General features: G+C 44.2%; 1 protein-coding gene and 1 non-coding gene across 2 annotated transcripts; one reads left to right on the top strand and one right to left on the bottom strand.

Annotated features, from left to right (window-relative positions):
• The first annotated feature begins 14,432 nt into the window (after positions 1-14,432).
• Positions 14,433-14,521, top strand: trnar-ucg (transfer RNA arginine (anticodon UCG)). The gene is given in 2 exon segments: positions 14,433-14,469; positions 14,486-14,521. It is a non-coding gene; the product is annotated as a tRNA-Arg (tRNA).
• Positions 14,522-18,647: 4,126 nt separating this feature from the next.
• Positions 18,648-60,123, bottom strand: LOC140723525 (uncharacterized). The gene is made up of 8 exons (XM_073038088.1): positions 59,987-60,123; positions 34,270-34,335; positions 33,615-33,660; positions 29,685-29,838; positions 27,095-27,216; positions 26,244-26,392; positions 22,796-22,828; positions 18,648-19,338 (listed from the first exon to the last, which is right to left on the bottom strand). The coding sequence occupies exons 1-8, from the start codon at positions 60,121-60,123 to the stop codon at positions 19,287-19,289; spliced, it is 759 nt and encodes a 252-aa protein (XP_072894189.1). The 3' UTR covers positions 18,648-19,286.
• Positions 60,124-72,089: the final 11,966 nt, after the last annotated feature.

A 72,089-nucleotide genomic window follows, 5' to 3' on the forward strand; every position in this document is an offset into this window, starting at 1 on the left:
AACATCAGGACAGTCATCATTTTCATTTAGAATCTTTTCATTGTTGCGTAATCTGTAACAGCTATAAAGTGATACAAAACTTCAGCAGATTAATATGTATAGAATTAATAACGCCGAAGAAAAAAACTGACTGTAAATTATAAAAATTGATAAATAAATAAATAAATATATATATATATATATATATATATATATATATACACACACACACACAAAGAGAAAAAAAAAACATTAGGAATCACCCCCCCCCCCGGAGCAATACGTTTGAACATCATCTAAATATTTTTTAAAAAGTCATCAAACGCCAGTTCCTATTTAAATAAAAAAAATTGGAAGGAAACCATATAACTTAATTCAAATTAAATGATAATAATTGGCAAAAGAGCCCCATCTTCTCTCAAAATCAAATCGAGGATCTAAAGTTCTACTTCAAATTTGTTTTCCAATCTAAGACATAACATTACTTGAGAAAACCATTCAATTAATGTAGGGGTAGAAATATCGTTCCGTTTAAATAAAATATCCCTTCTTACCAGTAGTGTAACAAATGCAATTACATGTTGATCTGAGGATGAGATACACTGAATATGATGCAGAACAATTCCTAATAGAACAGTCAATCTAATAGGTTGTAAATTAATTTCAAAGCTTTAGGAATTGTGGAGAATACAGATTTCTAAAAAGATTTTAATGAAAAACATGATCAGAACATATGTGACAAAGTAGCTACTTCAGTTTTACATCTATCGCAATAGTTGTCTATATTAGGAAATATTTTAGTGTTTCCTGTGTTATGTGTTAAATAATAACGGTGAACAATTTTAAAATTAATTAAACAATGGTTGGCACATACAGAAGAAGAATCTACGTGTTTCAAAACTCGAAGCCAATCTTCATTAACAAAGGTCATATTAAGTAGTCACCCCTAATCTTGTTTAACCTTTAGTGATAGGTTCTCTTTTTGTAACCAAAATAAATTATAAATTCTGTCAATGGAACCTTTCACTAAGGGATTCAATTTCAAAATGATATCCAACAAATCAGATTCTTGTAAATATGGAAACTTATGTAAATATTGCTGTAATAAATGTTTAACCTGAAAATATTGCAAAAAATGTGTATGAGCGAGAGAATATTTATTAATTAACTCCTCAAACGTCATCAATCGACCATCACAAAATAAATGTGTAAAAAATGGATTCATTAATTTTTCAATAGAAGTAAAATGGGGTCAGTTGTTGAAGATTTAAATGAAAAGTTTCGATATAAAACTAGACAACGTAAATTGTTTAAAATAAAAAAAAACGAAACTGTCCCCAGATCCGTAGGGATTGTTTAATAACCGGATAAAGATCTAAATGTGGAATTTTAGAGAGCTGTAAATGTAATGGAGCTCCTAAAATTGAAGTTAAATGGAATTGTTTAACAGCTTTTAATTCCAAATCAACACATAATGGTTTTTGGTTCTTATCAAGCCAATATAAGCAAAACCATAATTGTCTAATATTCACAGCCCAATAATACAGTCTTAAATTAGGAAGTGCAAGTCTACCATCTTTTCAATTTTTTTTGTAAATGATACTTATTAATTCTTAGTCTATTATTGTTCCAAATAAAAGAAGAAATAATAGTCAAATTGATCGATTTTTCTCAGTTAAAAAGATAGATATATTTTGGAAAATATATAAAAATCGAGGTAAAATAATCATTTTCACAGCATGAATACGACCTATTTAAGAATACTAAGTGGATTCCATCTAGAAAATTGTTGTTTCATGGAGTCCATTGAAGGAACTATATTCGCTTTATAGAGATCTTTATATTTTTAGTAGTTATAATACCTAAATATCTAAATGTATTAATAAGTCTAAAAGGAATATTATTATATATACTAACATGGACATTTAACGGGAACAATTCACTTTTATTCAAGTTAAGTTTATATCCTTAATATTTCCCAAAATCTTTAAGTGTTTCCAAAAGATTAGGAATTGATTCCTCAAGATTTGAAATGGAAAAAAAAACCGAAAGATCATCTGTATAAAGAGAAAACTTATGCATGGTTCCATTCATAGAGATACCACGAATATGTTAGCTTCTCGTAATATTATAGCTAAAGGCTCCAATACAAGAATAAATAATGAAGGATTTAATGGACATCCCTGTCTAATGCCACGAGAAAGGGAGAAAAGAGAAGACCTGCATTTATTAGTAATGACCGTGGCAATAGGATTCTTATAAATCATTTGAATCCATCTATTGAAATTATTACCAAAACCAAATTTTTCTAATACTTTGAAAATGGCCACAGAACTCTATCAAATCCATTTTCAGCATCGAGAGAGATAACGCATTGAGGTTGCTTCGATAAAGATAAATATATAATGTTCATCGATCTCCGAATGTTAGAGAAAGAATAACGGACTTTAATAAAGCCCGTTTGATCCATAGAAATTACTTTAGTCAAAAATTTCCAGCGATTAGACATTATTTTAGAGAGAATTTTTGCATCCACATTTAATGGCGAAATAGGTCTATATGATGAACATTCAACAGGATCTTTCTCTTTTTTAAGAATTAAGGAAATAGATGCTTCAAAAAAAGAAAAAGGTAAATTACCCTTCTCAAAGGATTCATGAAATCTTTCCAAAAGGTACAGAGAATGTAATCATTCAATTTTTTGGTAAAATCACACTGAATAACCATCAAGTCCAGGAGCTTTACCAGATTGCATTGAGAAAATAGCTTTCTGAATTGCATGCTCGGTAATTGGAGCATCAAGCATCTGTTGACCTTCAGGAGAATTTTTTTGGAAATTTAATCTTATGTAAAAAAAAAGCCTTCATTTTGGAGGAATCTGCAGGAAATTGAGATCTATAAAGATCAGAGTAAAAAATCTTGAAATCTTAATGTCCTCATGATTACTTACTAAATCTCTATTATTTTTACGAATCTTTAAGACTTGTCTTTCAGCTCTAGCTGTTCTGAATTGAGAAGCACAGAGCTTATTATTTTTATCTCTAAAAATATAAAATTGACTTTTCAATTTAAGCAAATATCCTTCAATAGGATATATTAGTAATAAATTATACTGTGATTGTAATTCTACTCTTTTTTTAAATGAAACAACATTTGGAGAGATTGCATTGATGTTATCTAATTCTTTAATTTGTTTAGAGATTTTATCTAATTCCATTCTTGCTTGTTTCTTCGGTTTAGCTATATACGAAAAAAATTGACCGTGTAGATAAGCTTCTAAAGTATCCCAAATTAGTAACTTAGAGACTTTTCCTATATTATTAAAGAGAAAAAGCTCTTTTATCTGAGCTTCGATAAACTCAACAAATTCCGAACTTTGTAATAAATGTTCTGAAAAACGACAAAATGGTCTGGTAGAAACAACATCTTTCAGTTCAAATATTAAGTTTAAAGGAGCATGATCAGAAATAGCAATCGCATCATACTCACATTTCTAAACATTGAATAAAATTCGAGGGTCAACTATAAAATAGTCGATTCTCGAATATTTATTGTAAAAATGTGAGGAAAATGAGTATTCTCTATCACTAGGGTGCATATGCCTCCAGATCTCAATTAAACCGTAATCAATTAAAAAGGAATAAGTGACGCAGAACGATTAGGGAGTTGATATTTGGATGATGACTTATCCATTAAAAGATTTAGACAAGTACTAAAATCACTGCCCATTAATAACATATATTGATTTAAATCAGGTAATAGAGCAAAAACTGTTTTAAAAATCAGGGGTCATGAACATTTGGTCCATAAATATTAACAAAGTAATATTCATATTACAAATTATTCCTTTAACAATCAAAAGTTTAACATTAATATCAGCTATAATATCCTCTTGATTAAAAGGAATATTGGAATCAATAAAAATAGAAACACCTCTAGTTTTACTCTGTGATTTTGCGTGAAACTGAGGACCCTCTAATATTTAAAAAATCGCTTTTTATCACATAACCTGATATGCGTCTTTTGAGCAAAGATTATGTCAGGCTGGAAACGGTTAATAACTTTCAACGTTTTCTTACGCTTAATAGGATGATTCCAACCGCGGACATTCCAACTTAAAGCATTTACCTGTTTAGATATCATCATGGATCTTTGCATATAAAAACAATAGACGCATGTCAGGATAGGGTAGTCGAAAATGGCGGAGGTGAACAACGATAAAAATAATTGGCGTATGCTCCGGTATTCCATAACGGGGGAAAAAAAATCCCACCCAAACTACAAAGCCCAGAAACAAGTCAATATCAATCGACGCCAGCACCAAGAAAAGCATAGATGCAAATCCAAGCACCGCCTACCAAAGTAAAAAAAACAAAAAAAAACCATCTCTGTCTCCCTCTACCGAACATAAAACCCATTACAGTCGACATATATCTCAATAGAATTAACTTGGACGGAAAGTGTTTTTCTTGTGAAAGAAACGACCTTCAATTTGAAAGTAACCTGCACAAAATTAGATAAGGGATGAAAAACACATCTAAAACAATTCTCTAAATATTTGCACAAAAGAAAAACTATCGCCAACTTTAAATTGTCCGATCTATCTTTAGAAAATAAGGGAATCCAAATAATTACTGAAAAGTTCCTTACAAAAGCATACGATACAAAAAAAAATAATTAATTTAAATCTGCAGAAAAAAAATCTAAATGGTTCAAACTTATTACAGTCTTTCAACAGTTCTCCCTCTATGTCGTCCGAAATTGAAGCCATCCAAACCAGTCTGTTTCAGAGATAAAAATGTATTTTGGGGAAAAGACTTCTGTAACCATCAGATCTTCCAATCTCATCACTCTTTACACCCGAGACAATCAAGCTTCAGGTTTCAGACTCGTCATCGGATGCGTCGGATAAAGAATTAATAAAACTCAATGCTTCGACTGGATCATCAAAAATATGAAAGCCAGACATTCTGACAAAAAAAAACCTAAATTTCGCTGGATACTGAAGCAGTGGAAAGAGCTTTTTTTTTCATATGCTAATTTCATAACCGATGCAAATCCAGTACGCCTCTTAACCATTTCACGTGGAAAATCTTCAAAAAGGCGAATGTCTGAATCCTGATACTGAAATAGTCTTTTTTTTCTCGCAAGCTTAATAATACGGTTTTTGTCTCTGAAACGGAGAAAACACACAACAATATGTCTGTTTTTATCTTGATCCAAAAATTTAATTTACTTATTTTTTTTGCAATTTAGTTTTTGTTATTGAAGTTCATCAAACATTCATTTCCATAAGATGTATCTAAATGCCGATTCTGTGAGCCATTTCGATATCTGAAGGCTGTAAACAAACCTCCGGAAATAAAGACTGAAACATTTTTGCGAAAAAATCCAGTGTGTCGGCCGATTCTGATTTCTCTTTTAATCCAACAATTCCGATATTATTCCGACGTGATCGATTTTCGAGATCGACGATCCGTTGTTGGACTATTTTCCAAACGAGAAGAAAGGTCAGCAGCATTTCGACTAACTTCTTTAAGATCAAGGCTCAGAGAGTCAGCTTTTCCTTCGAATTCCTCTGTTAATTGAGTTTTCTCAATGCCGATATTGCTGATTTGAGATTCTAGTCTCTTTACCCAGGGGGATTCCTCCGAGAATTTGTCAGCTTTTTTGTGCTTCCCATTGCCTAGATCCGGATTTCTTTTGGCGCTTCTGAGAGCATCCATAATTATAACTGTTCCTCTACAGATCTGACTGAATAAAATTGAAATTTCAAATTTTAAAACGGAAAAGGGAGAGATTAAAGGTGGTCAAGAAGCGACTTTGCCTTACATGTCCATAAACGTGAGGCGGAGCAGGAATTCAATTATATTATGATCACTGCCTTTTAATGGTCCCTAATAAGATCCGGGTCGTTACACAACACCCAATGTAAGATAGCAGTTCCCCGATTAGGCTCAATCATCAGCTGCTCTAAAACACTGCATTGAAAGCATCCACTCTCTTGCAATCTGACACATTCTAACTCTCCAAATACTCCTGCAGATTGAGTCATCCACTACAATTATGTCATTGTATTTATTACATAAATGCCAAAAAATTCAGGAGTATCTGGGGCAGAAGTGAGCATAAATGTTTTTTTACCGAGGAAAGAAGGTGTTTTAGAAGCTAAAAGGCCTGAAGGTAGATAAGATTCCTGGACCAGAAGGTGAACCCCGCCCCAGTGTACAGTAATACCCCTCTATGTCCTTCTCATCCGTGGACCTAAGTAAACGTCTTTTAAACATTGAAATCGTCCCTGCCTCTTGCTCATTGCGCATTCTCCCTCCCTCTGAATGAAGAAGGTTCTCCTTAGTTTCCTCAAAATGTAATGAGTAATGATCTATCAAGAATGAATAGATTTTGCAATGGTTCTGGGCGACCAGAAAGTTGCAAATGTCACTGCACGCTTTAAGAAGTGAAGGAGGCAGAGGAAATAAACTTTTATGACAGCTAGTCTGATCTCAGTGGCCAGGAAGATATTCGAGTGTAATAACGGTGAGTTTTTTGGGTACTGTAATTAGGGACACATGATGAAGTAGGCCAAAGCCAGAAGGACTCCTTTCGATGAAATCTTGTCTGACAAATCTCTTGGAATTATTTCAGGAAATAACAGTCGGGATAGCTAAAGCAGAGGCAGAGGATGTTGTTTGTTTCGATTTTCAGATGACCTTTAACAAGGTGCCCCATGCAAGGCTAATTGAGATAGTAAGGAGGCATGGAATCCAAGGGGAATTTGCTTTGTGCATCCAGAACTGGCTTGCCCACAGAAGAAAAAGCGTGGTTATAGACAGGTCATATTCTGCATGGAGTTCGTTGACCAGTGGTGTGCCTTCAGGATCTGTTCTGGGACCCCTGCTTTTCGTGATATTTATCGGATTCCTTCTTTTCAGAGCAAACACAAGGGAATCTGCAGATCCTGGAAATTCAAACAACAACACACAGAAAATGCTGGTGGAACACAGCAGGCCTGACGATGGGTCTCGGCCCGAAATGTCGATAGCGCTTCTCCCTATTGATGCTGCCTGGCCTGCTGTGTTCCACCAGCATTTTGTGTGTGTTGTTCCGTCTTTTTCAGTCCTTGTCATTACCCACCTACCACCTCACAGCGTCTCACTTCATCTCCCACCTCCCCCACCCACTCACCTTCACTCTTATCTGGCTTCACCGATCATCTACCAGCTTGGACTCTTTCCACTCCCCGCACCATCCTACTCTGGCTTCTCCCCACTTCCAGTCCCGATGAAGGGTCTCGGCAGGAAATCTCTGTTTTGCTTTATCCCCCTCTATAGAAGCTACCTGACTTTCTGACTTCCTCCAACATTTTGTGTTTGTTACTCTGCATATCCAACATCTGCAGAATCGCATCGGGACAGAGTGCAGAACGCAGAGACTACATCGGCTCTCACTGATGTCGAGGAGGCCACACCTGGAAAACTGGAAACAGCAGATGACCCCAACAGGCACGATGTTGAAAAGTTGCCTCATATGGAAGGACTGTTCGCGACCCTGACTAGTGAGGAGAGTGGTTTGGGGCAGGTCTGGCACTTCATTCAGTTGCTGTTGGCTTCCAGCCCCCTACACCCCACCTTATCGCTGTAAACCTCTCCCTTTTGTGGACAACACTTATCCTGTGCCCGAGCACCGATTGCAACCTGGGTGTCCCGCTTTGGTGTACCGGCCCACATTACCTCCGACAGAGGCACCCAGTTCACCTCCAGCCTGTGGTCAGCTATGGCCAGCGGTTTGGGCACATAGCTGCACCACACAACTGCCTACCACTCACAGTCGAACGGACTGGTGGAGCGTTTCCACCGTCACCTGAGGTCGGCTCTCATGGCCCGCCTCAAATGGCCGAACTGGGTGAACGAGCTTCCCTGGGTCCTGCTCGGAATCCGCACGGCGCCCAAAGAGGATCTGCACACCTCGTCGGCCGACTTGGTGTATGGCGCACCCCTGGTCGTCGCAGGAGAGTTCATACCAGCCCCAAGGGGGCAAGAGGAAGAACCCGCAGCAGTCCTGGACAGGCTAAGTGAGAGGCTCGGTAACCTGGCCCCCATACGCACTTCACAGCATGGGCAGAACCCGACCTGCCTACCCAAAGACATGCAGAACTGTAAGTTTGTTTTTGTACGACGGGGCGGACACCGGACACCGCTACAACGGCCCGACGAGGGGCCGTTTACGGTGATCAGAAACAACGGGTCTACGTTTGTGCTGGGCATTGGGGGGAGAGAGGCGGTTTTCACCCTGGACCGACTCAAACCGGCTCAAGTGTACTTGGCGCAGCCGGTCGAGATTCAGGCACCGCGGCGCAGAGGCGGACCTCTCAGACTGAGAACACTGGGGAGTGTATCGCTAGTTCTGTGGGTGGGGGGGGGTTATGTGGCGACCAACTTACCAGCGCACTCGAACCGGCTCACAAAATGGCGCGCCGGCATTGAGGCCGGACCCAAAATGGGCGCCAGGCCTTCTTCACCAGCAAGGGGAAAAGCCCGTGCGCGGGACTGGTCCCTGAATATGCGCACGGGCAGGGCGAGAACATGAAGGCTTTAAAGCAAGGCCGAGAAGTTTGAATAAATTTCTTTTGCAACTGCAACTCACCGACTGCGTGTCGTTAATCCAGCGCTGTGTGTAGCACACCGCTACAGTTTGTCATTTTGAAGCTCTAAAAGATGGAAATAAAAAAATAAAAAGTAATCTTGCTTAAAATATTAAAGAAACGTGTCATCTTTAAATTTTTGACTTTTGGATATCACGTCATCTTTTACTCGCTTAGCTGTTTACAGTGACAGACATTTTGACTAGGGGTGCCCCAATTTCTGCATGCCACGGTATTTTGGTTATTTTTGCGCTGAAATTTATTCCTGCCACATTTTCTTCCTTTCACATTTCCCCCGAAAAGTCATTCTTCGAAATCACATGTACTGTGAAGCATTTGTGAATGATTCTCTGATTCGTGCGTCTCCATCATTTTCACCGTTTCAAAATACATATATTTTAATATTATAAACATGTGAAATTCCGCACATGATGTAATCCAAAGAAACACACTAAACACTGGAGAAACTCAGTAGGTCAGGCGGCATCTGTGGACATGAATAAACAGTTGACGATTATTCCATCATCGACCCGAGACCTTTCTTCGCGTCTGGCAAGTAAGCGGGGAGACGCCAGAATAAATGGCGTAGGGAGGGAAAAGAAGAAGCGAAATGCGTATAAAAGACAAATCGCTGGAGCGGAAGCAATCTGGTAAGTGAGGACAGTGGAGCACAGGGAAAACGGAGCAGGACGGGGACGACGTGTGAGGTGATAGGCGGGTGAGAATAAACATGAGGCCAGAGCAGTGAATAGAAGGAGAGAGGAGGAGGAGGGATGTTTTTAACCGACATTCATGACATCAGATTGTTGCTCCTACGTCTTGAGTTTATCCTCACCGATGGCACAAGAATAATCCATAGACCTGCTGGAGCGATGGTGCTCGACGAAATAACGCCGTCTCCTAGTTTATTTTCCTCCTCACGATGGTGTTAGAGAAGGCCAGAAACATAGAAAAGTAGTTACAATATCAGTGGATGAAACATTCATGTGTGGTGAAATAACGTTAGCCGCGCACAAGTATTCCACAGTCCGAGTACCTGAACCCTGTGGCTATGTTTGTTCTCCAATGCACTGGAGACATCATTGTGAACACTGAAAGTGCAGTAGCCGAGGTCGGCAGGTATGCAACTAAACTGCTGTGTCAGTCTCTTCTATCAGATTTAACCGGAGAAATTCAACACATTTCGCTATGGTACTCTAGTCAGACCAATATTATATACCATTCCATCATGATTTTTCCAGTCAGCGAAGGCAGGTATTCGGAATGTATTGAACCCTACGTTATCAATCTGCATGACTGCCTCCAATGATGGTTGAACTTCAATTTCCTTGTTTTTTGTCTACATCAGCCCTCTAGAGAGCCTGATCACTCATTATGAATATCACTCATCCGTGGAAGGTAATCGCCACATACCTCAAAACTGACCCTCGTCTTCCCTTCAATGGTCGTCTGGCAAACTGATCAATTTCTTTCTCGAACTGACGACGGAATCACTTGCTACTACATAGTCCTGTCAAAACCATGGATTCGGCAGTGCAGTTAGGACAATTGCGATTGCGAATTTGCACGTGTCAGCTAAATATTACTTATTCCTCATTGTATTTAACATCATACTTGCCATCGTCGTACCTGTCCAGACTTGGACAGAGCATAGCAACGTTTCGCTGCCATTTTGCATTGGCCTTCCCTGAGATATTGGAGTTACAAATCAACTCCTTTTGAGAGCTTCAGTTAACGGCTCTCTTTGGCCCAGCGTTTATTGTTTATTTTCCCTTTAAACGCCAATTCACTTTTTTTTCTATATTTTTAGCTGGTGGTTAAACGTACTGCTTCCGTAGGTTGCATACTGATTCCTAATGGGTTTTATTTGTAGTTTTTTTTCCAGTTAGATGAGGTTTTTTTTCCCTTCTTTTTTTTCTATATATATAAATGTATATATATATTTCATTTTTTATAAATTATGATTAGTTTTTTTTCTTCAGCTCTATTAATTGTATACATATTGATTTGTTGATATTTTGTATTATTCTACAGTTGTGGAAGATTATGTATGAATAAAAATATTCTAAAATGAAAATATTTTCCCTTTAACGCTGTTCATATTAAAGTCTGTGGAATATCGACCAGCTTCAGTGTCTCTCACTCCGCACTTGGGCGATATCCGAAAGTGGTAACAAGTCCCTCTAGAAACAGTGAACGGTTTTTCTTACGTGCAATCCAGTTCAGACAATTTAATGCACAACTACATCAAGATTGATAATTTAGTGATCGAAACCGGCTTCAAAGATTACCGGGAGAAGACCGGGGAATGGGTTTGCGGAGGGGTAAAAAGGATCCGTCATGATGGAATGGCGGAGCAGGATTGATGGGCCAAGTAGCCTAATTCTGCCCCTACATTTTGTGGTCTTATCGTTACTCGTCTTGCCAGAGAGCTTCCACTGCAGAAAAGGCGGTCATGGGCCGACATATCGGACCGGGAATAGAGACAGGAATTGAAGAATTTAGTCACTGGGAAATTGTGCTTTATTTTGTGGCTGGAGCTCAGGTGATCGACGAACCCTCAATTCTTCTGAAGAAGAGACGCGACCAGAAATATCGACTGCTTATTCATGCCCAGTTGCTGACCTGTTGAGGCCTTCCAGCATTTTGTGTAGGCTGCAATTAATTTAATTAACGGGTTCAATACGTTCAGTGCCTTTGTAAGTCTGGATGCTATATTAGTTTAAAACTCTTCACGATATTAACTTACAAACATCATATTATTTTTAAAATATTTCCATTGCAGGATCTATAACTGAGATAATTTCCAGCGTGAAACTGAGCTTCCCAATAGCAGGAGGTCATTGATCTATGATGAAAAATTCCATGGAACTCAGGAATGGACAAGATCAAAGATAGTAATCGTGAAACCGAGAGGTGAGACTGAGAGTGTTTCGCAGCAACATTCACTGAATTCTCGCATCGTCATTTCTTCGCCTTTGAGATTTTGCAATTTCGTGTCAAGCTATCCATACGTGATCACAACTGGAATTTTACTTGAATTACATCATGTTTATTTTTACCCCAGCTGTTGGAAGACACGTCAGTCTTGTGTAGTATTGAATATTCAGTGTGCTGGGGAGAGTATAAACGAATGACCGTGGTGATTCATCAGCTCAGTGTTTCTTCAGAGAGATCGTGGGCAGCTGGAAGACAGACTGAATCTCACACAGAATACGTGAAACATTTTCCCGTGTGAGAGAGATATATTACATGTTCATTGCCGTTATTGGTGTTCCTGGTAAGAACACAGGTGAACCAACATTTGCAGTTCTGTGTGAGTGGTCTTTGGACTCGTTCAGTTACCGACAGCGTTGTGATGCCGGTGTATCAGTCAGTGCGGTGCAGACTGCTGAGAAAACTCTACGCTCGGTCAGAAGTGCCCTTGCAGTTTAATCAGTTGCCTAGGCTGAAACTAAGCTCGCAATTAAAACGGATGTAAAGTGAAGATGGGGGAGATGGATTCATGTTGTGAAATCATGGCAGGCAGTTTTGATTTTTCAATGCAAAGCCGTTCTCAGAGTAAACTCGGATACTGCAGCGGGCTCTGACCCATTTCGGGGTTCTTGGTGTTATTCCATTTCAACCGTGTAACATATTTTAAATTAACGAAATTGCTGCAGGTTTACAGGTGATTCTGGAAGCGGATCGCCGGTGAGATTCAGGCGAGAGCGTCAGACAGCACTTGTGAGTTAATCTCCGAACCATCGGGAGTTCGGAAAATTGAAATAAGGGTCTGTATGCAGTTTCGTGAACCAGGGTTTGCTTCCATGCCCTGATTGAAGAGGGGGTTGAGAAAACACAGAGATGCACGATGGGGATCAGACCAGATAAGTTTCATGCGATACTCCGCTCTGGAACAATGAGCATCAATGTATTTAGAATAATGCTGCAGTGACTTAGAGTAATCCCGGGGGGGGGGGGGAAACCCAACAACAACAAATGTTTTGAAGGACCTATATTATTCTCCCCTTGGAAATCGGATGTTTTAAGCACTAAAGTCCAGAATACCCGAAACATTCGGCGGGTCAGCCAAAATCTTAAAAAGCGAAATTTAAAAATTTCTGATCGGTTACCTTAACATAGTGTGAAGGAACCGCGGCCAAGCGCAGTTGCAGAATTTAAAACAAGGGATCCAAGCGAAGTTCCTGGACGAAATAGGCAAACGGGAGTTGAGGACGCGTCGAAGACATAAGAACGGGAGAAATAAATTAAATCATGGGCTGATCGAACTCTTCCAGGCCTCCCATTCCCTTGCCTTCGATTGATTTCAACGAGGTCACCCCTAATTCTGCTGAGGTCCGGTGAATAGATACCCAGTGCCAACAGACTCTCCTCATGTGACAATCCGTTCAGTTTCAGTGCTAAGGGCACAGACACAGATAAGATCGTCCCTTTAGAACAGGGATGAGGAGGACATTCTGCAGCGGAAATAAAGCATCTGTGGAATTCATTGTCATGGCTCGTGGTGGAGCCCATCTTATTGGGTTTATTTAAAGCGGAGGGTGACAGGTTCTTGATTAGTAAGGTTGTCAAAGGTGACGAGAAAACGCTAGGAGAATTGCGTTGAGAGGGATAATGTATCAATCATGATGGAATGACGGAGAAACATCGATGAGCCGAATAGTATAATCTGTTTCTATGTCTTGTGGCATTGTGGCCAAGTTCGGTGACGAACTAATGGTGAATATTGTTTTTAATGACTCACATACCAACCTGTCTGGCGTCCCTGGGACAAAAGGCGGAGGTTCGGAAGTGATTGCTTCAAAGATGGTCTCCCAGATAAACATGGCGCGACGAAGATGGGAGTCGAACCCACGCGTGCCGTGCACAATGGATTAGCAGTCAATTGCCTTAACCGCTCGGCCACTTCTTGCTCTTGTGATTGGAGCTTCTGAATCTCTTCAGAGCAATTACAGACTCTGCTTCCGATTCACACATTTGTTTTCAGATTCTATGTCGATTTCCTTTGCTCTCTGTGATGACCAGAGTTCATGGACATGGATAAGGAAAGTGTAGAGAGATTTGTGCCAACCACAGGAAACTTGGAAATAGCTAATGCAGGTACCTTCGGCGCTATGGACATGCTGTGGCAAAAGGCTCCATTCCGTGCTCCGCAACTCGGAGAACCCGTGACTGTTTTCTGTTGTACAATGAGATAAATTTATGTTGAATTAAATAAAATTTCAGTAGCTTTCTTATCATATTGCTCGTTTTCAAGTGAACAGATATTAAGGGAATTTGCCACCTGGCTCTAGAATGACGACTTTCCGTGTATTGGGCAAATGCAATAACCCGATAGATACTGTATTACAGACACGCTGAAGGGCACCCCCGGCTGTGCGCAGTCGCAGATCCGAACACCCCAATGCTTACACGACACAAACACATGGCTGTTCGGTTCTGGATTACCAAACCAACGGCTGAAATATCTAAAAAAAAATCGAGTTCACTCTATCAATAATGTATTAAATGTGGTGAAACATATTCAATTATTCCATTCCCAGAATATAACGCGGCCGTAAAAGACAGTGGTGTGGGCATTTTACAACTCCTTTCTGTGTGACAGAAAGAGAATATTGAATTTAAATGTACAGCCTAAAGCAGGAATGAATGGAGAGATATTAAGAACAATGATCTAATTTTCACCTTGGGATAACAACACTGCATACCAGTACTTTTAGTTCGGTCAGGAAACCATTCTACACGTGGAAACTCCTGGCAGCAGTCAGCATGTTCCCCATTTTTTCCATTGGAATTTCCCATAGAATGCGGCCGTGTGGCCTAATGGATAAGGCGTCTGACTTCGGTGCTTGAATCGAAGTAATCAGAAGATTGCAGGTTCGAGTCCTGTCACGGTCGTTTTACTAAATTGGTGATTTTGGTTCCATTCTGTCTCTCACTCTCTGCAGCATGGTTGTCCCAGTTCCGCGTGGGGACTAATCGAAGTATACCACCTCAGTGGAAAATGTAATGCCACATCATTGTTATACGCATCAAATAATATCATACGTCAAGTCTGTGAGGTATTTCTGCAAACACTTTCATAATCAATTCACTGGAGCTCCTCAGATGTTCGGGTGGAGCTGTTGTTGGGACGGTAAGTTTATTTCACAATCAGCTCTGTCTCCGAGCCCACCTTTTCGGCGAGAATTCCCCACCCAGTACCGACGGTACATTCTCCTGTCTCCAACCCTCCACCTATTCTTGGACAAAGCGCGCTGTTTCTCTACCTGCTCTGGATATCTTCATCCCTAATTGCCGACGGGGCATCACCGCCTCAACATCAGGAATACTCACTTCAAATCGAACCTTACCCGGTGTGAATGCACTTCCCCTCCAATCTGCCAACATCAGTGTCAAAGTTACAATCGATCCCACTGTCAAAGTGGTTGCTGTTGTAGATTGGCGGTGTGACCTCTGCGTTGGTGAGAGCAGGTGGTAATAGATGGTAATAGGACCTAGTTGAGTCATTACCTGGTCAGGTAAACACATTAGAAAGTGGATACCAACTCACTGGAGACAGGTAAAGCCCAACGTTGAAGTTAGGACCTCTGTACACGTGGATGTTGTCTGCTCATAGCGTGTTGAAGGGCGTGCCGATGTAGAATGCAATCAGCTAAATCTCTTTGCCGTGCTGCCCACTCAATCCGAGCAGGAACCAGGCCCGATCTGATCTCAGGAGTACTCAGCGCGAATTCCGCCAGTTCGCCTCGAGACGGCAGTATTTCCGCTAGCATCTCCTTTTCCTCCATGTCACAGGAAGCTACGGCTTTGTCGGTCACTTGACCGATGGAAATTTACACTGGGGTATGGGATTCATTATCGAACGTACTGTGGTTCTGACGATACCGGAGATATAATGAAAAAAGAAAAATAAAAGGGAGGAAGAGTTTAGTAATTGGTAGGAAGTGAAGTTCGGGAGCTGCGATCGCCGAAGTTTCTGTTGCCGTGCTCTGTCACTCCCGGATTCTAAACTAGTTTTATTCTACCTGCTGCCATGTTCTCTGATGAGCGCTAATTCTATAGTGTCAAGATGGAAAACACTGCGACTGCCTCCGGGAAGAACTTAGATATTATGTTTATCAATTAATGGAATAATTGACAGAAACGGACATTTCTTTACACTGATGAACTGTTGCTTGAACTTGGTCTTCGTTACCCCGTAAATAAAAGTGTTTGTGCAGCAACTTAATGTCAGCAACATCTCTCCGGAGTTGTTCTGTGCGTTAGATGTGGGAATTCCGGGATATCTCCTGCGTTCCTGATATACACATCTGCTCCAGGGTGGGGAGCAGGTGGTCGCAGTGATCTGGTGCCTGGCACTCTGGTAGCATGGAAGAACAGAGAGATGAAGAGGACTGCGGTGGTGATGGAAGATGAAATAGTCAGAGGAACAGAGGCTAGATTCTGTCGACTCGACAGTGGCACATGGACGGCATGTTTCTCCGAGGCGTCAGGGTCAGGGAAGTCTCTGATCGCTCCACGGCATTCTCACGGGGGAGTGTGAGCAACCGGAAGCCGAGATATATCTGACCACCGGTAACATACACGGGGAAATAGGTACACACTGAAGAGAGATTTTATGGAGCGAGACAGGAAGCAGACAAACAGGACATTCAAGGTAGTTATATCTAGACCACTGCCTGTGCACTCGCCAGTGAAGGTAAGGATAGGATGATCTGACAGGTGCATGTGTGGCTGAAGAACTAGTGTAGGAGGGAAGGATGGATTATCGGGATCTTTATTTAGGGAGACATCTGTGGAGGCCGGGTTATTTGATATATAAAAGGCAGAAATTGATAGATACTTGATTACTCGGGGCATGAAGCGTTACGAGAAGACAAGATTGGGCTGAGAGAGATCGGAGCAGACTCGATGATCCAGCTGGCTTAGAGCTTTTCTCGTATATGTTACGGTCTTATTGTCTAAAACAGAGCTAGACCGGAAGGGTCATTGGGAGATAACCCGACAGGACGAGTCTGATCGCAGAGTGTCAGCAGAGGATGGAAACCGGAGGGATTCGGAGAAAGGTATTTGCCGGGGAGGGAGTTGAGTGATGATTGCAGAACGCAGCAGAAATTGGACAAGGGGCATGGATAGCGAGGGTGGCACTTCACATTGGTTTAGAGCGGAACAAGTTTCAGGCTTGAGCGCGGCACGGGCTCATTTGTTCTCTCATGTAGCTGCATCCACAAGTTAAAGTGGAGACGGGTGCATACTTAAATGATGGAGGAGCTGTGGGCGATGGGGTCCGGCATAGTAGAGGAGCTGAGACATGGGAGGATTAACCATGGTCATGCAGATTGCCAGCGCTAATTTTAGGGGCCGTTTGGCCTCCTGTGCTTTGCTCTGCTGCGAGTACCGGAACAACCACAGGGTCGGTCCATTGCAGTTCGCAGGCAGCCTGTGTGCTCCGCGTCCCTCACTGTGTTAACGAGATGGGTGTACAGTCAATCTCCCAGAACTGCTACTCCTCCCTGAACTCTCAGTGATCAACCCTCCGACGCTCCACCCATTCCTCAGGGGGCCACTGCACAGGATCGGAAAGGCTACAGAAAGTTGCAGTCTCAGCTAAATTGATGTCGGGCATTGTCCTCTCCAGCTCCAAAGGCATCTTCGACAGGCGATGATCAGAGATAGGGCATCGATCACTAAGTATCCCCATCACCCAGGACACGCACTCTTCTCATTGCTACCGTCAGGGGGAGTTAACGGTGCCTGAACACCCACAATCAACATTTCAGATACAGTTTCTTACCCTCCGCCATCAAATTTCTGAATAGAAAATGAGTCCATATATACGCCCACATAATTTCCCTCCCTTTATGAACTACGTATACATTGAAAAATACGTAATTAATATTAATATATATTTCTCAATGTAATTTATACTTTTATAACTTTGCATTTTCTGTCTTAGTGTCATAAGACAACAAATGTCTAGATATGCGCCAGTGATATTAAACCTGATTCTGACATCCCCACCGTCAAACACACGGCGCTCCCTCCCGGGTCCCTCGGTAATCAGACTCTCCGTACTCATCCACCTCCCCCGCCCCCCCACACCCCATCACTTCCACAGTCACGCCCAGCCACAGCTCCCTTCTCAGATCTGTTACTGATTACGTCTCCGAGCCCCTCGTCCACCCCAATCCTTTATCTCTAAACAATTATCACCCCCTCCGACAGCAACATCACCTCCAACGATATCCAAACCACGCCCCTCCCTTGCCCCTCATCGAATGTCCCCTCTCCACACGCTGATTCTTAATATCACTGTTCTCTGATTCTCACACCTCCCATTCCAGTTGTTACTGTCTCTCTGCAAGATACCGTTATGGGTTTGGTGCTTCGCCCCGAGTAGATTGACAGACGTGCGAAAGGATGGAGGTTGTTAAGAGGGGGAATGTTGTGGGTATGGCGTCTGTCCAGTGATAGCTGGTAAGTCTGGCATTACCCCACGGACAGGTTATCCTCCTGCGCTCTGACTATCCGAGCCATCAACTCAGACCTATCTATCCTCACGGCATGTGATACCAATATGGTGGGAGAGACCATTTGGGATGTAGGCCCACGTTAGTAATGTGACTGCTCGCATTTTCCCTGACGGTGTACCGCTCCGGTTCCACACGACCCTCCCCGCACCCCAGGCGGCGTCACTATCAGCTGACAGTTTTCCACAGAGTGGCTCAGTGTTGGAAGGGAAGAGGGGTGAGCTGTTAGTGTGGGTGTGTCAGCATGCTGTTTTCACTGCCCAAGGAGCTGGTTATTCCCGGTGGGGCTGAATGTACCTTCCCAATGAACAGTCGGATTTGACACCAGCGAGCGTTTGACAAGAGATGCAGACCAAGTTAATGCAAACAGCGTTGGCTTTATTGATTCATACAGTTAGTTTGGGAAATGGTTATACCACCGCGGGACAGATGTCAGAAAGGCAGTGTGGTCAGTAGTGAGCTCCGAGAAGAAGCTGCCACAAGCCGTGGAAAAAGAAATATTAGAAACCCTGCTACCATCAGAGTACACGAGAGTGTTTACAGTTACATCAACACAGGAAGTGGATGATATCAAACATCCGCCGGCTGTTCTGCCCAGTATTTACACAGCTCTGGTGCCGAAAACCCGCGCGGTCCGACAAAAGTGGCCCGTGTCTCTTGACTTTCCGCCGTGCACTCGCATAAGAGACACAGACATCCACTCGAACCTCAAACGTCAGTCTGGGATTCCTCGCGGTTTTGGAAGTGTTCTCTATCGTACTGTTACGCCGGGAATGAAAGAGATCCCAGGAAGCGTCCAATCTGTCTGGTAATCGTGACAAATCGAACCAGCCCGACAACTAATATAATTTCTGGGCCACATCGCATTACAAAGGTCAGATAGTCCTGTGTCAGCCGAAGGACCACGGTGGCCAACGACAATACAGCCACTCTGCGGCCCCTGTGAGAGTAGGTGATGATCCCACACGGGTTGGTCACGGGTAGTCGATGTCTGGCATTACCCCACGGGTGAACAGGCCAGTGCTGAGATTACTGAGTGGCGGTGTTGGGAGTGAATTAACAGTGGAGAGCATGTAGAAAGCTGCGTTTAACAGGAAGCAAGCGGAGAATCCAAAGCGTCCTCGTTGGCCTCACGTGGCCGGGCAGTCGAATCCGCCGGTGGAAACGAACCATATCTCCTGACTGAAAGATATAACAGAGAGTTGGGTGTGGAAGAGCAGTCCTTTTACTGAAAGTATTGTTCTCTTCATCATTAAACCGGTCCCCCTCCAAAGAAAAAAAAACAGCGGTGTCACAGAAGCAATGGGTGACTTATTGCTAGAATTTTCTAAGCTAGAAACTCCCGTGTCTGTAGTCTGACTTCCTACGCCCATGGGATTCTTCGCTTCCGCCCTCACAAGCAAAATCACATCCCTTCAATATTGTAGTGACCACAGGTGTACACAATCCTGCAGGTGAAGTCTAAACAACATAATGAACAGTTGTCAGGTGACCTCCCAACTCTGGGTGCCAATGATTTTATAGCTGCAGGGCAACGGGTCAGACATCTTCACCATCTCTCTGTCTGTGTTTCCAATTCCACCGATCCACCTACATTTATCCAAAGGGATCCATTGTATGTCACCTTTCAGCTATCTTACAATTTGGGACCGTGTCAGACCTCTTGTTTACCTGTTTAAAACACCTGATCAAATTTATGGAACGTGATTTTCCTTCTACAAAGACACCCTGGCTATGCTTAATCACTCCAACCTTTCCAAATAGAGGTGGATACTGTATCCCAAAACCCGCTTCGGTACCTACTTCGCCTCATGAACTGGAGGGAAACCTTGCCGACAGGTTTGAGAGAGGTGGCAGGGAACGGAAACAGAATTCGCGAGGGGAATGGGATATGTCAGAGGAAAAAAACAGTGGCGTATTGGGACATTGTGAGAAAGGAGAGGCGGTGAACCTACAGACAGTAGGTTGGATTGTACTGCGCCTATTTTAATGCGAGAAGTGTGGGAACAAGGGAGCTGTATTTCGAGAGCAGCTCAGTACATGGGACTACGGAGTTATGGCCATAACTGATGCTTTGTTGTTACAAGGGCAAGAATCGCTTCTGGATGTTCCAGTGCTTCTATGTTTCAAACGGGACTGGGGGAAAAGTGCAAGAGTCGGATAATCTCACAGCAGCACAAATGGAGGAGTCGTGATCGGATCATTCAGTGAGTCAATGTGGATGGAGGCAGAATCCGGAAGAGTAGATAAGCTATTGGAAGTATGAAGTAGACGGACCAGTTAAATAGCCAAATAACGACTGAGGAACAATTCAGGAGATTAGTTTTGGAAATATGTAAGCATAAAGACGTTTATCATTGTGACATTAACTTCCCTTATATTGACTGGAACCTCCTTAGAGAAAAAGGTTTAGATTGGCAGAAACTGTTCGGGAAACACATAAGTGGTTTCGACTCATTACTGGCAGTACATCTGAAGGAAACGCCATATTAGACCAGTGAACCAGGTCACCTGCCATATTTCCCGATGCGATACTGCCAGACCTCCTATCACAGACAGTGACCACAACTCCTATTCTTTACCCTGGCATTGAATGAGGATAGGAAGACACGGTATTATAAATCAGTTGATTGGTGGGAGAGCGAATTACGATGCTATTAGTCAGGAAGTTGAAAACGTAAATTGGGAAGAGATATACACAGGGTAATGCACAACTGAACTGTGGATTTTTTTTAAGGAAGAGCTAGCATGTTCTTCTGGATAGGTTTGTCCCATTGAGACAGGGTCGGTGATGGTAGAGTAAAGGAGTCATTGTTGATAAGAGATTGTCCAGAGAGAGGAAGAAGCAGACTTAAGATTTAGGAAGCAGGGATCAGAGAGGTTTCAAATGAACTACAAGTTAGCCAGGCAGGAGCTTAGAAACCCAAAGACCATTTACACCTATGTGAAGATCAGACGGATGACTGCGTAGGACCGATCAGGAATAACAGAGGAAATATGTGCCTGAGGTCGGCCCAGATAGTGAAGGTCCTTAATGTATATTTTCTTTCAGTGCTCACAATTGAGAGGGATTTTTTCAAATGTGAGCATGATGTAGAAGATGCTGATATGCTTGAACATATCGATGTTTTGAAAGAGGATGAGCTGAAATTTTCGAGAACATTAGGGTACATAAATTCCTATTGCCAGAGGGGATGTATCCCAGTTTTCTACAGGAAGGGACGGAAGATACTGCTGCGCCTTTGGTAATGACCTTTCTGTGTCATCTGGCTATTGCAATAGTATCACAGGATTGGACGTTGCCAGCTGTTATTCCTTTGACCAATGAAAGAAACAGGGCAACCGCTGGGAATTACAGACCAGTAGGCCCAACGTACGTGCGGTCAAACTGTTGGAGGATATATTTCGACAGTATTTCTGGACAGTTGAAGAACGATAGTCTGATCACGGCTGTGAGAGGGCAGGACATGTCTCAGGAACGGAATCAAATTTTTAATTATTAGACAAAGCACACTGATGAAGAATTTAGGAAAACTTTCTCAGCGATGGGCGGCAGACAATCGTGGCTACTGTAGATAGAACTAGCTTACCCACAGAAAATAGAGTGTGGTAACAGGTGGAGGGTATTCCGCTTGGAGGTCGGTGACCAGTGGTGTTCCGCAGAAATCTGTTCGGGAAGCGGGTGATTATGCTGTTCCATTTCCAGTTGACATTTCGGGATAGTGTGGATTATGTTGTATGTTACAACAGGGCAATGAGGAATGCAAAGTTGGGCTGAGAATTGGCAAACTCTGAGCTCAATATGGAAAAGTGTGAAGTGATACACTTTGCAAAGTCGAATTTGAATGCAAAATGCAGGGTTCATGACAGGTTCATTATCACTGTGCAAGAATAGTGTCATCTTTAATTTCACGCTCATAGAGTCATTAAAGTTGACACACAAGTTGAACAGGTTGTTATGAAACTGTATGAGATGTTGGCCTCAGTCGCCGAGGGGTTGAGTTCAAAGCGGCGAGTAATGTTGCCGCTCATTTAAACTTGGGATATTGTGCTCAATTCTGGTCGCCTCATTAAAGAATTTATGTAACAGCTTTCGAAGCTGAAAAAATGAGATTTACCAGTATGCTGCCTAGACTAGAGGGATATTCACATGAGGATAGGTTTAGCGAGCTCTGGCTTTTCCTTTTAGAGCGAAGTGGGTGAAAGGCGACTGCATAGGGTTGTACAAGATAAACGGCATAGGTCATGTGGATGGCCAAAGACATTTTTCCCAGTGTGGAAATAACTACCAAGAGATATAATTTTAAAGTACTTAGACGGAGGTATAGCGGCTGCCTGGCGTATGTATTTGCACATAATGGTGGGTGTGTGGAACGCGGTGTCAGGAGTCCGATAAGAGACATAGCTACCAGGTACATTTAAGAAACTCTTAGACACATGGATAATAGAAAAAAAAGACGGCTTTGTAGGAATGAAGGTCTTGAGTCGGCAACAATCAAGGATAAAGGGCGAGCATAGAGGTCTAGTGTTCTATATTTTCTTTCCTGACCGACCGTCAGCAAGAGCACCCACCTGATACCGCAGCGTCTCTGATTCATTAACTGACCCGATCACATTCACAACATTCCCCTGCACTTACCCTTGCGACAAACGACGGAACTCCACTGACTTCCTAATCGTGGTTGTGGAAAAAACAAATAAAGAATTAGAGACCGCACATCAACCAATTAACTGTGACCAACTCTTCCCTTATCACTGCCACCCGACGCCTGAATCCTTCCAAAGATGTTCAGCGGCAGCGCCGGGATACCAGCCCACCTTCCCTCTGGGCACACTGACCCCTTAGAAGTCAACATCAAGTTCAACAATCCCACCAAATTCCTTCCCTCTATTGATGCCTGAACCGGAGAGTTCTCTGGAACACTGACGGAGCTTCCCTCTCGGGACACACAGTGTAGCCTTTCATACCGTTTCAACCCTCGGAGGAGCAATGTGATAAGCGAGCCTTCTATCTGACAGCGCCAGAGCGTTCCCACCATTCCGTAGGCACGGACACCCAACCGATACTGCAGCGGCTCTGGTTCATTTACCGCCCCGCTCGCACACAGAACATTCCACATCCATTTACACTCTTTTACCTAAAACTACATACTGTTTCAGGGATAAAATGAAGGTATAAAATTAGCGAGAGACTCTCAGCTCAACGATAGATGTAGTTTTGAAGAAAGAGCTGGAAAATCATGAACCATATGTTCATGTGAAGTCCATATATGGACTTCAGCAAGGCCTTTGACAAAGTTCCACATGGAAGGTTAGTTAAGAAGGTTCAGTCGTTAGGTATTAATGCTGGAGTAATAAAATGGATTCAACAGTGGCTAGATGGGAGATGCCAGAGAGTAGTGGTGGATAATTGTTTATCGGGATGGAGGCCGGTGACTAGCGGGGTGCCTCAGGGATCTGTTTTGGGCCCAATGTTGTTTGTAATATACATAAATGATCTGGATGATGGGGTGGTAAATTGGATTAGTAAGTATGCTGATGATACTAAGGTAGGAGGTGTTGTGGATAATGAGGTGGGTTTTCAAAGCTTACAGGGAGATTTATGTCGGTTAGAAGAATGGGCTGAACGTTGGCAGATGGAGTTTAATGCTGAGAAGTGTGAGGTTCTACATTTTGGCAGGAATAATCCAAATAGAACATACAGTGTAAATGGTAGGGCATTGAGGAATGCAGTGGAACAGAGAGATCTAGGAATAACAGTGCATAGTTCCCTGAAGGTGGAGTCTCATGTAGATAGGGTGGTGAAGAAGGCTTTTGGAACGCTGGCCTTTATAAATCAGAGCATTGAGTACAGAAGTTGGGATGTAATGTTAAAATTGTACAAGGCATTGGTAAGGCCAAATTTGGAATATTGTGTACAGTTCTGGTCACCGAATTATAGGAAAAATATCAATAAATTAGAGAGAGTGCAGAGACGATTTACTAGGATGTTACCTGGGTTTTAGCACTTAAGTTACAGAGAAAGGTTGAACAAGTTAGGTCTCTATTCATTGGAGCGTAGAAGGTTGAGGGGGGATTTGATCGAGGTATTTAAAATGTTGAGAGGGATAGATAGAGTTGACGTGAATAGGCTGTTTCCATTGAGAGTAGGGGAGATTCAAACGAGAGGACATGATTTGAGAGTTAGGGGGCAAAAGTTTAAGGGAAACACGAGGGGGTATTTCTTTACTCAGAGAGTAATAGCTGTGTGGAATGAGCTTCCTGTAGAAGTAGTAGAGGCCAGTTCAGTTGTGTCATTTAAGGTAAAATTGGATAGGTATATGGACAGGAAAGGAGTGGAGGGTTATGGGCTGAGTGCGGGTAGGTGGGACTAGGTGAGATTAAGAGTTCGGCACGGACTAGGAGGGCCGGAATGGCCTGTTTCCGTGCTGTGATTGTTATATGGTTATATGGTTATATGGTTATATAACCATTGAACGGCCTGGTCAGAGTAGCTGGAGAGAGATTGAGGATTGGGGATTGGAGCAGAGTGCGTAGCCTAAGAGAGGATGAAGAATTCCTTTTGCTAGAACATGGAAGATAGAATAGTACAGAACAGTGCAGGCCCTTCGGCCGCAGTGTTGTTGTCGACTCTGAAACCCTGCTCCTATATAACCTCCCACCTTAATAGAACATGCTGTAGTACAGCACAGCACATGAGGATCAGAAGACGCTGAATTTGAAGAATTCATTGCCATGGATGTGGAGGCCATGTTTGTGATTTTATTTAAGGTGGAGTTTGATCGGCTTTTGATTCGTAAAGGTAACAAAGTACAGAGATTAAAACAGGAGAAATGAGGCGAGCGGGATAACAAATGAGGCATGATAACATGGTGGAGAGTCTCGATGGGCCGAATGGTTCAATACTTCTCCCACATCTCATTATCTTATCGAAAACTAATTATAAATCGTCCGTGTACCGCTACCCGCTGATGAGATTTTTGAGTCATTATTGAGGGTGAAACTTTGGAGTATCTTGTGATAAAACAGTCTCAGGCCAGCAGTGTTTTGTACAGGGGAGATCTTGACTGAGAAATCTGTCAGGAAAATTTGAAAAGCTTAGGAATTTATTACAGGGCTCTGTGATCGAACAGCATTCAGCCATTCACTTTTAGAGTCGAGGACAGTCGTTCAAACGGTCCCTTCCCTTTGAAAGAGCAGCGTGAGGAGATGGGGTTCACCACGGGAGGGTTTCCACCCCTCTGTCAGCGTGAGCACCCTAATGATACATTGCCTCTGATTTATTTATCGACTCGCTCACAGAGACAATCTTCCTCATGCATTTAGTCGCCAATTCCGAGCCTTTGGCCGCTAATTGTTTTTTGGCGCCAGAATCTGAAGAAGCCTCAGTCGTGTGCAGCGACGTGAACCCGGAGACGTGGTTCACTGCTCGCTCAGCAGGACGTACACAATGCCGCCGCGCACAACACGGGGATTCATGGTGCCTTCATGCGAGGTGTTGTCTTTAGATGGGACAGTGATAATGGTCTGAATCTGACAGTGCATGAAGTGACTTTGCAGGAAGGTGGGACAAAAATGCTGAGTAACTGTGTCTGGGCATCCAAAACGGGACACTACATGGCGGCTCTGCTTTATGCTCTCCGTTGTCTCGGAGCACCAGCAATGAAATTCAGTTCTTTTGCCCGGGAGAGGGATTGGGAGAGGGAAGAGTGATTGTTTGTTAACCTGGGTGAAATCTCGTGTTTCACTTTCCAGTGCTGTATCTGCATGGGGTTAAGATATTTACTATTGGTGACGTGGTGAGAATGATGGATTCACCCTCGGAGTAAGTGTTCACACCGGGAGTGGTGTTGTCCTGTGTGGAGACATCCTGCTGTCATTGGATATTGGGAAACTGTGGGTTCTGATGAGGAAGCTGTGCATATGATATGTTGGCTCCCGAAACATGGTTACAGCACATTCTAGGAAAGTGTTAATTAGGCTGCCTGGTTATCTTTCTTCTAGAAAACACTTGTGAGAGAAAATCCTCAGCTCGTTGGCCACTGATCGCACAAAAGACCAACTAAACGCCCCGCTGTGTGACCTACCCCAAGCAGGCATACACGAAGAAGTTGGAATTGTTGACAGGGACATTCTGCTCAGTGAGCGTGCGGTTGAAATCACCTACGTCGGAAAAGCGAAACCGACGGATTTTCCTAGCGAACACATCCATCATCGGGAAAGGAGTGATAAACATCTGAAAGATGCAAACACCGTAAAATGGGAACAGGGAAATTCCAGTTCACCAGCCCCCCGTTTTCCACCCTGTTCCTCCATTCAATCAGTTGTCAAGTCATAGCTGAGATCACTTTGCAGTTCCACTCGCCGCCCAGCTTCCGGACCCGCGATACTTCCCCCTACACCTCTTCTCCCTTCAGTATCCCGGAACAGAAACAATCGGTTGGAAACGCACCCACCATGACTCACTGCATCTACCTCAGGTTCAGATTCAGATAGACTGATTTGTCACACTTCCTCGCCTTTTTTCAGACCGGCCTGTCGTTTCCTCAAAGAATACCTGCAAATTTGTCAGGCATGATTTCCCGTTAAGATAATCATGTTATGTTCGTCCTTTTGCACCGTGTGCATTTAAGTAACCCCAAACTCTTCCTGCATATTGGACAGCAAAAGCGTCTTGACGTGCCGAATTTCAAACCTTCCTGGAAAACATTGACATTATTCGGTGCTGACAGAACTCTGGGACTTAATCTCAAACACCTGAACCAACTCCAGTTTTTCCTCCTGGTCAAGCACTTGTGTCTGATTTCAGATGCTGATAAAGAAGTTACATTCAGACGATTCTGCAGGACTCCTTCCTGAACACCTGCCTCTCTAGAGATTGAGGGGGATGGGGGTCAGACACAGTACAACGTATTGTCCGCTTTCAGCTGGTACTCACTCGTGGGTCGGTTGCTGTTGGAGGATTGTCCCAGAGCTCTTCGGGAAGCATGAAGTAGACTGCAAGCATTCTACGCCCGGTGAATGAAATGAGAACTTGTCCAGTCAATTGTATCTCCATCCCTAAAAGTGTTGTAGAATATTATAACCCTTAATACATGTCTTTGGAAACACTAATATATTAAAGCGTTAGTTTGAATACAAACCCTACATTCCGCGGTGTTGTGACTACATTACAAGCTATTTTAAGAGCAATCTGAATCTTCACTCCCACACAGACGTCCATATGCTTATCAAGGAGTTTCCTAAGTGATCTATTGTGCCTGCCTCTGACACCACCCCGGGCAACATACCACACGCGCTCTCAATAACCATGTCAATTTCTGCTGCAGGTTTAATGGATCTGTGGTGCGGAACCCAAATTTCCTTCTACAATCTAACTTCACATTTGTCGGGGTTGAACAACACCTACTCTTTATTAGCCTACCGCCACATCCTGTCTCTGTCCTGCTGCAGCCTACAACAATACTCCACATTATCTCCAAGTCAGCAAAGCTTCTTGTCATCTGCAAGCTTAATATTCCAATTTACACTGCCTCATCCAGTTCATTCTGAGTCATGGAGTCATCAAGTTATAGAAGAGAACAGCACAGAAACAGGCCATTCGGCCTAGCTGCTCCGTGCTGAACGAGTTAAAGTGCCCGAATTCTTTCGATCACCACTTGGATCCTAACCCTTCATACTCCCCCCATCTATGTTAGTATCCAAACTTCGCTTAAACTTTGAAGACGAGCTCGCATGCACCAATATTTGCTGCCAGGACTTTAAATGTTGCCATAACTTTTGAGTTAAGACGGATCCCCTCAAACTTTTCAACTTTCACTCTTAACCTCTGCTTGTATTCCCACCTAGCCTCAGTGGAAAACGCCTGTATGGTTCAACCTATCTATACCCATCATAATTATTAAACCTCTGTGAAATGTCCTCTAAATATTCTGTATTCCAGAAATTAAAGACCTAACCAATTCAATATTCCCTTATAGCTAAGGTCCTTAAGACCCAGGAAATCCCTATAAAATTTCTTCTGTTCTCTTGCAAACTTGTTTATTTCTCAGTTTTGACAACCTAAACATAACTTCGCATCTCCTTTACTCAATACTTTTAGTTAAGACCAATCTACAAACATCTTTTATTACGACCCGATCAACCTGTGACGCTATTTTCAGTCAATTATGGACCTGTATTCCCAGACCCCTTTGCTCTGCCGCACTCCTCAGTGCCCTGTCTTTCACTGTTTAAGATCTACCGTGGCTGGTCCGACCGAAGTTGCAAATCTCGCACTTGACTGAATTAAGTTCCATCTGCCGTTTTAAGCAGAATTTCCAGCTCGCCCAAATCCCGCTGCAGGTCATGACAGTATTCCTCACTGTCTACTACATTCCCGATCTTAGTGTGGTCCCTGAATTTTACGAATCGAGTTAACCACATTTATTATTCAGATCCCTTAAATAGATGGCAAACAACAACGGACACGACATCAATCCCTACGGCTCTCTACTAGTCACAGGTCTCCAGCCAGAGAGGGAAGCAACAATGTACTTCGCTGCTCCGCAAAGCCAGTGTCTAATTCAAATTACTACCTAATCTTGAATGCATCGAAACTTCTTGACCAAACGCCCACGCGGGCCCTTCTCAACTGGAATACTGAAATCCATGTATACAATGTCCATAGCCTTGCTTTCATCATCTTTAGTTGCAACGGCCTCAATAATGTATAGGCAGGAAGCTAAGCTGATTAATCCTCATCCATGTTAAAACAGATACTTATGTATCCATTTGATTAGAATACCTTCAACTAATTTTGCCACTATTAGTACCCGGCTGATCGCCCGATAGTTTCCTGCTTCATGATTACAGCAACAACATTACCTATACTCTAGTCCTCTGATACATCACATACTGCTGACTATCACTTTTAACACGCCGGTGATGTTTCCACTTGCATCCCTAAGTTGCAACAGGGCAACAAACACGTCCTCCTGTGTGAAGATGTTTCCGCTTTGCCTCTGTGCTATAGATGCTGTAGCGGTCTACTGACTAAATACAGATGAAAAAGAAAAATCATTTATGACCTCCCCACTTCTTTGGACTACACACATGGAATACCATTCAGTTTTTCCAGAGGACTAAATTTTGTCCTTTGCAATGCTTTTGTTCTTAACATATATGTAGTATCCCCGATCATTCCCCTTTACTTGTCTTTTGGGGAAAACTCATGCCTTCCTTTGGCGCTCCTGATTCCTTTTTATGTGTTCCATTGCATTAGGGTTACTCCATAAATACATATGTTGTTCCTACCTGCTTATACGTGATATACATCTCCAGTTCTTCTCAGCCTGCGCCTCCACATCTCTAGATAACCACGGTTTTCTACACTTGCAATTTTTACGTTTTACATACAAGCATTGTACTCCCATAACGACAATTTTCAAAGCATCCAACTTAACAAATACATAAGGGTCTGAAACAGCCTGTCCCAGTAGACAGACGACAGATACTTTCTGATGCCATAAAATTGGGAGTTCTCCTACCTTCCGAGTTTTGCTGTTTGAAATAGTCGTTCAGCGATAACGGGAAAGTTCTGCTAAAGGAGATCATGTGGTACAGCGGTGCAATGTCAGTACTGTGAACGATGACCTGGTTGACGTGCATTCCGACCCAGACCGATTCATTGTAACGGCGGAACTGCTGACAGAGGATGGAGTTCTTACTGTACGGATTTGTAAGAGCGGTTCGGTGATGTGCGTTTCGGAATTGAGGAGGAAGGCTAGTTTACATGGAGGCAGAACGATATGAGCAAAGCAAAGAACAGAATGTCATGACACTGACCAGCGTAAGGGCTTAAAGTGGCAGAAGTTCCTCTGAACAGATACGCTCAGTAATGCGCACATTATCCATAGTCCCTTCGTGGTCGGAAGGTACCCTGGCAAGGCGGCAGCGTATTGTAACAACCAACATAGAGTTTTATAGCACTCGCAAATGGGTTCAATTCCCCGCCGTCCACATCATCATTCTCGGCTGCAAAGAATTCTCCGTTCTCCCCGTGATCGCGTGGGTTCCCTCCGGGTGCTCTGGTATCCTCCCATATTAAAAGGACGTATTGGTCATGAGGAGTCATTGGTGGGAAGACATGCCAATCCTGGCGAACTACCGCAGCACATCCTCAGAATGTGTTGGGCGCAAATGATAACGGCGGATTTACTGTCTGTAACAAGGTAGCTGTGACAAATCAAACATAGAACAGAGAACATAGAGAAGTAGAAGAACAGGCCCTTCGGCCTACAACACTGTGCCAGGTCAATTAAACTCGTAATCAACTGGCTAACTAAAATATGTCCCTCTCTCTTCACGTTGTCCATGCTCTTAACATTTTCCTTCAGGTGTCTATCTAAATGCCTGGGAAAAATCTCTAATGCAACTGTTTCCACTAAAATGAAAAGGTTGAAAGGGATATTGTATGAAGAAAGTCTGGCAGATCTTGGGCTGTATTCCCTGGAGTTCAGGAGAATGAAGGGGGATCTCCTAGAAACATTTAGAATGTTAAAATGCCTGATCAGAGTAGATTTGGCAAAGTTATTTCCCGTGGTAGAGGATTCGAAGACAATTTGCTCCGACTTCAGAATTGAAGATCGTCCTTTTAAAACTGAAATGTGGAGAAATTACTTTAGTCATAGGGTGGTAAATCTGTAGAATAGGTTGCCACAAGCGGCTTTGGAGGCAAAGTCATTGGGTGTATTTAAGGCAGAGATCAATACGTTCTTGATTAATCAGCGCATCAAAGTGTATATGATGAAAGCAGGGGAGTGGGGATGAAGGGAAGAATTGGATCAGCCCACGTTTGAATGGCGGAGCAGTCTATATGGGACTAATGGCGTATTTCTACTGCTATATTTTATGGCCTTATGGTCTAACAACAAAGGTCGTATGCTCGAAGCATTCAGCTCACTCGGGGCGAAAAACCTTGTCCGTAAAATCCCATGGAGACATAGAGAAGTACAACACAAGCCCGTCAGCACATCTAATCCATGCAGTGACCAGTTGAACTGTTACTGCAGTCGATCTGTACTGAGACCAAAGACTTACATACCTCATCATCCATGTAATGATCTAATCTTCGCTTAAACGATCAAATCCAGTTCGCATGCCTCACTTGTGCGGGTCGCTCATTCCACACTCTCATGATCCTCTGAGTGAAGAGGATTTTCCTCATGTTCCTTTTAAACTTTTCAACTTTCACACTGGACCCAGGATGCTGGTTGTAGTCCCACTCAACCCCAGTGGAAAAAAGTACTCCACTCCTAACATTGTAAACATCTTTCAAAACCACTCTCAATCTTTTAAGAAATACTGACGAAACGTTTTACAATATTTCCTTGTAATACAGATGTTCCGGTCGCGGCAATATCTTTGTAAATTTTCACTGTACTGTTTCAATCTTAATTACATCTTTCCTTTATGAAGGTGACCACAACAGCAGACAATACTCTAGATTGGGCTTAACCAACGTCTGAAACATGTTCAACTAAACATCTCATCTCCAGCACTCAATACATTGATTAATGAGGCCAATGTGCTGAACGATTTTTCTACGACTGTATCTGCACATGATGACATTTCAACGAACTATGGACCGTATTCCAGATCACTTTGCTCTACCACATTCTTCAGTGTCCTGATGTGTGTTTAGTCCTGCCAAAGTGTAAAGCCTCGAACTTGTCTGCATTAAGTTCTACCTGCCATATTTTAGGCAATTTTGCCAGCTGGTGCATATCCCACTGGAAGCCAAGATAGTCTTCCTCGCTGTCCACTACACCCCCAGACTTGGTGTCATCGAAATTTTGCTGATCCAGTTAACCACGTTATCATCAGTCGCGTTGATATAGACGAAAGAAAACAACAAAGAACAAGCACAGTCTATAGCACATCGATACTCCCCGGCCCCAGTCTGAGAGGCAACGATCTACTGCCACTATCTGGTTTCTCCCACAACGCCTTGCTTTCATCCATTTATTTTCCTGATAACTTCCTCGAAAAACTCTAAAAAATGGTTAGAAATAAACTACCAGGCACGAGCCCATGCCGATGGTACTTAATTAGTCAACGTCTATCCAAATACTTCAACATCAGGTCCCTTGGAATAACTTCCAGTAACGTTTCCTCAACTGATGTCAGAAATTCCGGCCTATAATTTCGTGCTTTATGCTTAAAGCCTTAAAAACAGCGGAATATCATTGGCTATCCTCTCATCCTCTGGTATCTCTCCAATTGCACAGGATGTTTTAAATGTTTCTGCTCAGGACCAAGCAATGTCTGAGCTGGCTGCCTGTGGCTTCCGAGGGAACACATTATTAGTTCCTGGGTATTTATCCACTCTGGTAAGCCTCAGGTTAGAAAACACCTCTTCATCTGTAATCTGTACAGGACCCATGATGTTTCTGCCACTTCTCCTCACTTCCATAGAATCCGTGTGCAAATCTTCAGGAAAAAAAAAATCCCCCCCCCCCCCATCTGTTTTGGCTCTACACATGGATTCTAATCTTACAGCAGAGCAATTCTGGCCCTTGGCAATCCCTTTGCTCTTACCATTTCTGTATACTTGCTTAGGGTTCACCTTGCCTACTCGTTATTCCTTCCTTTAGCCCTCCAGAATTCTTTCTCAAGTGCTATCTTGCAATTCCTGTACTCCATAATCACCTCATTGTTTCCTACCTGGCTATACTTGTGAAGTACATTTTTTTTCCTTTTTCTTAATCATGGCCTCAATAACTTTTGAAAACCAAGTTTCTCTACACTAGTTACTCTTCACTATTATTCTGACATGCGCATTGAAGTTTTGTAGTCTCAACATATTGTTTCTGAAGCCCTTCCACCGACAGAGAAAACAAAACTCACAATTGACGGCCTCCTGCATACTTCTTTGTTATTACCACCTCTCACGTAAAACATATGTCAGCGTTACTTCTCAAACATTTAAACCATTAATGACCTCGCCTCAGGTACCGCCGATTCAAGAAAGCATTCCGAGTGTGTACAAATTCCTACTATAGCATGGACCCACTAATTCAGTAAACATCCTAGTAAAGCTCCTTCGTACCCTCTCCAAAAGACACAATAAAATTTACCCTTTACCCTTCCCTCCTTGGGTGAATTGGGGCCAGGGTGGGTAGTCAGCTGGTTGCAGTTCTCCAGCTGTGTCTGATTCCCCGGTGTTGATGGATAAGCAATTCCAGGGTTCAGAACCAATGACGGAGGAGCAGAGACAATTCGTCCCTACAGCCTGAGGAAGAATGACGTGGACGTGAATCTGCACGTGGCGGTGTCGGGTAATTAGAGGCTCAGGTGCCAACAGTGAACAATGACCTGTGACAGGGAGGTTCTCGGGAGAACGGATGTGGCTGAGGGAGAGACGGGACTTCCGGGGGAAGGAGGAAGCGAAAAGTAATAGTCAGCGATCACATTACCTCATAATCCGCAGTGGTGCAGAGGACATCATATCCCAAGCAATGACTGGAAGCAAAAACACAGTGAGAAAATCAGAAACTCAATAGACAATGCAAACAAGCATCCCACACTTTCCACAAAACAGTGGATTCTCTGATGTGTGCCATCAGAAGAGAAGGGCTCTCAGATCAAACCCAACAGTGTGACAAGGTACGACATTAAGAGAGCCGTGCGCTAAACATGGGGGATGTTATCTAGTGGGAGGCTGGTTTGCAGAAAGACGCCGTGCTGGATAAGGGACCACGAATGAATTTTTTGAAAGGAGCTCGGTTCTTAGCTCTCATATTGTATGTTGCCGAGTGTCTACCGTTACTGATGTGGCTCGGTACAAATGTTTAATCCAACTACTCAGTTGTGATTCTTGCCTCGGTTTCCTTCGCAGGGAGAATCAGGATTTAAGCGATATGGATTGAAGAGACAAAGTTTGTGAATGGAAACCGGGTTGGGGAGGGCGGCTGGTCCCGAAAAACTGATTGAAGGAGGGAGGCGAGGCAGGCAGTGCCTGGTCGGAGGGAGTGCAACACACGGAGGCAGCACTGGCAGGGATACAAGGAATCGGGATAGAGCGGCAGATGGTGGGACTGCGGCAGGAAAGGAATTTGATTCTTGTCTTACTCTTTGCTCAAGCCTTCCACGCTGGCCAGCGAGGCGACAAGCAGAAACACGGGCAGCATTGTTACCCTATGAGAAACAGAAACAGTCACTATCCAGTATTTGCCATGGACATAAGGCCATTCACAGGGATATACAGCAAACAGCCCATCGGCCCGCCGAGCCAGTTCTAGTACTCAACATCATTGTATTGCGAAAGATTTCGTACATTGGCTATAATCCCACAATTTTAACTGGCTCATCTCGATACAGGGGATGGAGTGTCAGTGTATCTCTACCCAAGCACTATCCTTCCCACTGCACCGAAGCGGATTCTGGTTAGCATCCTCGACAGCAGGAGAGCCAGCCCTAGTTGATTCCGGTCACTTAACAATCCTGGTGAGCTTCTCACTCCGCCTCTTAGATCTATATTGTGTGCTACTGAAGCCTCTGCTACATGGGATAACGTTCCCGCCCTGTGAACTATGCATGCCCTCCATCGGTTAGAACACCTCAGGTAGCCTCCTCCACTCCAGGAAAAGACAGAGTTTCTGTCAGAGAGATGGGGAAGGAGGGAGTGCGAGAGAATAGACGGGAAAGGAAGAGTGATTGAGTGGAATTGGATGAACACGGTAAGGAAGATGTAAGAGTGGGTTGAGGGTAGGGCTGGTCGGACAGAAGGAGAGAGTTTGGTGTGGAGTGTAAAAATAAGCTTTACACTGTACCTCGTACATCAGATAAACCAATTCAGTCAAATCTGAGCCGAGCAGAGATGTTTCATTTCTAAAGCGCCTTCCCACCTTCTCAGCTGCCCAGACCAGCTTACGTTTCTCTCCCTCCTCAGTTCTAATAAAGTGTACTTCATCTAATGTCTTTCCCCTTCCTCTCCTGACAGCTCCTGTCTGACATAAGTATTTATTTATTGCAATTTACAATGTTTCGCTCTCATGCTGTGCTGTTGGAACAGAAGAAGAAATTGCACCAAATATGTTATCGATGATACACTTCATTCTGAGATTGATTGCCAATGTCATCCCTTGATGATGGAGCAGGTCCCTGATCCAAAACATCTGAGTCAGGGAAAACATCCTCGCTGACTCCATCCTGCAGAGACTTTGCCCATTGGAGCGTGTCCATCTGTCTATCCATTTATCTATCCATCTATTGATCTACACCTGTCGGTTGGTTTATCTATCTATCTATCTATCTATCTATCTATCTATCTATCTATCTATCTATCTATCTATCTATCTATCTATCTATCTATGTATCTATTTAGTGTTGGGGTTAATTCGAGACTGCCATTACAGGTCAGGAGTGGCTCACGTAATACACATAATGTTAGGAGGCCGGAATGCGAGGGAGGGGGGAGCGAAACTGGGGACCCCGCTACACCGAAACTACTAGTGTCACGCGATTCAGTAAACAAAAGAAACAGGTAACTCGTGAGCATATGGCTGCGGGCCAATAAGATGGACACAAGTGCCCGATATTACCTAATATGTAGCGGGGGTGTGCTGGGGGGAAAAGGGGTATAAATAAGAGCAGATTGTAAGGGGAAAACAGAACACCTTCTCCAGCGACTTCTGTCGATTCGCTGTGCCAGTTACGAATTCTGCAATAAACCCAAGTTTTGTAATATTCCGGTATTGGTTGTCTCTCTTCCTAAACGAACACAGGGCAGAATTTCAAGCCCAACATTTGGTGACCCCTTTGTGGGGAGGGAGAGACAACACAGGCTGGCGGGTCCGACGGCAGACAACTTGCGGCCGCAAGCTCGACTAAGGTCAGGAAGTGCCTGTTATATCGAAGACTTCCACTAGATAGTTAAATCACTGAGTTAGATCTTGTCTGCTGACGGATCCTCACCAACCCAAATTACCCTGGGAGAGATCATTCCCGGTGCAGAATCGTGACTGGTAAGTACTAACTCTTATCTGTTTTTAGGAAGATTCTCCGCCCGTGGAAAAGTCTTCTGAGTGAGGGTACCCGCCGCCCACGATGGGCATAAAAGTCTCAGGAGTGAGGAGAAAAGTGTCGCGGACACCGTAGTACACAGGGATACTGACGGCGCCTACCTTAGACTGGTTGTTAAGAGGAGAAATCTCCCACGCGAAGGTCAGGTTTTGAAAGGCGACCGTCCCACATTTGATCCTCTCTGTGTACTAGGGAGCCATGGAGCACTTCAATTTCGAGTTACCAAAACTCAGACATTTGTGTGTTGAGTAACAGAGTATATGAGAGTTTTTAGAAATATGTTAAAATTGATAACTGTGCGAGTTCAATAATCTAACAGTGAGCAGCCGCAGGGGTCGGACACCATCAAGGTAGGAGTGGAAGTGTTCCTCCGAGGCCCGGGGAAGCTCACCTGGAACGGAAAACGGTGGCATGGTCCATACCCTGTCACCGAGCTCTCCAACAGTGCATTAAAAGGTAAGAAGGGAGGGGGACAATAACTGGCATCATTTTCTACTGGCTAAATAAGACCTTTGGTAAGTGGGGAGTGTTTCTGGGACAGTCGGCTCTAGGACTGTCTATTTCAATTGCTATCTTTACTACGTGTGGTTGTTGTTGCGGGACTATAGATCGAGCCTTGACCGGAAAGGATGGACCTCCACCGGCGTACCAGGCACCCTTGTTCCCGGTGGAAGGGGAGGACACGGCCCTCCCGGAAAGCGGACGCGCTATGGGAGGACACGGACTGAAATGGACCATGGCAAGGGGGGGATTGTGAATTTGTTCTTGAATAAGTTTTCTGAAATGTTGCATGCTACTTGTAAAAATTGCGGATGTTTAGGGAACCCCTACCCATATTTTGTGACCCTAGGTCGGACAAATCAGGATAAGCAAATAGGGAGGACACGCCAAAGAGTGCCGGGGGACGCTCACCTCCCTGCCTGATCCCGGCAGCCGCGGAAAAGATTGTAAGGGATTTGGGGATGTGGCCTCTGGGAGGCCAAGGGAGGGAGTGTTGGGGTTTATTCAAGACTGCCATTACAGGTCAGGAGTGGCTCACGTAATACACATAATGTTAGGAGGCCGGAATGCGAGGGAGGGAGGAGCGAAACTGGGGACCCCGCTACACCGAAACTACTAGTGTCACGCGATTCAGTAAACAAAAGAAACAGGTAACTCGTGAGCATATGGCTGCGGGCCAATAAGATGGACACAAGTGCCCGATATTACCTAATATTTAGCGGGGGTGTGCTGGGGGGAAAAGGGGTATAAATAAGAGCAGATTGTAAGGGGAAAACAGAACGCCTTCTCCAGCGACTTCTGTCGATTCGCTGTGCCAGTTACGAATTCTGCAATAAACCCAAGTTTTGTAATATTCCGGTGTTGGTTGTCTCCCTTCCTAAACGAACACAGGGCAGAATTTCAAGCCCAACACTATCTATCTATCTATCTATCTATCTATCTATCTATCTATCTATCTATCTATCTATCTATCTCCCTTTACTTATGTACTTATTGGGAATTTTCTGTTTTTGCACTGTATTGCAGCTACAAAAACACGTTTCACGTCACACAGTGAATGTCAGTGATAATTAATATGATCCCGAATTCTCAAACAAGACAAAACTTGCAGAAGCCGGAAATCAGAGCAACACACACACAAAATGCTGGAGGAACTCTGCAAGGCAGCAGCATCTATGGGGGGATAAAATGTTTGGTGCAAGAGACAGATGGCCATAGAAGAAAGAAAACAAAATTGGGGAGGAGCACTAGAGGGAGGTGACAGGCGGGCAAGGATATTAGGTGAGAGGGGGAAAGCGGGATGGGAAATGGTAAAAAGGGGAGGGGCGTGGGAACATCGGTTTTGGTGCCGTCAGGTTGCACCTACTCAAACGGAATATAAGGTGTTGTTCCCCCAACCTAAACGTTGCCTCATCACGACAGCGGAGGAGGCCATGGATGGACATATCGGAATGGGAATGTGAATTGGAATTAAAATCAGTGGCCAGTGGGCGATCCCGTTTGTTCTGGTGGACGGAACGTAAATGCTTGGCGACGTTGTCTCCCAATCTACGTCGAGTCTGGTCAATATACTGGAGGCCTCACCGGGAGCAACAATGGTCTTCATTCTGAGACAGATGTCCATGGAAGAAAGAAAAAAAAATGGGGTGTGGGGGGGGGGGGGGAGGACTACCAGAGAGAGGCGATTGGCGGTGTTATGTAAACCCCGTAACCAGGTAACTTACCAGCAAAGATAGATGGATCAGCTGAGTCGGATGCTACTATTTTCAAACGTTTTATTCAACAAGGGCACAAATGTATGGTTAATACAAAACATTCAGATCGTCAAAACTCAATCTAAAACACCGGTGTAACCATAATCAATCAGAAATAAGCTCTACAGTTGTCTAGGGGTTAATACTGAGTCCAACGGAAATATAAAGAGTCACTCAGAAGTTTGCCGGCTTTTCCTTTTTTTTTGGGAACCGCTGGGATTTTCACGTTGTAGAGAGAGAGAGAGAGAGACGACTTAGAAAAGATACACACTTGCCCGTCGTCTTGGCAGAGCTGGTTCTTGGAATCAGGGGAGCAGACTTCCCCGTTGTTATTTAAAAGCAGTCTTTCGTTGGCTTTAGCCACAGATTCAAATTCGGAATCTAACGCACGTGGCTTCCTTCAAAAATGGCGTCCCGCTCCCACGGGAATCAATATCGTGTTTCCTTGGTGTCTACTGGGTGCGTCTGAGGGTCCTCCCCTCAGACCCGCCTTTATACTTCTTCACGGGATCGCAGGTGTCAATCAAGTTGCAGGTAATGCGATCTCTCTCTCAACCAGCCCACTTTGCCCGAGGGCTTTTCACGTGGTCTCCATGAGACAATAGTCAAAGTCACCTTCATTCTGCTTCTTGGGAGAACATGGTCTCTCTCTCTTTTTGGGTCAGTTGACCCCCCTTAACTAGAGTTCTTGCGATTTTCACAAAGGAGGGGGCCAACGGCATAACAGCGGGAAGCAGATAAGGTGAGGGGCGGGAGAAGGGGATGGGAAATAGTGAAAAGGAATTAAGCGTGGCCTCATCACGACAGTGATTGATGGACATGTCGGTACAGGAATTGGAACTGGAATTAAAATCGCTGGACACTGGGAGATCCCGCTTGTTCTGGCGGACTGAACGCAGGTCTTTTTCAAAGCCGTCTCTAAATCTACGTCGAGCCTCGTTGATGTACACGAGGCCAGACCGGAAGCACAGAACACAATAAAAGATTCCAACAGACTCACAAGTGAAGTGTGGCCTCATATGAAAAGACTGTTTACAGCTCTGAATGTTAGTGAGGGAGGTGTGGGGGCAGGTGTAGTACTTGTTCCGCTTACAAAGATAAGAGCTGGGACGGAAATTCAGTGGGGAGGGACAAATGGACAAGGGAGTCACGTAGGGGCGATCCGTATGGAAAGGGGGGGGGGGGAGCTAGAGGAACTATTCCTCGTTCAACCCTGCTACATGTAAAAACTCCATCCCCTTCTCTCAATTCCTACGTCACCGCTGCATATGATCTCAGGATGTTGCTTTTCATTCGAGTGGTCATCCATTTTAATTCCGCTTCCCATTCCCATTGCTGCATGTCCATCCATGGCCCCCTCCTCTGTCGTGATGAGGGCTTAGGATGGAGGAACAGTACCTTATATTCTGTACGGGTGGCCTCCAACCTGATAAACTGAACACCGATTTTTCAAATTTCCAGTAATGCCCTCCAAACCGCCGACCCTACTCCACTGCCCCCCCCCCCACATTCTATGTCCCATCTCCTTTTCCCTCTCTCACCATATCTCCTTGACCGCCCATCGCCTCCCTCTGGTGCACCAACATTTTTTTTGTTTGTTTTAAATGGTCCTCTCTCTTTCACATTCCAAGCTAATTTCTTTATCACCACTCCCTCGCCTCCAGGTTTCACCTAACACCTGGCGTTTCGCTCTCCCCACCCGGCACCTTTTAAATCTACTCCTCAGCTGTTATTTTTTATCTCCAGTCCTGCCGAAGTGTTTTCGTCCCGAATCTCGGACAACACTTCTTTTTTTCACTGATGCTGTTTGGCCTGCTGAGATCCTCAAGCATGTTTTGTGATTCTCATTCTGGTTATCAATAGAGGAGAAACCAGTTTCCATCCCTCGGGAATTTTCACCAAAGCTGTCAAAAATACGATGGGTACATCAGCAAAATACAATGCGCCAAATTAGACACGTCGACGTGCCCGGGGTGAAGTACTAGGTATAGACTGGGTTAGCGACTGTTCCCCTATGGTGATCTTTATTCTCTGGGTATGGTGCAACAGCTCCACTAACTGGGCATCACCAGCAACAGATCTCTTTTCATTTAGTAATGACTATGTCTTCTACACCAAAGACGATGCCCTTATAGCTATCCACAGGGTTTTCCATTGCCACCTTCCCACACACTCACTCAGACGCTCCGTATCCCCTTTCATCATCCCACGCCCTGCCCTTCGCTCATACCGTCACTCTGGTGAGTGTGGTCAGAAACCTTGGTAATAGAACCTGTGACATCCCTCAGTTCATGGGCTGACGTCGCTGTGACCTGAGCACCACTGACCATGATTTCCCTCTTCTCATAGACTGCGCACATGATAGAGATGCATGTAGACCCACTGTTCTTTGTGTGGTTATTAACCGAGTCCCAGGTATAATCTGGGATTCTGACAAATCTAGGATCAGGTAATGGGGGAGACGGTTCGAGCAGTGGTGTGCTCCGTATGCAGTATGTGGGAGGTCAGGGTCAACACAGTTGTTCCTGATGTCCACACCTGCAATAGGTGCATCCAGCTGCAGCTCCTATCAGACCGAGTTAGGGAATTGGAGCATTTGCTCGACGAACTGCAGAGCATTCGGGAGGCAGAGGCAGAGATAGATAAGAGTTATCGGGAAGCAGTCACACCGAAAAGACAGGAGGTAGGCAAATGGGTGACAGTCAAGAGAGGCAGGGGGAGCAGACAGAGAAGTGCACCCCTGTGGCCGTCCCCATCAAAAATAAGTATACCGCTTTGGATACTGTTAGTGGGGATGACCTACCAGGAACAAGCTGCAGTGGTCCTGTCTCTGGCACTGATGTTGGACCCTTGACTAGGAAGGGGAGGAGGGAAGAGAAGAGAGCGGTATTGATAGGGGATTCTATAGTCAGGGGGGCGGATAGGAGATTTTGTGGGGAAGATCGGAAGTCTCGGATGGTATGTTGCTTCACTTGTGCCTAAGTCCGAGTCATCTCAGATCGGGTGCAGGTTATTCTCGAGAGGGGGGGCAAGAACCCAGATGTTGTGGTCCATGTAGGGACCAATGACGTGGGTAGGATGAGTGAGGGGGTCCTGCGTAGGGAGTTCAGGGATTTGGGTGCGAAGCTGAAGAGCAGGACCTCCAGGGTAACAATCTCAGGATTGCTACCTGTGCCACGTGCGAGTGAGTCAAGGAACAGAAGGATTATAAAGATTATTACGTGGCTGAGAGGATGGTGCAGGAGGCAGGGCTTCAGGTTTGTAGATAATTGGGCTTTGTTCCAGGGAAGGTGGGATCTGTTCCGAAGGGACGGTTTACACCTGAACTGGAGCGGTACTAACATACTTGCAGGGAAGTTTACTAGTGCTTCTTGGGGGGGGATTTGCAGGGGGCAGGGATCCAGAATGTGAGACAGGATAGCGAGAGGAAGAATAAAAGACAGGTGTGGACTACACGGTTCCGGAATATTAAGTGTGTAGTAGAGGAAGGTGGGGCGGAACAAGTGATAAGGAGGACTCATGTACAGAGGGATGGTCTGACGGAACATGGAGTTAAATGTGTTGAACGAATAAGTAAATTTAGGAAGGATAACAAATTCTAGGGGCGTATAGCCCGATGGGAGTTCGGGGAGTTGGGTTAAGCACAATAGGCAGCGATTCAAACAGAGAGAGGAGAAATGGGCTAAAAATTGTATATCTGAATGCACGAAGTGTCAGAAATAAGGCGGATGAGCTTGAAGCCCAGGTGCGAATGGGTAACTGTGATGTTGTTAGGATAACGGAGACGTGGCTGCAGGGAGATCAGACCTGGGAAATGAATATACAAGGGTATACGTGCTATCGTAGGGACAGAAATGTGGGCAGAGGGGATGGGGTGGCCCAGTTGGTGAGGAATGAGATTCAGTCCTTTGCAAGGGTGGACATAGGGTCAGGAGAAGTAGAGTCTGTGTGGATAGAACTGAGGAACCGTAAGGACAAAAGGACCCAAATGGGTCTTGTCTACAGGCCACCAAACAGTAGCATGAATAGATAGATAGATAAATAGATAGATAGATAGATAGATAGATAGATAGATAGATAGATAGATAGATAGATACTTTATTCATCCCCATGGGGAAATTCAACATTTTTTTCCAATGTCCCATAAACTTGTTGTAGCAAAAACTCATTACATACAATACTTAACTCAGTAATAATATGATATGCATCTAAATCACTAACTCAAAAAGCATTAATAATAGCTTTAAAAAAGTTCTTAAGTCCTGGCAGTTGAATTGTAAAGCCTAATGGCATTGGGGAGTATTGACCTCTTCATCCTGACTGAGGAGCATTGCATCGACAGTAACTTGTCGCTGAAACTGCTTCTCTGTCTCTGGATGGTGCTATGTAGAGGATGTTGGGTGCAAGTTGAATAGGGAGTTAACATTGGCATGTGGCAAAGGTAATGTCGCAGTAGTTATGGGGGATTTCAACATGCAGGTGAACTGGGAGAATCAGGTTGGTGCTGGACCACAGGATAGGGATTTTGTCGAGTGCCTACGGGATGCATTCTTGGAACAGCTTGTACGAGAGCCGACCAGGGACAAGACTATTCTGGATTTAGTGTTCTGTAATGAACAGGATTTGATAAGCGATCTCACAGTAAAGGAGCCATTAGGAGGTAGAGATCACAATATGATAAGCTTTTATCTGCAATTTGAGAGGGATAAGTGCAGCTCGGAGGTGTCAGTGTTGCAGATGAACAGGGGAAACGATGGAGCCATGAGGGAGGAGCTGGCCAAAGTTGACTGGACGGATAGCCTAGCAGAAAAGACACTGCAACAGCAATGGCAGGTATTCTTGGGAATAATGCACAAGGTGCAAAATCAGTTCATCCCCTAGAGAAGGAAGGATTCAAAGGGGGGAAAGGGGCCACAGTGGTTGACAAAGGAAGTCAGAGATTGCATAGCATTAAAAAAAAAGGAAATATGACAGAGCTAAGGTGAGTGGGAGGACAGATGATTGGGAAGTTTTTAAGGAACAAGTGAACTTAACTAAAAAGACAATACGGGGAGAAAAAAATGAGGTACGAACGCAAGCTAGCCAGGAATATAAAGGAAGATAGCAAAAGCTTTTTTAGGTATGTGAAGAGAAAGAAGATAGTTAAGAACAATGTTGGGCCCTTGAAGAATGAATTGGGTGAAATTGTTATGGGAAACAGAGAAATGGCAGAAGAATTTAATGAGTACTTTAGATCTGTTTTCACTAGGGAAGACACAAGCAATCTCCCAGATGTATGGATGGGCCAAGGACATAGGGTAACAGAGGAAATGAAACAGATTGACATTCGGAATGAAACGGTGATGAGAAGACTGATGGGACTGAAGGCTGACAAATCCCCAGGTCCAGATGGTCTGCACCCTAGGGTACTAAAGGAGGTGGCCCTGGAAGTTGCGGATGCATTGGTAATCATTTTCCAATGTTCCTTAGATTCAGGATCAGTTCCTGAGGATTGGAGAATGGCTAATGTTATCCCACTTTTTAAGAAAGGAGGGAGGGAGGAAACAGAGAACTATCGACCTGTCAGCCTGACATCGGTGGTGGGAAAGATGCTAGAGTCCATTATTAATGATGAAATAGTGGCATATCTAGATAGCAGTGATAGGATTGGGCTGAGCCAGCATGGATTTACCAAGGGTAAATCATGTCTGACTAATCTGTTGCAGTTTTTCGAGGATGTAACCAGGAAGTTAGACGGAGGAGATCCAGTGGATGTAGTGTACCTCGATTTCCAGGAGGCATTTGATAAGGTCCCACATAGAAGATTGGTGGGTAAAATCAAAGCTCAGGGCATCGGGGGGAAGGCATTGACATGGATAGAAAACTGGTTGGCAGATAGAAAGCAAAGGGTAGCGGTGAATGGGTGTTTCTCGGAATGGCAATTGGTGACCAGTGGGTTGCCACAGGGCTCTAGATTCGGAGAAATGACACAGGCTGCTGCTATCCGGAACAGTCAATGCAGGAGAAGAAAAACAAATTGTGATTTTAAGTATCTTTCATCTCTGCGTATGGTGCAACAGTTCCTCAAACTGGGCATCACCGCCAACATATCTCTTTTCATATAATAATGACTCTGTCTTCTGTACGAAAGTAGATACCCTTATAATAATCCACAGGATTTTCCATTGCCACCTTCCCACACACTCACTCAGCCGCTCCGTATCCCCTTTCATCATCCCACGCCCGCCCTTCGCTCATACTGTCACTTTGGCTAGTGTGGTCAGAAACCTTGGTAATAGAACCTGTGACACCCCTCAGTTCATGGGCTGACGTCGCTGTGACCTGAGCACCACTGACCGGGATTTCTCTCTTCTCATAGACTGCGCACATGATAGAGATGCATGTAGACCCAGTGATCCTGGTGTAATTATTAACCGAGCCCCAGATTTAACCTCACAAACATCTCCGGCACGCTGATTTGTCTGATACAGAGTCTATTTGGATGGGATGAAGACGATATTGGAGGGTAAAGATCGAGGTGAATACATATATTCCAGTAGAAACGGAGGGCAGGGTGCGGGATATTGCATAATGGGGACAGAGACGGAGAGACGAATGGCGGAGAGAGACAGAAAGAAAGAGAGATGAAATTGTAAGACGGATGCTGGAGGAAGTAGGAGAGAAAGGAACCGGAACAGAGATAGAGAGGTAGGGGAGGTGTGAGTAAGAGAGAGACAGAGAGGACAGAGAGACATAGAGAGAGAGAGGGAGGGAAAGGGCGAGGGGGTGAGAGAGAGAGAGAGAAAACACGATACGTACAGCATAATCACTTGTCTACTGCCAGACGCTAAGTGCTACGGCTTACCTCAGTGTTGACTTGCTGTACTGGGTGTGCACTTGTCCAGAGCCTCTATATATGGAGGGATGACACGTGCTGTTGCTATCCAGAACAGCCAATGCAGGAGAATAAAAAACAACTCGTGATTTTAAGTATTCCAACTGCAAGTATTGCATCATCGAATGGAGCGACATTGTGCAAACCGAAGCTCATTAATTAACTAGGACACCACATCAATATCACAAACATGAGCGGATCCAGACAGCAGCTGAACCCGCCACCTACTTTGCCTACTGTGAGGACAGTATGTGAGACCCCTCACAGTTTTCCACAAAGCTTCCAAATTAACCTGAATCACTTAAGCAAATGAGAGAAGGCATCAACATCGTTAGAGTCCCAGGTTGGTCGTCATTGCTTTTCCGCTGCACCTGTTCTGTTGTCCAGGTAATGACGCTCAGTGTCTGTTATTGGAGTAGAGTCCAGGGTAGAACTGTCCACCCACAGGTCGGATCCAGTGGCAGGCGTTGAGGAAACAACCTCAGATAAAAACCCTCCGTGCAGCAATGCCGACTGCGAAACTGTGCGCTCATGTAGACTCACGGTGAAGAATGACCCCGGCATGTTCGACCGCACAAGAGACGGTGGCGCAGGTTCCCCATGCGTTTCAAATTAAACCAAAGCATTTTTCCGGGTGACACTCAATGCCGATTAGGGTTTGGACTGTCTGCGAACACGCTCTGTAATTGACTGAATCGGAGAAGCATAGGGTTTCAGATCAGAAACAACCAAGCGATCTTACCTTAACACACCTTCCTGGACGATTTGAAATTAAACGCTACATCACCAATAAAGCTAAAGCAATTAATACAATAGCAGATCCCTTTCCAAAAATTAGGAACATATGCGTGAGTGCGTGCAATGCGCTGCCAGCAATGGTGGTGGATACGGATACGGTAGGGTCTATTAAGATATTTGGGTAGGTTCATGGATCTTAGGAAAATAGAGGGCAATAGGTAAGCCTAGTAATTTCTCAGGTAGAGACATATTCGGCACAACTTTGTTGGCTGCAGGGCCTGTATTGTCCTGTAGGTTTTCTATGTTTCTATGTTACTCTGGACAAGGTAAGTACAGAACATTAAACAGTGAGAAAGAAGTAATAGAGTTAGTCGAATTTAAAACCGATTAGCATGATACCATACAACAGATAGATGACAATGAAATATATAGGTATCTAGGTGTCAAAGCAAAAAAAAAAATCCGACTGCTACAGAGTCAAAACTTTCCACAGAATTTACTTCAGGCTTTAGAAAATCTGGCAAACAAAGCTCAATAGTAAACATAAAACAAGTGCAATAAACACTTCCGGTAGATTCGAAAAATGTACACTCCAGCACACTTAGATTAACATTACAGAGGACAGAAGGGGAAGAATAATAACAGACATTAAACAATAACATGAAACCCCGCTGGTTTCCCTGGCTGCGTAAGTCTAGATTAATATACACTCCGGTCTTGCCGAACCCGTGATACTCAGAGAGCTCTCCCACCGCAAACCCCGTTCAGTGTGGATGCTGTGTACTTTGCTGCCCTGTTATAAAGTCAGTGCCAAGAAATAATAGACAGCATGCGGCATAAGATAAAAGGAATTATATTTATGAATCTTAACTAAAGGTTTAGAAAAGAAAATAAGGATAGAAAAAAAACAAAAGGGCCAATTATAATTAAACTTAACTCTTCCAAGTGACATATTGACCAACTGTGAACCCTTGCTCCATCTAATCACGATTACCCTAACAAAAGATCCAGTTTACTTTCGAAAACACCCATTATCGCTAACTATAATCCAAATTCACCTGCTACAGAAAAACCATTACTTTAGCAGTGGAACCTCTTCCAGGATGTTAAATACTAAACAGTCAGATAACACTTCTAATAATATAGTTTCATCAAAAAAAAACGGAATTCATACCTCATGTGAACATATACATTCTGACAAGAAGTACACGCCATTACACCTAAAGGAAAGAACAACTCAGAAAGCTTATGACATAGTCACTACAGGAGAAGAAGTTAACAAATGGGGGAACATGACCCTCCCTGGAACACTAGTCCGTCATCTGAGCAGACTAGATGTCTACAACGAAACTTCCAAAGCCTGGCTCACATCGGGAGACCTCATCCCAGAAACAGAGGGGCCCCTTGTGGCATTACGGGGCCACCTGGTGAATACAAAAATGATCAAAAATACAGAATAAACGACCAAGAAATATGTCAGAAATTCGAGAGTGTCAAGGACAATGCGTGTGAAGTTGCCATTGGAAGAGAGAAGGTTCTTTGGATATCGAAGCCTGAAGTTTTAAAAGTCTCCTGGACAAGATATTATGCCCCACCAGGGTCCTAATACGTGGAGCACATGATTGCGGAAGCAACAATAGTGATCTTTCAAGTGTCAATTAAATCTGGCATGGATCCGGAAAAATGGAAAATTGCAAACGTCACTCAAACTGTCAGGAAGGGAGAGAGCCAGAAGAAAGGACAGGACAATTAGGCTGATTTCAGTGTCTAGGAAGATGTTTAAATCGAATATTACAGTCAACATATTTTCTGACAAGTGTCAGCAAGTTTTCCTCAGGGGAAGGTTTTGCTTTACAAAGCTTTTGGAATTCCTTCAGAGATTATCAAGCAGAATAGATAATGTAGAATCGGTAGCTGTTCTGTTCTTGGATTCTTAGAAGACCTCTGATAAGGCAGCAGACATGAGGCTGCTAAAAACGTCAAGATCCACGGTATTACATGATAGATGCTAGCATTGAAAAAGCAATGACTGTTTAGCAGGTAGGAAAGAGTGAGAATAAAGAGAGCCTTTTCTGGTAGGCTGTCGGTGACTAGTGGTATTCCACAGTGGTCTGCGTTGGGATCGCTTAAGTTATACGTAAGAACGTTTTGGATACTGTTGGTCGGGACGACCTACCAGGGACAAGTTGCAGTGGTTGCATCTCTGGCACCGAGACTAGACCCTTGGCTCAGAAGAGAAGGAGGGAAAAGAGGAGAGCAGTAGTGATTGGGGATTCGATAGTTAGGGGGACAGATGAGAGGATCTGTGGAAGAGATCGAGAATCCCGGATGGTCTGTTGCCTCCCAGGTGCCAGGGCCCACGATATCTCGGATCGAGTTCTCAGTATTGTCAAGAGGGAGGGTGAGCAGCTGGATGACGTGGTATATGTAGGGACCAATGACGTGGATAGGAAGAAGGAGGAGGTCCTACAAAGAAGATTTAGGGAGTCAGGTTCAAAGTTGAAGGACAGGACCAGCTACATGTTAGTAAGGCCAGAAATAGGAAGATAATGCAGCTAAATACGTGGCTAAGGAGTTGGTGCAGGAGGGAGGGCTTCATGTTTCTGGACAATTGGGCTTTGTTCCAGGGAATGTGAGACCTGTTCCGACGGACGGGTTGCAGCTGAACTGGAGGGGGACTAACTTCCTTGGGGGAAGGATTGCTAGTGCTTCTCCGAGGGGTTTAAACTAGATATGCAGGGGGAGTGGAACCAGAATATTAGAGCAGATAGTGAGGTGGAGGAGGATAAAGGTCATGCGAGATCTGCAAGTATAGTGAATGGAATAAAGCCAGATCTGACATATAAAAAGGCTTTGAAGAAAGTGAAGCAGAATAAAACATGTAAATTTAGTAAGGTAGAAGGGGAAAAAGTACCTGAACTTCAACGAAAGAAGCATCAGGAACAAAGGTGATGAACTGAGAGCTTGGATACATACATGGAATTATGATGTAGTGGCCATTACGGAGACTTGGCTGGCACCAGGGCAGGAAAGGATTCTCAATATTCCTGGATTTCAGTGCTTTAAAAGGGATGGGGGGAGGGATGAAGGGTGGAATTACAGGTCAGGGATACTATTACAGCTACAGAGAGGGTGGGTAATGTAGCAGGATCATCTTCTCTGTCAGTGTCGATAGAAGTCAGGAACAGGAAGGGAGCAGTTACTCTTCTGGGAGTATCCAATGGGCCCCCTGGGAGCAGCAAAGATACGGACGAGCAGATTGGGATTTTGGAACGGTGCAAAAATAACAGGGTTGTTATCAGGGGTGACTTTAACTTCCCTAATATTGACTGGCACCTGATTAGTTCCAATAGTTCATAAAACATAGAACAATACAACACAGTACAGGAAATTCGGCCTACAATGTTGTGCCGACCCTTAAACCCTGCCTCCCATATAACCCCCCACCTTAAATTCCTCCATATACCTGTCTAGTAGTCTCCTAAATTTCACTACTGAATCTGCCTCCAACACTGACTCAGGCAGTGCATTTCACGCACCAACCACTCTCTGAGTAAAAAGCCATCCTCTCATATCCTCTTTGAACTTCCCTCCCTTTACCTTAAAGCCATGTTCTCTTGTACCGAGCAGTGGTACCCTGGGGAAGAGGCGCTGGCTGTCCACTATATCTATTCCTCTTAATATCTTGTATACCTCTATCATGTCTCCTCTCATCCTCCATCTCTCCAGAGAGTAAAGCCCAGTCTCCCCTAATCTCTGATCATAATGCATACTCTCTAAACCAGGCAGCATCCTGGTAAATCTCCTCTGTACCCTTTCCAATGCATCCACATCCTTCCTATAGTAAGGTGACCAGAACTGGACACAGTACTCCAAGTGTGGCCTAACCAGAATTTTATATAGCTGCATCATTACATTGTGACTCTTAAACTCTATCCCTCGACTTATGAAACCTAATACTCCATAAGCTTTCTTAACTACCCTGAACTGAACTGAACTGGAAGCGGACTACCATCTTGCGGGATGTTTTGCTACTGCTGCTCCGTGGGGTTTAAAATAGATTTGCAGGGAGAAGGGATACAGAGTGTTAGAGCAGATAGTGAGGTGGAGGAGGATAAATGTCATGTGAGAGCTGCAAGTATAGTGCTTGGAGTAAAGCCAGATCCAGCTTATGAAGAGGCTTTGAGGAAAGGGAAACAGAATAAAGGGTGTAAAGGTAGTAAGGTAGAAGGGCTACAGTGTGTGTGCTTCAATGCAAGAAGCATCAGAAACAAAGGTGATCAACAGAGAGCTTGGATAAATACATGGAATTATAATGTGAAGGCCATTACAGAGACTTGGCTGGCACCAGGGCAGGAATGGATTCTGAATATTCCTGGATTTCAATGCTTTAAAAGGGATAGAGAAGGAGAAATGGAAAGGAGAGGTGGGCATTACTGGTCAGGGATACTATTACAGCTACAGAAAGGGTGGGTAATGTAGCAGGATCATCTTCTCTGTCAGTATCGGTAGAAGTCAGGAATAGGAAGGTAGCAGTTACTCTATTGGGAGTATTCTATAGATCCCCTGGTAGCAGCAGAGATACAGAGGAGCAGATTGGGAGCCAGATTTTGGAAAAGTGCAAAAATAACAGGGTTGCTACCATGTGTGACTGTAATTTACCTAATATTGATTGGCAACTGATTAGTTCATGTGGTTTAGACGGGGCAGAGATTGTTAAGTGCATCCTGGACGGATTTCTGTCACAGTATGTTGACATTCCTACTAGGGGTAATGCCATAGTAGATCTAGTATTAGGTAACGAAACGGATCAGGTCACAAATCTCTGTGTGTGAACATCTGGGGGACAGTGACCACCGCTCCCTGGCCTTTAGCATTATCATGGAAAAGGATAGAATCAGAGAGGACAGGAAGATTTTTAATTTGGGAAGGGCAAATTATGAGGCTATAAGTCTAGAAATTGCAGGTGTGAATTGGGAAGATGTTTTTGCAGGGAAATGTACTATGGACATGTGGTTGATGTTTAAGGATCTCTTGCAGGATGTTAGGTATAAATTTGCCCCGGTGAGGAAGATAAAGAATGGTAGTGTGAAGGAGCCATGGGTGACAAGTGAGGTGGAGAATCTGGTCAGATGGAAGAAGGCAGCATACGTGAGGTTTAGGAAGCAAGGATCAGATGGGTTTATTCAGGAAATAGGGTAGCAAGAAAGGAGGTTAAGAAGGGGCTGAGGAGAGCAAGAAAGGGGCATCAGAAGGACTTAGCGAGTTTTGTAAAGAAAAACCACAAGGTATACTTCAATTATGTGAAGAAGAAAAGGTTGACAGGAGTGAAGATAAGGCCGGTTAGGGATAAGGCTGTGGAAGTGAGGGAGGTCCTCAACGAATACTTCTCTTCGGTATTCACCAATGAGAGGGAACTTGATGTTCTGGAGCATGTTGATATTATGGCAGAAGAGGGTTTGGAGTTGTTAAAATACATTAGGACGGATCAGTCCCCGGGGCCTGATGGAATATTCCGCAAGCTGCTCCACGAGGCGAGGGAAGAGAATGCTGAGCCTCTGGCTAGAATCTTTATATCCTCGTTGTCCACGGGAATGGTACCGGAGGATTGGAGGGAGGCGAATGTTGTCCCCTTGTTCAGAAAAAGGTGGTAGGCATAGTCCGGGTAATTATAGACCATTGAGCCTTACGCCTGTGGTGGGAAAGCAGTTGGAAAAAAATTATAGAAATAGAATTTATGGGCATTTAGAGAATCATGGACTTATCAGGGACAGTCCACATGGCTTTGTGAAGGGCAGATCGTGCCTAACAAGCCTGATAGAGTTCTTTGAGGAGGTGACCAGGCATATAGATAAGCGAAGTGCAGTGGATCTGATCTACAGGGATTTTAGTAAGGCATTTGACAAGGTAGCACACGGTAGGCTTATTCAGAAAGTCAGAAGGCATGGGATCCAGGGAAGTTTGGCCAGATGGATTCAGAATTGGCTTGCCTGCAGAAGGCAGAGGGTCATGGTGGAGGGAGTACATTCTGATTGGAGGGTTGTGACTAGTGGTGACCCACAAGGATCGGTTCTGAAATTTTTATTAACGACCTGGAAGTGGGTGTAGAAGGGTGGGTTGGCAAGTTTGCAGACGACACAAAGGTTGCTGGTGTTGTAGATCGCATTGAGAATTGTCGAAGATTGCAGAGAGACATTGATAGGATGCAGAATTGGGCTGCAAAGTGGCATATGGAGTTCAGACCGGTGAAGTATGAGGTGGTACACTTTGGAAGGACAAACTCCAAGACAGAGTACAAAGTAAATGGCAGGGTACCTGGGAGTGTGGATGAGCAGAGGGATATGGGGGTACAAGTCCTCAGATACCTGAAAGTTGCCTCACAGGTAGATAGTGTCGTTACAAAAGCTTATGAAGTGTTAGCTTTCATAAATCGAGGGATAGAGTTTAAGAGTCGCAGGGGAATGATGCACTCTATAAAATTCTGGTTACGCCACACTTGCTGTACTGTGTCCATTTCTGATCGCCTCACTGTAGGAAGGATGTGGAAGCTTTGGAAAGAGTACAGAGGAGATTTACCAGGATGCTGCCTGGTTTAGAGAGTATGCATTATGATCAGAGATTAGGGGAGACTGGGCTTTACTCTCTTGAGAGAAGGAGGATGAGAGGAGACATGATAGAGGTATACAAGATATTAAGAGGAATAGATAGAGTGGACAACCAGCGCCTCTTCCCCAGGGTACCACTGCAAACTACAAGAGGACATGGCTTTAAGGTAAGGGGAGGAAAGTTCAAGGGGGATATTAGAGGAAGATGTTTCACTCAGAGAGTGGTTCTTGCGTGGAATGCACAGCCTGAGTCAGTGGTGGAGTCAGATACACTAGTGAACGTTAAGAGACTACTAGACAGACATATGGAGGAATTTAAGGTGGAGGGTTACATTGGAGGCAGGGTTTAAGGTTCGGCTCAGCATTGTGGGCCGAATGGCCTGTAATGTGCTGTGTTGTTCTATGTTCTATATTCTATGTTCTAGCATTCTGCGGAAGTGGAATAGATGGCTTTGTGGCAAAACCTTCAGATGATGCTAAAATAGGTAGAGGGGAAGATAGTTTTGAAAATGCAGACAGGCTCCACAATGATTTAGACGGATTGGGAGAATGGGCAAAGAGGTAGGGAATTGAATGCAGTGTCTTCTCCTGTATGATTAAATAAAAGCACGGAATATTTTAGAATTCCTTAAACGTTTATTGGCCGGTTGAGTCGCTGCTGCGAAATGCCAATGCGATATTACCATTCATTTCAAGAGGAATAGAATATAAAAGCAAGAATGAATGAAACTTCCAAAAACTCTGGGCAGGCTGCTTTTGGCGTACTGTGACCCGTTTTGGTCTCACTAAGAAGGGATGTGCTAGAAGGTGAGTGCAGTATCATTTGTAAAGGAGGTGAATTATATTTTACTAATTAATTTTGAAGGATTAAAATGCAGGAAGAGCTCAGAAAATCAGGCAGCAACTGTGGAAAAGAGTGTAATCTGTATTTAGGGCCGCAGAGAGAAGGCAGCTCTGATCTGGAATGGAGGCCCCATTCTTGGAGCAGATGCGGATGAGATGAAGGAAAGGAGTAAAGGGAATGGTATTTTTAAAGGAAACTGCAAGGGAAGAGATATGGACCAGGTAACAGTTGGAGCCGGTATGTTTCTAATGAAGAGGGTCGACAATTTATCTCCAGTGATGGAGACACAGAGATCGAGCAAGGGAAGGGAGTTGTTAAAATGGACCAAGTGTAGTTAAGGTCAGTGTGGACGTTGGTGGCAAATGTGATGAAATTCACGGCCTCAGAGCAGGTGCATGAAAAGCATCAATGCTGTCATCAGTGTTCTGGAGGACAAGATGGGGAACATTTCTGGGGAAAGTTTGGCACAGGGACGAAGCCCATAGACAGCCTTCGTGCCTGGATAAAGTAGAAGGAGCCGAAAGAAAAATATTGAGGGTGAGGCTGAATTCTGCCAGACAGAGGAAAGTGGTGGCGGATCAGGGTAGAGGCGTATTGAGAGTGGCCATTCACACTGAAAATGAGGCAATCGTGGTCAGGAAATTGATCGTTAGAGAGGAGATCACGAGCATGATAAGTTTCGCCGATGTAGCTGGGAAGAGACTGAATCTGGGAAGACAGAATCGGTTTGAGGTACGAGCATTGGAGTACAGTGGGTCAGGAACAGGCAGCAAATGGGCCTACCTGGAACAGTCGCGATTGTGGATCTTGGGTATTGGGCAAAATAAACAGATCTGGGCGAAGGATCTGTGAGTTTGATGACAGTGGATGGGAGCTCTGCAGAACTGATGAGGTCAGTAACAGTGTCGGAGATAGTTTTGCGACACTGCGGAGCTGGGCTTTCTTCATGTGGTAGGGATAAGGAGGTGTTGGACTCCACAAATTCAGTCCGAAACATTACAACAGCACAAACTTTGTCTGGGGTTTTTTTTGGTAAGTTTGGGATAGGCGCAGAGAGAATGGAGTTTAGAGTGGGTAAGACATGAGGAGGAATGAGGCGTGGTAGTGTACCTGACTGATGTATCGTCGGGAATTAGGGATTAAAAGATCCAAATCAGGGCAGCGAACCAATGCGATATGTGGAAGGAGTTTTGCAGAAGGGAGAAGTAGAAATCTGTGCGTCGGCTAGAAAGAGCAACACCTTGTATTTATTACTGTTAACACTGATTTAGACAATTTGGACGTTGTGTGTTAAAAAAAGTATGACTCTCCCTTCTCAGGCTCAAATTGCACAATCAAATAAATACAAAAAACAAAGTTTGTTTGCAGCATTCTGCGGGAAGATTTTACTTTAGAAACCAGCAATATTGCACAGTCGACTTTTATAGCAGAGGCACTTGGTTCTTGGACCGAGGTGTTGACTGTAGGAAGGGTCGCATCATGTTTAATAAGTTATTGTGTTTTTTTTAAATCCAAAAACGTGGCCAGGAAACTCAAAATAATCAAAAAAATTAAATATGTGGGCAAACTAGCCAATGACATGAAGTAGGATGCTAAAAGTCTGTTTTTCAGTTACGTAAAGAGTAAAAGGGAGGTGAGAGCTGAAAATAGACCACTGGAAGTGATGCTGGTGAAGTAGTAATAGGGGGAAAAGAAATGGCATATGAGCCGAATGAGAACTTTGCATTAGACCTTACTTTGGAAGACAGGGAGAACGAGTGAGAGCCTTTGCTATTACAAACGAAAAAGTGCCAGGGAAACGAAAAGGCATACATTGTACAACACGAAGCTCTTAAAGATGTTGCCGAAGAGATAGCAGATGCATTGGTTATGATCTTTCAAGAATCACTCGATTCTGGTATGGGTTCGGAGGACAGTATAATTTCAAATGTTACTGCACACTTTAAGAAGGGAGGAAGGCAAATAAAGAAAAACATTTTAAGACTTATAGACTAACCTAGGTAGCTTTGAACGTTTTGGTGTCCAGTAATAACAATGATGTTTCTGGTAATTGGAGATGAATGATAAAGCTGTCAAAAACAGCATGATCTCTGTCAACGGACATCGTGCCTGACAAATCTGAAACAGTTCCTTAAGGATGTAACAAGTAGTATGGAGAAAAGGAAAGGCAGTGGATGTCCTTTACTTGGATTTTTGAAAAGCAGTTGATATGGTACTACTCATGATGCTTCATAACAAGATAACATCACATGGCATTACAGAAAAGATACTGACGTGGTTGGAGGGATTGTAGAATAGCAGGAGTCAGCAAGTGGAATAAAGGAGGCATTATCTGGTTGGCTGCCAGTAACTGGCAATCTTCCTCAGGGGCCTGTATTTAGAATGCTACCTCTCATATTGCTTGTCAATGATTGAGATAATGGAATTGATAGCTTTCTTGCAACGTTCAGAGATGTTCTGAAGATAGTTGGATGGGTCGGTAGTGCCGAGGAAGCAATACGATTGAGGAAGGAAATTTGAGCATCAGGGTATATGGTGAGAGGGCAGGTGTATGGGGTTGAATCGATCCGGGATCAGCCATTATAAAATGATAGACGGGATCATTGGTTTGAATGGATTAATTCTACTCCTTTGTCTAATGCCTTCATGGTCTAAGGACTTATACAAATTGGTAGAATGGTCGAAAAAAATAGCAGATGGAATACAGTTTTCAGAAAGGAATGAAAATGCATTTTGGCAAAAGGAACAAACGTGCAGAATGTTATCTAAGACAATTCAAACATGAGAGGAGCAGAGGGCCTGAAGAGACGACTTGCTAGACTCCGTGAAGGTTGACTTACAGATTGAGTTGTCATAAAGAAGGAAAGTGCAATGTTTTGATTCATTTCAAAGTGGAATATAATATAAAAACAACAAGATGTTGCTGAGGTTTTATAAGATACTCTTCTGCTCTTGGAAAGATTGCCAATAAGGTTGGCCTTTTAAGTTCTTCCAGTATTTTAATCCTTCAAAGATATGTTTTCCCTTCCTCTGCGATTGATGCTGCACTGCCCTTGTCTGATGATAGCACATCCGTTCATAGTTGGACCAAAACGGCTCACTGTACTGCATGAGCGGCTTCCCCAGCGCTCGATAAAGCTTCATTCAAAATTACGCATTGCTTTTATATTCTATTCCTTCTGAAATAAAGGTTCCACTGCTAATGTAATGGCCATTCTGTAGAAGCTGGGTATAGGATATGTTTAGAGATAACGGGTGTTTTGGAATGTGATCCTTTTCAGTTCTTACTGTTCTTTGTAAATTTTCGAGAATGATTTCGGCCGAAATATGTTGCTAAAACAAAGACGTTAACACGGATATCACAGAAGCGTTCTTTGCATTTGTTGTAAATTTACTATTGAACTTTGTTCGGCAGATTTTCGAAAGCCTGAAGTAAATTATACGGAACGCTTTTTTCATTTGTCGGAATATGATCCATTTTGCTTGTTGTAGACACCTAAATACCTATTGTATATATTTCATGTTCATCCATCTGTTGTATCATCTCATGGTACTCATTTTTGAATTCAACTAACTCTACTACATCTTCCCCTCTGCTTAATGTTCTGTGGTTATCTAGTCCAATTTATATGTCAGACTTTTTTTCGAAAAAAGTTCTACTAGTTGCATTCATAGCTTTAGCTTTAAAGGTGAACTAGCATTTAATTTCAAATCATCAGGAAGGTGTTTTAAGGTGTAATTGGTTTGGTTGCTTCTGAACTGAATCCCTATATTCCTCTGTTTCAGTTGAATTAGAGAGCGGGTTTGAAGACTGTCAAACCCCCAGTAGTCTGAGAGTGTCGCTGGGAATTGCATGGGTAACCTGCACTGCCGTCTTAGGGGGCAGAATAAGGTGCTGGGACCATCTCTTCCAGTCACTCTACATGAGCACACAGTTCTGCAGTATGGGTTGCTGTACGAAGTGATTTAACCTGAGGTCGGTGCCCAGAACTGCTGCCACTGGATTTGACCCGTGATTTTACTGTTGTATTCCAGACTCACCCTGCTCATATTATAGACAATGATGGTCAGTAGCTCGACAACAGAATAGGTGCAGTTCTGTGTAACGTCCGAAATGTGATGATGATCAAACTAGGATTCTAACTACACAGATGTCTTCATCCATTTGCATAAGTGGCTGAGGTTCATTTGGGAGCATTGTGGAGAACGGTGAAGTGTCTCACATACTGTCCTCCTCGTAGGCAAAGTAGGTCAGCTGCTGTCTGGATCCACTCATGTTTGTGACATTGCGGCGGTGTCCTAGTTAATCAATGAACATCTGTTTGCACAAAGTAGCTCCATACGATCATAAGAACATTAAAAAAATAAGAAATAGGAGCAGGAGTAGGCCATCCGGCCCATCCAACCTGTCTCGCTATTCAATAAGTTTATGGACGATCTGTCTGTAAACTCAGCTCCATCAACCTGCCTCTTCCCCATAACCCTTAATTGTCTTACAATGTAAAAAAAAACTATCTAACTGTTTCTTAAATATAGTTAGTGAAGATGCCTCAACTGCTTCCCTGGGCAGAGAATTCCACAGATTCTCCTCATGTCCATGCTAAATCTTCTCCCCTGAATCTTGAGGCAATGTCCCCGAGTTTGAGTCTCACCTACCAATGGATACTACTTTCCTACTTCTATCTTATCTATCCCTTTCAAAATGTTGCATGTTTCTACAAGATCCCCTCTCATTCTTCTGAACTGCAGAGAATATAATCCCAGGCTACTCAATCTCTCCTCATAGGTTAACCCCTTCATCCCGATGCAATATTTGAGGGCGAACTACTTAAAATAACGAGTTTCTTTTTTTTTTCCGTCTCCTGCACTGGCTGTTCTGCACAGCAACAGCCTGTGTTATCTCGCCGTATATAGAGGCTCTGGGCAAACACACAACCACTGCAGCAAGACAACACTGAGCTAAGCCGTACTACTTAGTGTCTCAGCATTGGAACAGTAGTCAGTGGATGTTAGAAACAAGGGGTTATTCAGTACTTACCACCCCCAATTTCCACCTCTCTCTCTCTCTCTCTCTCACTCACTCTCTCATTTTCTCTCACTCCTCTCTCTCTCACTCTTTCTCCTTCTCTCTCTCGCTCTCTCTCTCTTTCTGTCAGTCTCTCTCCCTGCCCTTGCCTCGCTGCCTCTTCAACTATGCTTTCTCTCTCTAATTCACACACTCTTACATCTCCATCTCTGTTCCAGCTGCTCTCTCTCGCAACTCCTGCAGCCTCTATTGAGCAATTTCATCTCTCTCCCCCATCAGTCCCCCGCCCCTGTCCACACTTCGCCATGTTCCGTCCCATTCCCTCTGTCTCCGTCTGGAATATGTGCAACCACCTCGCTGTCTACACTGCCATATCATCTTCAACCCACCCGAAGAGACTCAGTATCAGACAAAACACCGTGCCGGAGATGTTGTTGAAGTTAAGCCTGGGTCTGGGTTATTGATCACACAAGAAACACTGGGTCTATATGCACCTCCAGCATGTTGGCAGTCTGTAAGAGCGGGAAATCACGGTCAATGGTGTTCAGGACACAGCGACGTCACCCATGAACTGAGGAGTGCCAGAGATCCAAGGACCAAAGTTTCTGACGACATTCACCATGTGTAGGTGTGAGCGCAGAGCAGGGCTTGGGATGATGAAATGGAATATGCAGCGGCCGGGTAAGTGTGTGGGAAGGTGGCAATGGAATATCGTGTGGATGGCTGTAAGGACATCTACCTTTGTGCTGAAGACAATGTCTTTATTAAATAGAAAGTGATCTGTGGGTGCTGATGCCCAGTTTTTGGAGCAGGGCCCCACACCAGAGACTGAAAACCAGCCTGGGAGAACAGTCGCTAACTCACTGCACTGATGGCGCTGGGCTTTCTCCCCAAAGAGCTTGCTCAGTGAAGAGGGAAAAGTTCGTTCGAATTGTGCGCGACGTTTTTGCAGATGTACCGAGTGTATTGTGGACAGCGTTAGTCTCAGAGAGGGCAGTGAAGCTTACTTAGGGAGGGGTACTTGTCTGTCCTCTGGAATAGATATTAACAATTAGAATCAGAATCACACAAAATGCTTGAGGAACTCAGCAGGCCAGGCAGAATCTATGAAAAAAAAATGTACAGTCGTAGTTTCGGGACGAAACACTACTCTAAGACTGGAGTAAAAGCAAAAGCTGAGGCATCGACATAAAACGTGGTGTGGAGGAATTGAGAGAATGGGATGGTGTTTTACAAGTAGCAGTGTCAGACGAGGTACAGAACAAGTACGAACGTAGAACGCCATCCCCTTCTCGCAGTTCCTCCGTCATCCACAACCAAGCACACCTCTCCCTATCTCCTTATCCACGTTCTGCTCTCCATACGGATCTCCCAGTGTGCGACTTTCTTATCCTTACAAGAAGAAGTGCCACAGATCCTTACCTAAACAGTCCTTCCATGTGAGCCGACACTTCCCCTGTGAGTCTGTTGCGGTCACTTATTGTGCCCGTTGCTCCCGGTGTGGCCTGCTGTATATCGATGAGACTCGACGCAGATTGGGAGACCGCTTCGCCATGCATCTACTATCCATCCACCAGAACCAGCGGGATCTTGCTGTGGCCACCAACTTTAATTCCAATTCCCATTCCCATTCAGATTTGTCCATCCATGGCCTCCTCCACTGTCGTGACGAGGCTGCACTCAGGTTTGAAGAACAACACCTTATATTCCATTTGTATATCCTGCAACCTGATGGCATGAACATCGTTGACTAAAACTTCCAGCAATGTGCCCAGGCCCTTTCCCCTTTTTCTCCAATTCCCATCGCCTTTCCCCTCTCTCACTTCATTTCCTTGTCCGCCCGTCGCCTCCCTCTGGTGTTCCCCCCACCTTTTATTCTTCTTTCTACCATGGCCTCCATCCTCTTTCACCAATCAACTTCCCATCTATTTACTTCATCACTCCCCCTCCAGGATTCACCTATCACACGGTGTTTCTATCTCCCCTCCACCCAACTTTATATTCTACTCCTCAGGTTTCTGTTTTCCAGTCCTGCCGAAGTGTTTCATTTGGAAAACTCCAGTGTATTTGTTTCCATAGATGCTACCTAGATGGGAAATATAAAGGTTTGCGTGTGTTGGAGAGCATTACTGGAAGATTCAAAGATCACTGTTCATGTCATCGGGTTGGAGGCGAGCCAATCAGAACATCAGGCGCTCTTTCTCCATCCTAAGTGTGGCTTCATCACGACAGAGTGGAGATCAGGGATGGACATACCTCAATGGGAATGGAAGTGGAAGACCACTAGAATGAAAAGCCTCACCCTGAGAGCATATGCGGCGGTGACCGAGGACTTGAGAGCAGGGGATGGCGTTTTAACATGCAGCAGGGTTGAACAAGTTATAGTTACTCTCGCCCTCCGCCACTTTCCATACGGATCGTATATTCGTCTCTGCGCACCGATCTTCCTCCTGGCAAACGGAGCAGTTGCTACACCTGCCCCTACACCTTCCCCCCCCCCTCCTCACTGACATTCGGTGGTCCCGGTGTGGCCTGTTGTATATTAACCAAACTCGACATACATTGGGAGACGGATTTACCAAGCATCTACGTTCCGTCCGCCAGAACAAGCGGGGTCGGAAACTGGCCACTGAGTTTAATTCCATTTCCCATTCCCATTCTGATATGTCCATCCATGGCCACCTCAACTGTCATGAGGAGGCCACGCTGAGGGTGGAAAACAACACCTTATATTCCGGTTGATTAGATGCAACCTTACACCACAAAAATCGAGGTATCAATCTTCCTGTAATTTGCCACGCACCCTCTCCCTTTCACCATTTCCCATCCCCTTGAACCCCTCTCACTTTAGCGGAGAAAGGGAAACTAATTTCGATTAAGTACATTTCATTAGAACTGAGGAGAGAGAGAAAAGTAAGTTGGTCTGGGCAGAGAAGTTGGGAAGGCGCTGTAGTCACCAAATAAATATCCCAGTTCGGGTGAGATTTGAGCACTCCATGTGGTAGATAATTTGCTTTATCTGATGTACGAGGTAGAGTGGAAAGATTGTTTTAAGCACTGTACCAAACACTCCGCACCTTCTGTCCGACCACCCCATCCCTCTATCCGCCCTTAAACCTTGCAAATCCTCCTCGGCAGATTTCACCCAGTCACTCTTCCTCTCCCGCCTTATCTCTAGGAACCCTCCTTCCCTTTCTCTCTAAGAGAGTTCCGTGCAGGTTTTCTGACTTTTTCTGGAATGGAGGAGGCTGGCTGGGGTGTTCTAACCGTTGGAGGGCATGGATAGTTCACACAGTGGGAACGTTATCCCATGTTGCAGATGTGTTTCAAAAGTACACCATACAGATTTAAGAAGCGGGGTGAGAGGTTCACAGGTTCACTAGCCGTAGGGCTAGCTGTGGTGGTGCTGGGGTTTCTGGAGCCGGATTGCGGTGCCCTGGTGCGGGAGGGTGGATATACTCTTGCCTGCAATCCCTAATATCATGATGAACAAAAGAAAATTGTGGCTTTTTTAACAATATACGAAATCAATACAAATTGACCCAATGGGCCGAAGGGCTGCCTGCTGTATGACCCTTTCAATGACCCTATGCTGATGGTAAATACTGGGTAGTGACTGCTTCTGTTTACACAGGGTGATTATGCTGCCCGTGTTTCTGGCCTTCGAAGCTGGCTTTTCCTTCTGCAGTCCCACATCTGCCGCTCAGTCCCGATCCCTGCCTAGCCCAGCCTCCCTGCCCTGTACCACCTCCGACACGACCCTGCCTCGCCTCCCTCCTTCCATTCCATCTTCCTGCACCAGCCTGCCTCCTCAACCCTGCTTCCCTGCACCAACTCGCATCTCCAATACACAGCGCTTAAACCCTGATTCTCCCTGCTACGTAGACCGGGGCCAGGACGACAACGGAATAGTCGGTTTACACAAATGTATTCAGCCACGTCAGTAACGGTAGACACTCGGCAACAGCCAATATAAGAGCGAATATACGAAGCGAGCTCCTTTCACAAAATATATTCACACCAAGTCAAAGCATGCGTACCTCCTGCACGTCAAAGGATTGGTTTCACCCGCATGGGCACTCACCACATCATCACAATCGATAAGATGTAGTACTCTATCCAGTCTCACCACTTATCAGCCAGGCTCCATCAACACATTATCAGCCCATTTCCTTCTGGCTTCGTACTCATTTCTGTACTCAGCCCATCTTAGCAACTTTCTACACCCAGCGCAACTCCCCTTTCATACCTACTCTCGAGACCATCCAGCAGGCCTTCCATTCCTACTCACCAATCTTATCCCCTAGCCCACCTTCGGCGTTTCTCTCTCCAGGACCCTCTCCTCACGATTGCTCTATGTACAATGTCCATGTTTCTTACAGGCATTGCTTACATCATTGTGTTCTGCATCGCTACCCTTCATGACTGAATACCAGCCTGATGACCCTCTACAAACGTGGCTCAGTATAAATGTTCAATTGGACTGTTCCCTTTGCGTTCTTGGCCCGGCATATTGATTAGGGAGAAACCGGAAATAATAAGTGCGGATCGGATAGGGAGAGTTTCTGAAACGAAGCATGTTTGGGGAAGGACACTGGCCCAAAAAGACGGGACGGGAGAAGGGAGGCGATGGAGACGGCCGGTTATGGGATGGGGCAGGCCAGGGCAGTGAATAAGAAATTACTTCTTTCTGACGTTCTGTGACTACAGTTCCACTGCAGAGACGCTAAGTGTGACGGTTTACCTAAGTGTTGACTTGCAGTACTGGGTCTGCGCTTATCCACAGCCTCTATATACGGAGAAATGACAGAGGCTACGGCTATGCAGAACTCCCAGTGCAGGGGGACAAAGACAACTCATGATTCTTAATACAGCTGCCGCAAGTGTCCCATCATCGAATGGAGCTACCTGTGCAAACCAAAGCTCATTATTTAACTGGGACACAACATCAATATCACAAACATGAGTGGATCCAGACAGCAGCTGAAACTGCCACCTACTTTGCCTACTGTGAGGACAGGATGTGAGAACCCTCACCGTTCTCCACAAAGCTTCCAAATTAACCAGAATCACTTCAGCAAATAAGAGAAGGCATCAGCATCGTTAGAGTCCTAGGTTGGTCGTCATTGCTTTTCCGCGGTTACACGGAGCTGCACCTGTTCTGTTGTTCCGGTAAAGACACTGAGTGAGTGTTATTGGAGTAGAGTCCAGGGTAGAACTGTCCATCCACAGGTCGGATCCAGTGGTAAGAGGTGAGGAACCGACCTCATGTTACAACCCTCCGTAGAGCAATGACTACTCAAAACTGTGCGCTCATGTAGACTCACGGTGAAGAATGACCCCGGCACGTTCGACCGCACAAGAGACGATGGCGCAGGTTCCCCGTGCATTTGAAACTAAACCAAGGCATTTTCCCGACGGTACTCAATGCTTGCTCGGGTTTGGACTTTCTTTGAACACGGTCTGTAATTGACTGAATCAGAGAAACATAAGGTTTCAGATCAGAAACAACCAAACAATTTATACCTTAACAAACCTTCCTGGACGATTTGAAATTAAACGCTACTTCACTAGTAAAGCTAAAACAATTAAAACAATATAACCAATGTATCACAATGCCATTAGTTTCAATATAATTATGGAGAAGGATAGGTCTGGACCCAGGGTTGAGATTTTTGATTGGAGATAGGCTAACTTTGAGGATTTAGAAGGAGTGGATTGGGACAATTTGTTTTATGGGAAGGATGTAATAGAGAAATGGAGGTCATTTAAAGGTAAAATTTTGAGGGTACAGATTCTTTATGTTCCTGTTAGGTTGAAAGGAAAGGTTAAAGCTTTGAGAGAGCCATGGTTTTCAAGGGATATTGGAAACCTGGTTCGGAAAATGAGAAAGATCTACAATAAATATAGGCAGCATGGAGTAAATGAGGTGCTCGAGGAATATAAAGAAAGTAAAAAGAATATTAAGAAAGACATTAGAAAAGCGAAAAGAAGGTATGAGGTTGCTTTGGCAAGTAAGGTGAAAATAAATCCAAAAGGTTTCTACAGTTATATTAATAGCAAAAGGATAGTTCAGGATAAAAGTGGTCCCTTAGAGAATCAAAGTGGACAGCTATGTGTGGAGCCAAAAGAGATGGGGGAGTTTTTGAACAAATTCTTTTCTTTGGTATTCACTAAGGAGAAGGATATTGAATTGTGTACGATAAGGGAAACAAGTATGGTAGTTATGGAAACTATGATGATTAAAGAAGAGGAAGTACTGGCGCTTCTAAAGAATATAGAAGTGGATAGATCTCCGGATCCTGACAGGATATTCCCTAGGATCTTAAGGGAAGTTAGTGTAGAAACAGCAGGGGCTCGGAGGGAAATATTTCAAATATCATTAGAAACGGGGATGGTGCCGGAGGATTGGCGAATTGCTCATGTGGTCCTATTGTTTAAAAAGGGTTCTAAGATTAAACCTAGCAATAATCGGCCTGTAATTTTGATGGCAGTGGTGGGTAAAAAAATGGAAAGTATTCTTGGAAACGGAATATATAATTATCTGGATAGACAGTGACTGATTAGGAACAGTCAACATGGATTTGCGTGAGGAAGGGCATGTTTGACAAATCCTATTGAATTTTTTGAAGTGGTTACCAGGAAAGTTGATGACGGTAAAGCAGTGGATGTTGTCTATATGGACTTCAGTAAGGCCTTTGACAAGGTTCCACATGGAAGGATAGTTAGGAAGGTTCAATCGTTAGTTATTAATATTGAATTTGTAAAATGGATTCAACAGTGGCTAGATGGGAGATTCCAGAGAGCAGTGGTGGTTAACTGTTTGTCAGGTTGGAGGCCAGTGACAAGTGTTGTGCCTCAGGGATCTGTACTGGGTCCAATGTTGTTTTTCATATAAATTAGTGATCTGGATGATGGGGTGGTAAATTGGATTAGTAAGCATGCAGGAGACACTAAGATATGTGGCGTTGTGGATAGTGAAGTAGGTTTTCAAACCTTGCAGAGAGATTTAGGCCAGTTAGAAGAGTGGGCTGACAGATGGCAGATGGAGTTTAATGTTGATCAGTGTAAGGTGCTACATTTTGGGAGGACTATTCAAAATAGGACGGACATGGTAAATGGTAAGGCACTGATGAATGCAGTAGAACAGAGTGATCCAGGAATAATGGTGCATAGTTCCCTGAATATGGAATCTCATGTGGATAGGGTGGTGAAGAAAGCGTTGGGTATTCTGGACTTTATGAATCAGAGCACTGAGTATAGAATTTGTGATGTAATGTTAAAATTGTCCAAGGCATTGGTGAGGACAAATTTGGAGTATTGTGTACAGTTCTGGTCACCGAACTAAAGGAAAAAAGTCAACAAATTGAGAGAGTACAGAGGAGATTTAGTAGAATGTTACCTGGGTTTCTGCACCTAAGTTACAGAGAAGAACAAGTTAGTTCTTTATTCTTTGGAGCGTAGAAGGTTGAGGGGGGACTTGATAGAGGTATTTAAAATTATGTGGGGTAAAGATAGATAGAGTTGACGTGGGTAGGCTTTTTTCATTGAGAGAAGGGGAGATTCAAGCAAGAGGACATGGTTTGAGAGTTAGGGTGCAAACGTTTAGGCGTAACACAACGGGGGACTTCTTTACTCAGAGAGTGGTAGCTGTGTGGAACGAGCTTCTAGTAGAAGTGGTAGAGGCAGATTTTAATTACGTCATTTAAAAAAATGGATAGGTATATGGACAGGAAAGGAATGGAGGGTTATGCGCTGAGTGCAAGTCGGTGGGACTAGTTGAGAGTAGGCTTTCGACATGGGCTAGGAGGGCCGAGATGGCCTGTTTCCATGCTCTAATTGTTATAAGATTCTATGGTTATATCGAATTAACGTCTTCATTTGACAAGATATTTTGACTCGACATCAATCTGGAAAATTTACAAAGAAAGATAAGACGTCACAGGTCAAACTTTCTAAAAAAAAACACACTCCAGCACAGTTAGATTAACATTACCGAGGACCGAAGGGGGAAGAATAAACAATAACATGAAACCCCGCTGGTTTCCCTGGCTGAGTAAGTCTAGGTTAATATACACTTTGGTCTGGCCTAACCCGTGATATTGAAAGGGCTCTGCCAACGCAAACCCCGTTTTGTGTGGATGCTATGCACTTTGCTGCCCTTTACAAAGTCAGTGCCAAGGAATAATCGCACGCGACATAAGATAAAAGGATTTAAATTTATGAATCTTAACTGAAGGTTTAGAAAAGAAAATAAGGATAGCAAAAAACAAAAGAGGCCCAGTATAATTAAACTTAACTTTTGCAAGAGGCATATTAACCTATCCTCTGTGAACTACGAACCCTTGCTCCATCTAATCACGGTTACTCCTGACAAAAGATCCAGTTCACATTAGAAAACTCCCGTTATCGCTAACCATAATTCAAACCCAGCTGCTACAGGAGGTTGCTACAGGAAGCTGATACATTACTTTAGCAGTGGAACCTTTCCCAGGGTGTTACATACTGAGAGGTTAGGTAACCCTTCTAATAATGTAATTTCATCAAATAAAGCAGAATTCATAGCCCATGTGAGCATATGCATTCTGACAAGAAGCACACGCCATTATACCTAAAGGAAAGAACAACCCAGAGAGCTTATGAAATAATCACTACAGGAGAAGAAGTTAACAAATGTGGGAACATGAACGTCTCTGGAACAATGCCCTGTCATCTGAGCAGACTAGATGTCTACAAGGAAGCTTCGAAAGCCTGGCGCAGATCGGGAGACCTCATCCCAGAAACAAAGGGATCCCCGGTAGCATTACAGGGCCACCTGATGAATACAGAAATATCAAAAATGCAGTATAAACGACCGAGAAATATGTCAGAAACTCGAGAGTGTCAAGGACAATGTGTGTGAAGTTGCTATTGGAAGGGAGAATGTTCTTTGGATATCGAAGTCTGAATTTTGAAAAGTCTCCTGGACAAGATATAATGCCCTCCAGGGTCCTAATATGTGGAGCACGTGATTATGGAAGCAACAATAGTCATCTTTCATGTGTCATTTGATTCCGGCATGCTTCCGGAGAAATGGAAGATTGCAAATGTCACTCACAGCTTCATGAAGCGAGAGAGCCAGAAGAAAGGACAGGACAATTAGGCTGATCTCAGTGTCTAAGAAGATGTTTAACTCGATTATTAGAGTCAACATTATTTCTGACAAATGTGAGCATTTTTTTTTTATTTTCTCAGGGATCGGTTTTGCTTGACAAAACTACTGGAATTCCTTGAGAGATTATCAAACAGAATAGAAAATGTAGAATCGGTAGCTGGTATGCACTTGGATTTTTAGAAGACCTCTGATAGGGCATCAGACATGAGGCTGCTTAAAAAGTAAAGATCCACGGTATTGCATGACCGATGCTAGCATAGAGAAAGCAATGACTGTTTTGCAGGAAGGAAAGAGTGAGAATAAAGAGAGCCTTTTCTGGTAGGTTGTCGGTGACTAGTGGTGTTCCACAGCGGTCTGTGTTGGGTCCGCCTACGTTATAAGTAAGAACTATCTGTGAATTTGGAATAGATGGCTTTGTGACAAAGTCTTCAGATGATGCGAAGATACGTAGAGGGGTAGATAGTTTTTAGAAAGTAGACAGTCTCCATAATGAATTGAACGGATATGGAGAATGGCAAAGAGGTAGCTAATTGAATGCAGTGTCTTCCCCTGTATGGCCATGCATTTTGTTAGATTAAATAAAGGCATAGCATATTTTCTTAATGGAGTGAAAACAAAATAAAAAAAAAATCTGAGGTGCAAGGTGACTTTTGCGATCTCTGCAGAATCCCCTAAACGTTTATTGGCAGGTTGAGTCAGTGCTGTGAAATGTCAATGCGATGTTAGCATTCATTTCAAGAGGAATAGAATATAAAAGCAAGAAGTAAGGCTGAATGAAACTGTTTAAAGCGCTGGGCAGGCCAATTTTGGAGTACTGTGAGCCATCTGGTCCCACTAAGAAGGGATGTGTTAACATCGGAGAAGACGAATAAGGGAACATATTTTAATCATTTTTGATAGATTGAAATGCAGGAAGAACTCAGAAGATCAAGCAGCAACTGTGGAAAAGAGAGCAATCGATGTTTAGGGCCGCGGAGAGAAGGCAGCTCTGATCGCCTGGAATGGTGGCCACATTCTTGGAGCAGATGCTGATGAGATGAAGGAAAGGGGAAAAGTGAAAAGCATTTTTACAGGAAACTGCGAAGGAAGAGGTATGGACCAGATAACTGTTGGAGCCGGTTGTTTCTCATGAAGAGGGTCGACAATTTGTTTCCTTTGATTGAGACAAAGAAATCGAGCAAGGTAAGGCAATTTGTTAAAACGGACCAAGTGTACTTAAGGTCAGTGTGGATGTTGGTGGCCAATGTGATGAAATTCACGGCCTCAGAGCAGGTGCCTGAAACAGCATCGATGCAGTCATCAATGTCATAAGGGGACAGGCAGCTGGACACAAGTGCAGGACGCAGACACTTAAGTACTAGGGGCAGGATGGGAACAACTAAACGATAGACAAGATGTGGGGACCATGGTGTGCGTGAGGGACATGGCGTTCAAGGCGATTCTGGGGTTCCAGGAGAGGCTTAGAGTTCAGGCAAGGCAGGATCCCGGAGTTCAGAGGAGGTTTTTGGAGGTCCAGCAGGATCTAGGAGTTACGGCAGGATCTTGGAGTTCTCTGGGGGAGTCGCATAACTTCTGGGCAGGGCCCAGACCTCCGAGGAAGGAACACGGGGGCCTACGCAGTTTGCAGGGCACCTGGGTAGGTTGCGGAGCACAATGCGACGGCAGCAAGGGTAGGAAGGGGCAGAGTCCCCAGTCGGGCAACGGCAGTCCAGCCAAGCTTGCCCAACGGAGGCAAGGGATAGAAAGGAAACTTCCTCCAGGGTGATTGCCAGACTTACTTGAAAAAATTGTCTTTATCGATGGTACTCCAAGCCAGGCAAACTGGAGGAATAGGATAAGCAGGACAACCAGGGGTGAGCAGGATATGCAGGACAACCAGGGGTGAGCAGGATAGGCAGGACAACCAGGGGTGAGCAGGATAAGCAGGACAACCAGGGGTAAGCAGGATAGTCAAGACAACCCCCAACTCCATGCTGTCCCAGAGGCCCCTCTATACACCACCAGCCGATGGGCATCAAGAGCGCCACCTTGAGCCCCAACAAGCCGAGGTGATCCACAGGTGTGACTAATTAGGCTCAGGGGTGAAAGGCAGACGGCTACAAGACCCGGAGTCTGCAGCCCGGACCAAGAACCGGAACACCGGCTCGGGACCAGAGCATAACACATCAATGTTCTGGAGGAACAAGATATGGAACATTTCTGGCGAAGGCCTGGAATAGGGACGTAGCCAATGGCCAACACACTAGATTAGATAATGCGGACGGAGCCAAAGGAAACATTGTTGAGGGCGAGGACCAATTCTAACAGACAGAAGAAAGTGGTAGTGGATCGGGGGTAGAAGTGTATTGGGAATGATCATTCATGGTGCAAATGAGGCAATCGTGGCCAGGGAGTTGAATGTTAGAGAGAAGATCGCGAGCATGAGAAGTTTCACCGATACAGATTGGAAGGAACTGACCGGGGAAGACAGAATCGAGTCGAGCTATGAGCATAAGAGTGCAGTGGGTCAGGAGCAGACAGAGATAATATGCCTGCCCAGCACAGTCGGGATTGTGGATCTTGGGTATTGGGATAAGGTAAGCAGTTGTGGGCGAAGGATCCGTGAGTGGATGGGAGATCTCCAGAACTGATGAGGTCAGTAATGGTGTCAGAGACAGTTTCATGTAGTTCTGGAGCGGGGTCCTCCTCATGTGGTACGGATAAGGAGATGCTGGATTTCACAAGTTCACTCGGAAACAGTCCAACAGCACATCCTTTGTCTGGGGGTTTGATTGTAAATTTGGGATACGCACAGAGAGAGCGGAGTTCAGTCGGTAAGGTTTGAGGAGGAATGAGCTGTGCCAGTGTGGATGATTGATGTCTCGTCGGGAATTCCGGATTAAAACATCCAGAGCAGGGCAGCAAACCAGAGCGATATGTCGAAGGAGGAGGTTTGCGGAAGGGAGAAGGGGACATCAGTGCATCGAGTGGGAAGGGAAACGCATTGTATTTTTATTTTACTGTTAACACTGCTTTAGACAATTTGGACTTTGTCTGATAAAAATGACTCTGCCTTCTTAGGCTCAAATTGTACAATCAAATAAATACATAAAACAAAGTAGTTTGCATCATTTTTCTAAATGATTTTACATCAGAAATCAGAAATAATGTACAGTCGACGTTCTGGGCGAGGAACTTGGTTCTCGGCCTGTAGGAAGGGTCTCTGCATGTTTGAGGATTTTCTTTTTAATCCAACAGATGTCCACTAAGAAAGCCATACAAATCCAAAAGAATAAACATGAGGGCAAACTGGCCAATAATATAAAGTGGAATGCTAAAAGTTTGTTTTTCAGTTATATAAAGAGTAAAAGGGCGGTGAGAGTTGAAACTGGACTACCGGAAATAATGCTGGTGAAGTAGTAATGGGGGATAAAGAAATGGCATATGAAGCTCATGAGTACTTTACATCAGCTCTCCCTGTGAAAGACTTTAACAGTGTTCCTGAAGACCGTGAGTGCCAGGGAGCATGAGTGAGTGCCTTTTCTATTATAAAGGAAAAAGTGCCTAAGAAACGCTAAGGTCTTAAATAGGACAAGTGGACCATATGGCCAACATCCCACAGTTCTGAAAGAGGTTGCTGAAGAGACAGCAGATGCAGTGGTTATCATTTTTCAAGAATCACTAGATTCTGTTATGGTTCCGGAGGAATGTCAAATTGCAAATGTCTCTGCACTCTTTAAAAAGGGAGGAAAACAAATAAAGAAGGAAATTATAGGCCCGTTAGGCTAACCTGCCTGAAAAATCTGACAGGGTTCCTCGAGGACTAACAATTAGCATGGAAAAAATGAAGGGAGGTGGATGTCTTTGGCTCAAATGTAACCCTTGGGCTCGCCCAGCTCCTGTTCGTCTAGGGGAGTCGGCCTTCAGCCCCACCAAACTGGGTAATCACGTTGTGTGGATGTTGTGCAATGTAACCCCAGCTACAAACCCACAACGCAAAATACCAGATAGTACACCATATGCAATTAAATGATAGAACGTTGTGAATCTTAATCTGAATATAGTACTGAAAATTAAAAAAGTGTCCAAGTCAAGTCAAAGTCACGTTTGAGCTCACTCAGTAGTCATTCTTCCACCATCGGTCTCCTCCGAGCGTCGCCGAACGTCGGACTTCCACATCCCAGTCCACTCCACCTGGTGGTCTACCCGCTCTCTTCACTCGCGTTTCCCTCTTCATCTCTCCTCGACAAAAAACCACGAAGACAACGTCCTTCCTGATACACAAGACAAAGCAACAATCTCCGATGGGCTAACAGGCATAACCCAAACATTGGTGCTACAGAGAAGCAATTATCTCAGCAGGGAACATTACTGAGAAGCCATTACTTTTGC

This window comes from Hemitrygon akajei, unplaced genomic scaffold, assembly GCF_048418815.1.
Source record: "Hemitrygon akajei unplaced genomic scaffold, sHemAka1.3 Scf000117, whole genome shotgun sequence".
Lineage (NCBI taxonomy): Eukaryota > Metazoa > Chordata > Chondrichthyes > Myliobatiformes > Dasyatidae > Hemitrygon > Hemitrygon akajei.

What these genes read in the sequence shown, in the direction of transcription:
- LOC140723525 (XM_073038088.1), bottom strand. Translation starts at nt 60,123, where the DNA reads ATGCATGGCGAAGCGGTCTCCCAATCTGCGTCGAGTCTCATCGATATA. An exon ending in GCACCACTGCGGATTATGAG is followed by an intron (nt 29,839 to 33,614) that starts GTAATGTGATCG and finishes CTCTGTCAGCAG; the next exon opens with TTCCGCCGTTACAATGAATC. An exon ending in CAACAGCAACCGACCCACGA is followed by an intron (nt 26,393 to 27,094) that starts GTGAGTACCAGC and finishes TGCATCTTTCAG; the next exon opens with ATGTTTATCACTCCTTTCCC.